This window comes from Zea mays, chromosome 4 (assembly GCF_902167145.1).
Source record: "Zea mays cultivar B73 chromosome 4, Zm-B73-REFERENCE-NAM-5.0, whole genome shotgun sequence".
Lineage (NCBI taxonomy): Eukaryota > Viridiplantae > Streptophyta > Magnoliopsida > Poales > Poaceae > Zea > Zea mays.
Window position 1 is genome coordinate 162,223,579 of NC_050099.1, and position 64,425 is coordinate 162,288,003.

A 64,425-nucleotide genomic window follows, 5' to 3' on the forward strand; every position below is an offset into this window, starting at 1 on the left:
TCCCCAAGTCCCCATTGATAGTTTGATACGGAAAGTTTAAAATGGCTGGCACGGCTCCGAGCTGATCGAGCTCTTCAAGTCTTTCGGCACGGCAAAGAGAATCCGAGACATCATTTTGTATGCGTGCATGGCAAGGCTGCTGTGGACCCACGGGGGCACGATCACATGAGGCGTATGGACCCATTTTATTTCAGCTTTTTTGCTCAAACGGCCAACAGAAGCTGTTATGGACGGTTAAATAACTAGTTTTTTTAGTCAGCTTCTATAAAAATTGTTTTGGTGAAAATCGTTTAAAATCAATATGAACACACAATCGATCGAGTCGTGTGATAATAAAAATCCGTTACTTTTTAGATTCTAAACTCTATGGATACTTTCATCTTCCTCCACACGTAATCCATTCTAGCGGCGGATCCAAGATTAGAGTAAAGGAGGGACTGATTTCATACTAATCATTGGCGGAGGCAACATAAACTAATAGAGAGACTCTTTTTTCTCTCTTCTTCCTCCTCCCCTATTATCCACTTCTTTCTCCAATGGAGTGAGGTATAGGTGTACATTTGTGTTGTCCTAATACTGCCTCTGTTTCGTTTTAGTTGTCGTTGAATAGTGCAAAATTAAATTATCCAGCGATAACTAAAAAGAAACGGAGGGAGTAGGTCGGCCCAAAGCACACAATTCCAGACACGGCCCAGGCTTGGCACAGCCTAACCTAAGTGTGGGCCTAGGCCGTCACGGCCCAATATGTGGCCTATGCCTGGGTCTCAAGTCAATCCCACGGGCCGTCCTGGCATGACCCATTTAACTAAGTCCCATCGAAGTCCACTAAACATATACTCATTATTTAACTAAGGTCCGTCAAAACCCACATGATCAGCACAACTTGGAGAATCTAGAGTTTCAACATGTCTTCGAGAATCAGTACCTAGATGGGGGATAGTGAATAGTGATGATAATCATTGTATATGTATTCTGTATGGCTATATAGTACTCAACTAAACACTGAACAGAGAACTGAATATTATTTCTGAGCTAGTTGTACTCTTTTCATTTCGACCAAAGAATTTTTAACGCTCTTTTCATTTCGACCAAAGAATTTTTAACGTGTTAGCCACAAAACATCTTAGTTTTATTTCGGTTATATATATTCTATACTTTTCTGTTTATGTATTACTGTTGTATATATATATGGGCCGGTCTAGTATTCTAGGCTATTTGGGTGACCTGACACACATAACTAATTGTGGGTTGTGTCGTGGGACGATGACTGGGCCTACGTGCTGGCACGACACAACCATAATTAGGGATGTGTTTTTGCGGGTCGTGCCTTTGTGTGTCTATACCGTGTCGGGCTAGGCTAACCCACATGTACAGGTATAGAGTGAGGGGCTATTTTTTTCTCTCTTCTTGTACTTCTTTCTCTTTCCTCCTCTACCCTTCATCTTTCATAGTTGCGGGGCTAGAGCCTCCAACCCCCTGTTAGGATTTATGGGCTAGGCCCAATTAAGAAATTTAAATAAATCCCAAAAAAATCTCAAAAGCCCATATAAGTGTATGGCTAGGGAATAGGTGGAACCAATAACACCATATTGCTAGTTCTAGTGGAGTAGAGCTAGCTTAAATATGGAACTCACACTCACTCACAAGTCATGGATGAGAGAAGAGGGTGTGGAGAGCCACACGCGCGCGCGCGCTCGCTCACCTGGCCTGGGCGGGGCGGGGCGAAGGGCGCGGGCGCACGACATGCGCGTGAATGGTCCGCCGAAATCTGGCCTCTCGCCTTGCGGGGGCACGACTTCCTTTTTGCCGTTCGAATTTTTAGTTACTTGGCTGTTACGTTTAGAATCCTAACCGATCGCTATAAAATCTAAACTGAACGCGAGATTCTCGTGGGCGGATAAGATCGGAGTTAGCTATCTAGTCGTGGACTCGGCCCTATAAAAGGAGCCCGACAGCCAACATCCAAATCATCCCAGTTTCGCTTTCGCCTCTCTTCACAGTTGAGCCGCCTTCCAGTTCTCTTCATCCCGACCGTAGGCGTGCATCTGCGATCAGGAGAGCAGGTCTCCAGAACCCTTCGCCTTATAGATCCTGCACTAGGAGAGGGTGAATAAGGTTTTTGGGAAGCGTCTTCACGTGACTACTCGTGATCTTCTGACCTCGTCGACCCTGCTGATTTCGCTACTTCGACGTCGTCGACCCTGCTGATTCCGGCGCGTGCCATCTATCAGTATGTCTAATCAGTATGCATCATCTGATTTGACTTTTTACTTCAGTTCTTGTGATTTGGTCATGATTTATATTTGGAATTTAATCTGGAATTTGTCTAATTATTCAACAATCCAAAAACCTTATTGTAGATAATTTCCTAGTTTTTCTATGGCTGCTTTTGCCGACGCGCTGAAGCTAGAAAAGTTCAATGGTATGCACTTTAAGAGATGGCAAGTCAAGGCCACGCTCTGGCTGACTGCTATGAACGTCTTCCATGTTAGTAAAGGCAAACCTGAGGGTCTACTGACTCTTGAACAGGAGAAAGAGTACAACCATGCCAATACTATCTTTACGGGAGCAGTTCTTAGCGCCCTTGTTGACCGTCTGGTTGATGCGAATATTCAACACACAGACGGAAAAGAGTTATGGGATGCACTTACTACCAAGTATGGTGCATCGGATGCTGGTAGTGACCTGTATATCATAGAGAGCTTTCATGATTATAAGATGGTTGATAATCGCTCTATTGTAGAGCAAGCTCATGAAATACAGTGTATAGCCAAGGAGCTCGACCACCTTAAGATAGTCCTTCCTGACCGATTTGTGGTTGGGTGCATTATTGCAAAGTTGCCTTCTACATGGAGGAACTTTGCCACATCTCTGAAACATAAGAGACAGGAGATATCAGTTGAAAATCTGATAGCGTCTCTGGATGTTGAGGAGAAATCTCGGGCTAAGGACATGGGATCTAAAGGAGGCGAGGGCCACTCCAGCGCCAACATGGTTCAGAAGAACCACAACAAGGGCAAAGGAAAGCCAAAATCTAACAAGCCCAACAAAACTACCAACTTCAAGAAGAAGAAGAACAAGGCTGAACTGACATGTTTCGCATGTGGCGAGACGGGTCATTTTGCCAAGGATTGTCCTGATCGAGTGGATCGTCGTGGCAAAAAGGGCAATGTCAACACAGTGATCGCTAGCAATGAGGAAGACAAAGGGTATGGAAAATTACCTTTCATCTTCTTAGTATTTCAACCACCTAGTTGGTGGCTTGATACTGGTGCTAATGTTCATGAGTGTTCTGACATTAACTTGTTCTCTTCTTATCAGGGTGCCCGGGATTCTTCCGTCCTAATGGGGAATGGGTCACATGCTTCTGTTCATGGCACTGGCACGGTGGATCTAAAGTTTACTTCGGGAAAGATCGTGCAGCTGAAGAACGTGCATCATGTCCCTTCTATACACAAGAATCTCGTTAGCGGAACCCTTCTGTGTAGAGATGGGTTCAAGGTAGTTTTGGAGTCCAATAAATTAGTTATGTCTAAGTCTGGATAATTTATTGGTAAAGGCTATGACTGCGGAGGCTTGTTCAGTTTTTCTCTGTTAGATTTCAATAATAAGTCTGTGAACCATATTTGCGCTAATGTTGATGATCTTGCGAGTATTTGGCATTCTCGTTTGTGTCATATTAATTTTGGCTCTATGTCTCGGCTTGCAACCATGAGTTTAATTCCGAATATCACCATAGTCAAAGGTTCTAAGTGCCATAGTTGTGTGCAGTCGAAACAACCTCGAAAGCCTCACAAGGCTGCTGAGGAGAGACACCTGGCACCTTTAGAACTCATACATTCTGATCTTTGTGAGATGAATGGTGTGTTGACAAAGGGTGGTAAGAGATACTTCATGACATTGATTGATGATGCGTCTAGATTTTGCTATGTATACTTGCTAAAAACTAAAGGTGAGTCTTTAGACTACTTTAAAATCTATAAGGCTGAAGTTGAAAACCAACTAGAGAGAAAGATCAAACGTCTTAGATCAGATCGTGGTGGCGAATTCTTTCCCAAAGTCTTTGATGATTTCTGTGCAGAACATGGCATTATTCATGAGAGGACTCCTCTATATTCACCCGAATCGAACGGGATTGCTGAAAGGAAAAACCGTACGTTGACGGACCTGGTGAATGCCATGTTAGACACTTGTGGTTTATCTAAGGCATGGCGGGGGGAGGCAGTCCTGACTTCATTTCATAATTGCGCACTTGGGGGTGCATGGCGAAAGTCAATGTACCAATTAATAAAAAGCGCAAGCTTGGTCCAAGGACAGTGGATTGTGTCTTTCTTGGATATGCTTCGTGTAGCATAGCATATAGATTTTTAGTAGTTAAATCTGAAGTTTCTGATGTGTATGTTGATACTATTATGGAATCACGTGATGCTACTTTCTTTGAACATATATTTCCAATGAAAGACATTCATAACAATTCTAGATACTCTTCTGAGATAACTCCTGAACATAGTACACCTATTGAGAGTTTTGAACAACCACATGAAATTGTCTTAGAGGAGGATGACAATGATGCTCCTAAAAGGAGCAAGAGACAAAGGGTTGAAAAATCCTTTGGTGATGATTTCATTGTGTAGCTTGTGGACGATACTCCTACTACCATTGCAGAAGCATTTGCATCTCCAGATGCAGATGATTGGAAAGAAGCAGTTCATAATGAGATGGACTCCATTCTTTCAAATGGTACGTGGGAAGTCACTGATCGACCCTATGGATGTAAACATGTGGGTTGTAAGTGGGTGTTTAAAAAGAAGCTCAAACCTGATGGTACAATTGAGAAGTACAAGGCTAGACTTGTGGCTAAAGGCTATACTCAGAAAGAAGGAGAAGACTTCTTTGATACTTACTCACATGTTGCTAGAATGACTACTATTTGAGTACTACTTTCCTTGGCTGCCTCGTATGGTCTCCTTGTTCATCAGATGGATGTAAAGACAGCTTTTCTTAATGGAGAGCTGGACGAGGAAATCTATATGGAACAGCCGGATGGATTTGTAGTAAAGGGTCAAGAAAGCAAGGTGTGCAAGTTATTGAAATCTCTGTATGGTCTTAAGCAAGCACCAAAGCAGTGGCATGAGAAGTTTGACACGACTCTAACGTCTGCAGGCTTTGCCATTAATGAGGCAGACAGGTGTGTATATTATCGCTATGGTGGGGGCGAAGGAGTTATATTGTGCTTATATGCCGATGATATATTGATATTTGGCACAAACATTGATGTGATCAATGAAGTCAAGTCTTTTCTATCAAAGAGTTTTGATATGAAAGATCTGGGAGAAGCTGATGTGATTCTAAACATTAAGCTAATTAAGGCAGATGGTGGGATTACTCTCTCGCAATCTCACTATGTTGAAAAGGTTTTGAAGCGATTTGGCTTCTCTGAGTGCAAACCTTCTCCAACACCTTATGATCCCAGTGTGACACTGCGAAAGAACAAGAGAATTGGTTTAGACCAATTGAGATACTCTCAGATCGTCGGTTCACTCATGTATCTTGCTGGTGCAACAAGGCCCGATATTTCTTTTGCTATGAACAAATTAAGTAGGTTCATGTCAAACCTTGGGACTGATCATTGGCATGCACTTGAGCGGGTTATGTGCTACCTGCAAGGTACAATGAGTTATGGAATTCACTACTCTGGTCAGCATGCAGTACTTGAAGGATATAGTGATTCGAACTGGATATCTGATGCAGACGAGCTTTATGCCACCAGTGGTTATGTCTTTACTATTGGTGGAGGTGCGGTATCATGGAGGTCATGCAAGCAGACCATTTTGATGAGGTCAACCATGGAAGCCGAGCTAGCTGCACTTGACACAGCAACCGTTGAGGCAGAATGGTTGCATGAACTCTTGATGGACTTGCCAGTGGTTGAGAAACCAATACCAGCTATCCTTATGAACTGTGACAATCAGATAGTGATTGCTAAAGTGACGAGTTCTAAGGATAATGGAAAGTCATCAAGACATGTCAAAAGATGATTGAAGTCTGTCAGAAAGTTGAGAAACTCCGGAGTTATAAGTGTGACTTTTATTTCAACAGATAAAAATCTGGCAGATTCTTTTACCAAGGGACTACCACGTAATGTGATAGAATTCGCATCAAGAGAGATGGGTATGAGACCCGAATAAAGTTGCCATGGTGGAAACCCAGTCTATGTGATCGGAGATCCCGTGAATTAGGTCCTAGAAAGAACAAGCCATTGGTGAACTGAGGAGAGTAACTTTTGACCCTCTCTAAGTAAAGATGCAATACTCTCAAATGCTGTAAGGCAGGTTGGCTTTGTGCCTTAATGTGTTCTGTTGGCTTGTATTAGTAAAGATGTTGTCCTACAGAACATTCCTGAAAGAACACACCTATATGAGTTAGACTGTCTAACGTCGCAGTCTATGAGATCTGGGTGATCTCTAGTAAACTCATGAAGAGACCTTGGAGTACGACGTATATGCTCAGCCCGAGAAGGGAACTACTGATAGCCAAGTACTGGTCATGACTTCAAGTGAAACCCATTCACGCAAAACTTACAATTCAAGGCATAGTCCATTGTTCAAGTTGTGGGTTAGTGTAGCTTAGAGTTCTAGGCGGAAGTTCAACTTAACAGTCTCTGCTGAAAAACTAGTATATTAAACAGTAGTGAACAGTGGCGAAAACTGCAAATGGGCATTTGAGATCTGGTGGGGGATTGTTAGGATTTATGGGCTAGGCCCAATTGAGAAATTCAAATAAATCCCAGGAAAATCTCAAAAGCCCATATAAGTGTATGACTAGGGAATAGGTGGAACCAATAGCACCATATTGCTAGTTCTAGTAGAGTAGAGCTAGCTTAAATATGGAAGTCACACTCACTCACCAAGTCATGGATGAGAGGAGAGAGTGTGGAGAGCCACACGCGCGCGCTCGCTCGCCTGGCCTGGCCTGGCCGGGGCGAAGGGCGTGGGCGCACGACATGCGCGTGAATGGTCCGCCGAAATCCGGCCCCTCGCCTTGCGGAGGCATGGCCTCCTTTTTGCCGTTTGAATTTTTGGTTACTTGGCTGTTACGTTTAGAATCCTAACTGATCGCTATAAAATCTAAACTGAACGCGAGATTCTCGTGGGCGGATAAGATCGGAGTTAGCTATCTAGTCGCGGACTCGGCCCTATAAAAGGAGCCCGATAGCCAGCATCCAAATCATCCCAGTTTCGCTTTCGCCTCTCTTCACAGCTGAGCCGCCTTCCAATTCTCTTCATCCCGACCGCAGGCGTGCATCTGCGATCAGGAGAGCAGGTCTCTGGGACCCTTCGCCTTCTAGATCCTGCACTCGGAGAGGGCGAATAAGGTTTTTGGGAAGCGTCTTCACGCGACTGCTCGTGGTCTTCTGACCTCGTCGACCCTACTGATTTCGCTACTTCGACGTTGTCGACCCTGCTGATTCCGGCGCGCGCCATCTATCAGTATGTCTAATCAGTACGCATCATCTGATTTGACTTTTTACTTCAGTTTTTGTGATTTGATCATAATTTATATTCGAAATTTAATCTGGAATTTGTCTAATTATTCAACACCTCCTTCAGATATGTTTTTTACTTGAATTCTTTCTAGATTCTCTTTATAGCTAGATTTTTTTCAAAAAAATTATTGAAGAAAAAAAACTAAAACAAACGTGCCCATGATATGGTATGGCTACTTGCCGGGAAATTCGTCGCGAGTCTGCCGAGTCGTAACCTGTTCCCAACAGGATCTCGCTGGCAAGTGGGGCTAACTACTGAAAACGACCCCCGCGACACCGTGACAGTTCTGACGAGAAAGCTGGAGCGCAGCGAGTGGACGAATCGCGAGCGTGGGATCCGCGGATCCGCACCCCGGCCGTGACCAGCGCGCCGGCCTCCACCTCCACACACGCTGACAGGCGGGGCCAGGGCGACATCCACGCGGTTCCTTCGTCCTGGCTTCTGCTGCCTCCGGGGCCGGGCTCCGGCATTATTAAACGGCAGCAGCTCCGCCTTGCCTTGCCTCCCCACCAAGCATCACCACGCATTTGACGCGGACGCGCGAGGAAGCAAGCACCGCCAGAGTCGGAGGGAAAAAGAAAAAAGAGCACGGACGATTCGCAGCTGCAGCCTGCACAGGCGGAGGCGAGGAGGAAGAGAGAGCCCCCCACGATCGGCTCGCCGGGACGGCCGAGGGTGCGGTGGTAGTGCGGGCGCGTGGCCCCGCGCGTGGAGTCGGGATCCGTATTGCTCTCTAGCAGCCGGCCGGTGGCGGCGCTCGGCGTCCGAGGCCAGAGCCCAGAGGGTGACTGACAGAGAGAGAATCGTCCATCCATGGGAGGATCCGGGCGCGGCGCGCATTTCTTGGACGCGTGCTTCCTCTGCCGGAAGCCGCTCGCCGGCAACCGCGACATCTTCATGTACAGGTAAAAAATAACGCGGCACCCGCTGTCTCCCCTGTCCCTCTTCCTTCCCCTGATCGCTGTATTCGAAACGGCGCCCTCACCAGCCGTGAGCCATGATGCATGGGGGCGAACAGGGGCGACACGGCGTTCTGCAGCGACGAGTGCAGGAGCGCGCAGATGGCGGCGGACGAGGCGGCGGCGGCGAAGGCCAAGGCCAAGGCCAAGGCCAGGGCGGTGTCACGTGGGGCCCTGCTGACCGCCAGGGAAGCGGAAGGCCCGCAGAGGCGCGGCAAGGTCCGGGCCGGCTCCGTCCTGGCCCTGTGACCCCGAGGGGGGTCTCTCACTCAGGGACAGCCTGTGTCTGCCGCGCATGGCATTTTTCTTTTTTTCTTTTTTCCTCTGCGTTTACGAGACGCGCCACCGGAGGGCATCAATTTCGTGTACACGGCCGGGTTTGCGTTTTTTTTAAGAGAAAACCTTGGGACCGTCCGGTGGTGCTGCTGGTTGCGTTGATTGCTGGTCCATGTAAACCGCACGTACATGGAACAATAAAAATAATAATAATCAAGATGACTAGTGCAGTATCGTGTGATGTGGAGACGCTGAATGTTGCTTTACGAAATGTTGATCCGTCTGTATGTGTACGTATGGTTATTATATCGCGTGCAAGAAAAGTTCGGAGCTACGTACGTCACCGGCCGCGCCGGCGTCTTTTGGTCATCTGGTGCAACAGGGGGGCGGCGACAGGTGGCTGGCTGGAGGGAGACACAACACCTCACAGTGTGATGCGATAGTGCTTATTTATAGCCCGCTGATTCTTGCATCGCATCGCATCGTAAGCGGACAGTTCATTACCCGGGAGGGACCGCCAAGCCGCCAAACGCATGGCAGCAGGTGCACGACGCCGAGTTGCTGCCGACGTGCTGGCGAGGGTACACCGTACACATGCCCTTGGCGCGGCACGCACGCACACGGATGATGTGTACTGCTTACTGATTGATCACACACACACACACACGACGAGACAGACGGAGGGCCGGTCGGTGCCGGTGCACTGCACTGAACTGGCTCCAGCTGCTCCACTAGAGAAACAGTTGCTAGCAGAGCACGCGGAGTCAGAGTGGCCGGCCGAGCTGGCCTGCGTCACCCACCCGTCACCGTCAATTTCGCTTGGCTTGCATGGGGCGGTGTCCGTGCCATGGGCCGTGACGACCCAACTACGAGCCACAAGGCGTTCGTCCATCGGACATATTCGGCTTGTATCGACTATCTCTACTACCTATTAAATCAGTAAGGATTAGACTGTCATTCCGTGTTCTATCATTCCCATTCTCTCCTCCCCGTCCTCCTTCAAAGCTCATTCTCATTCCCGGCTGTCATTCCTATTCTCTCAAAGCCCACCTGCTACCCTTACACAATGTGTAGTAGTAGATAATTATCAACGAGATTCCCGAATTATATTTTTAGATGGAGAGAGTAGTATTTAAAGAAGAGCCTTGCATGCAATTTCTTTTGTTTGAATACGTTTTCAACTTAAATTCTTTTTTTATATATGTGACATTTATTTTCCGTAATATTTTTTCTATGGATCTGACTTGTGAGTCATTTTTATAAACCAAAGCCAAAGATGAATCCATATTTCTTACTTAGAAACCCCGAACAAACACCACTGGCAGGAGGCGCTCGCGTTGACGTCGCTCATCGACGATGAGAAGAACCTTGACGACTGTCAATTCAACCTCTGGAAGCAGTCCTACTTGGCTGCATGTGTCGCTATGTTCGGCAAACTCCGACGCAGCCGTCGCTTGGACGCGGTCCAGAGCGGCTACACCGCTGTCCATATTCAAACGGGGGACCTCATAGTCGTCGCCAACGCCGGCGACTCTCGGGTTGTTCTGGGCACCGCATCCGACAATGGCGCTGTCACACCATCTAGCTCATCATCCACCTGAAGCTCAACCGGCCACGTAAGTCACTACTGGTCGACCATGAATTCTTGTGCGCTGGGACGACGGCTGTTGTTGACGTTATGTGAGTGTCCTCGAACAATATGTATGTAGAGGAGTAGCATATCCGGAGGTGCAACGGCTAGGTGTACTACCTCGCTGATGAGCCCGGGGTGCACTTCGTTTAGCAGCCCAGCCAAAAGTCATCGGTACTCGCCATGTCGCGCGCGTTCGACGACTACTATATCAAAGACTGTGGCGTCATCTTAGCGACAGAGGTGACGTAGAGGAGGACCGACAACAATGACCACTTGCCATCGTCGAGGTAGCTTTTGTGTTGACCTGCCTTTAATTCTCTTCGCAAACGCACACACTTGCCTTTTTGTTTAAGCAAACATGTATGGTGGTACGTGCCTGATGACTGACGATGTCGAGGGAACTTCTACTGGTAGGTGTGGCACGTGCTCTCCAATGATGAGACCATGCAAATCATGGTATATATCGAAGTCTGTATGATACTGATTGTTGTAATGTAGTAGTGGAACAGTTAAATTAAAATAACAAAATTTATGTATGGCTAAGATCACAAATGAATTATGAAACATTCTCTTATAACAATATAAGACACATTATATATAAGTTATCATAGTATTGTGTGTTTCCGTTGCAATGCACGATATATACTCCTTAACAGAAATCCCTAAGAACAAGTATAATATGATCATGCACCTCCGTGTAAATGGGCTGGGTGGACATCATATATTGAGCGCGTTTGTTTGATGACTGCCAGACAAGAAGCTAGCCACAGCCAGACATCGATCTTGAACCCAGATGTCCAAAATGGGACGGACGCACGGGAGAGCTTGCTGCGCCAGGCAACTTCGCCACGGTAGAAACCAATGCAAGTTAGCCCTAAGCCCGTCCATAAGAAGGCATGAAATTTGCCAAAGATATAGGCCAGGTTTAAATCTGTCTCAAGTTGGGTGATCCTATGGACAACGATATTTGGGTTTGGTAGTGCTGGCTTTCATGATTTTGTTATCATTTTTCGTTCCGGAGGAATTAGAACCTATTTAATGGAACAGCTTTTTGCTTCTAAATTTGATATTTCACAACGTTTCAAAGTTTAAGATATAAGTGTTGACGCCTTTTTTCGGGCACCAAACACTAACAAGAACCGGCGGCGGTGCTCTCTGCACAGGGGCGGACAGTCCGCGGCCAGGGGCCAGACGGTCCATGACATTGCGCAGGGCTTGAGTTCCCTGACTGACGTGCCGAACGGTCCGCGCCCTAGGGCCGGACGGTCCGCGCGTGCGCAGGGGCGGCGAAGGTCGCGCGCAAGGGCGGCGAAGGTCGTCGGCGGCGCCTGGATCTCGCTTCTGGGAGGGACCCCCGTCAGGGAGGAGAGATCCTAGGGGTTGTCTAGGCTCGGCAGGCCGACCTAGACTCCTCTAATCGACGTAGAGTCAAAAAGAAGCGAAGAATTTGGGGATTGGAATACTAAACTAGAGTTACTCCTAATGCATAAGGTAAAAACGAGAAATATACTTGATTTGATTGATTGTTGGGGGCTCAATCGGCCGTAACCCTTCATCTATATAAAGAGGGAGGTCTAGATCCGCTTCAAACTGTTTCTCGAGTTAATCCCGCGACTTTAGTTAACAAATCCCGCGAGAAACTAGGAACCCGAACTGATTCTACGCACGCGCAGACCATCCGCGCCACCAACGCGGACCGTCCGCACGGCTATTTTCCGTGCTCAACATATGCCCCCTGCCTTTTAGTGGAGGTTGACGAACCAAAAACATATGAACTAAGCCTGATGTAAGTCATCGGCTTTTCAGTATGGAGATCATTCAATAAAGCACCAATGTATAAAGGCCGTTTTGGATTGTATCTTTCTCGGCCATGACCATTTGATCAATAGATCAAAATGAATAGAATGGAGGTGCCCCAGCCCAAATAAGCAAACAGATTGGGCCAGTAATACGAATTCATCGCCGTACCACCCCACACATGAGCAGGACAACACATCGGCGATGGATAGAACGGGACGCACCATGTTATCCCCGGAGGAGAATGACAAGGCGATCTTGGTTGTGCTACTTTTTGGGTCCATTTAGTCGGCTTTTGCTTTCGCACATATCGCCCTTTTGACTTCGTTTGTTTTATTGGCCGGTTGTGTGGAACGACCTTCTTCATATATTTGGCAAGCAACTGACCAAAAGTAGGGCCGACTCTACTGAGTCGTCCAGACGTCTTAGTAGTGCTTTGTTTCCTAACACTTGTGTTGGAACGTTGTGGTTCGATGGTCTGAGTTTGCTGCTTCTGACCATCTGCGGACCGTCCGGCCATCATAGCCGGACTGTCCGCGCCTGTCTCGGACTGTCCGACCTTAGTACCCGGACCGTCCGACGTACGCAGGATAGGTGACCGTGATCGGGTGTCCGATCGTGCTTGCCCCCCTGGCGCCTCCGGTCTTTCTTTTGTCCGGAGTCTTTCGAGTAACCACTCTACGTAACATATTTGGTGTGTGGGGCTCACCAATAACGACATTTTTATCTTTACTTTTATCAGCCGCACAAGGCCGAACTATGACTTTTTTGCTTGTCGACTCTAATGTGGTGGCAGGGACATGTGGCCTGTCAATCCTCACCTCCTTTTGAAACCTCATCCGTCCTTCGTTTATAGCCAATTATATTTGCCTATAAAAGACAACACAATCATTGGTGTTATGAAGAAAGGAGCCATGCCATTTACAATATATACGCCCTTTAATTTAATTCTTCAGCCAGAGGTATTATATGTGACAATTTAATATTACCATGTTTAAGTAACTCATCAAATATTTTATCACACTTATCAATATTAAATGTGAACTTAACTTTTTCCTTTTGTGTCGAGTGCGGGTGAGAGCGAACAGAAGGTTTGGCCTTAGTGGGCCAAACACGCTCGAGGACATGTGACTTTTTTTGTTCCTAGGGCTTGGGTGGCCGGTTATATTTATGTCGGCCTTCCACACTAGGCAGATCACAGGTGACTTCTGGTGCTCCGGACGGTCCGACCTGCGTAGTTGGACGGTCTGCGATTGGATCAAACGGTCTGATACTATCCACGGACTGTCCGGTCATGTCAGGCAACACCTATGACCCTTGTGGTGGGCTCTGTGTAACTCCGGACTGTCCGGCGTAGGGTGCCAGACGGTCTGACGGAGGGCCGGACGGTCCGCGATTGTGTGCGGACAGTCCGGCCGTGCTCAGGGTTGACTCACCATTTAGCGAAGATGGTGGTGACGGTCGTCCTGGATATGAGTCCATCGGCATACCAGAATATGGCTGGGGAAACCCATTTGTTGCCGATATGTTTGGCGTAATTATTTTGGCGCCTAATTTATGTGATAAAAAATTAGGCATGTGAGTTTTTTCCTAATGCATGCGCCATCCTTTCTATATCCTCTGTGATACTTTTAATCTGATTATCAAAAGAAATTTTAATAAATGGAATATCATCAGCTGACCTGGCATCACCTATCGTGGGAAGCTGTTGCAGCACGACTGACATGTACTCGACGTTTATCTCCCTCTCTCGGACGGCCTTCTGGTGGCAATCTACCCTAAAGTGCGAGAGGAACCACTTATCCGCCACCTTAAGCACCTGATCTGTTTGTCGCTGGACCTCCTCGTCTATTTTCTTCATGTCATCTTTTAATCTTTCATGCTCATCGGTCGATAAATTAGTCAGCCTTGTGTTGCTGTTTGGAGGAGCACCGTTGAGATTTTTAGAATCGGCCATGTAAGCCTGATTTTGTAGATGTGCAACCTCGTTCCCCAGCGGAGTCGCCAAAAGTATGTTGACGCCTTTTTCGGGCACCAAACACTAACAAGAACCTGTGGCGGCGCTCTCTGCACAGGGGCGGACGGTCCGCGACCAGGGGCCGGACGGTCCGCGACCTGGCGCAGGGCTTGAGTTTCCTGCCTGACGTGCTGGACGGTCCGCGCCCTAGGGCCGGACGGTCCACGCGTGCGCAGGGGCGGCGAAGGTCGTCGGCGGCGCCTGGATCTCGCTCCCGGGAGGGACCCCGTCGGGGAGGAGAGATCCTAGGGGTTGTCTAGGCTCGGCAGGCCGACCTAGACTCCTCTAATCGACGTAGAGTCGAAGAGAAGCGGAGAATTTGGGGATTGAAATACTAAACTAGAACTAAACTTGTCGGGGACCATAATTAGGGGTACCCTCAAGACGCCTAATTCTCAGCTGGTAACCCCCATCAGCATAAAGCTGCAAAGGCGTGATGGGTACGATTAAGTCAGGGATCAGTCCACACGAGTGACTCGATCACGCTTCACCCGAGCCTAGCCTTGGCCAAGGGCAGCCGACCTCGAGAGACTTCCGTCTCGCCCGAGGCCCCCCTTTTTACGGCGGACACATCACCGGCTCGCCCGAGGCCTTGGCTTCGCTCAGAAGCAACCCTGACTAAATCGCCACACCGACTGACCGAGTTGCAGGAGCATTTAACGCAAAGGTGGCCTGACACCTTTATCCTGACACGCGCCCCCCGGCAGAGCCGACGTGACCGTCGTCACTCCACCGCTCCACTGACCAGTCTGACAGAAGGACAGCGCCGCCTGCGCCACTCCGACTGCGGTGCCACTCGACAGAGTGAGTCTGACAGACAGTCAGGCCTTGCCAAAGGCGCCACGGCGAACTCCGCTCCGCCCGACCCCAGGGCTCGGACTCGGGCTAAGACCCGGAAGACGGCGAACTCCGCTCCGCCCGACCCCAGGGCTCGGACTCGGGCTAAGACCCGGAAGACGGCGAACTCCGCTCCGCCCGACCCCAGGGCTCGGACTCGGGCTAAGACCCGGAAGACGGCGAACTCCGCTCCGCCCGACCCCAGGGCTCGGACTCGGGCTAAGACCCGGAAGACGGCGAACTCCACTCCGCCCGACCCCAGGGCTCGGACTCGGGCTAAGACCCGGAAGACGACGAAACTCCGCCTCGCCCGACCCCAGGGCTCGGACTCCGCCCTGGCCTCGGCCGAACGACCTCCGCCTCGCCCGACCCCATGGCTCGGACTCGGCCTCGGCAACAGAAGACAGACTCAACCTCGGCTTCGGAGGAGCCCCCACGTCACCCTGCCTAGGGCACAGACCCGCCACGTCAACAGGAAGCGCCATCATCGTCCTACCCCGAATCGACTCGGGTCACGAAGAACAAGACCGGCGTCCCATCCGGCCAGCTCCGCCGGATGGGCAATGATGGCGCTCCACAAGCTCTGTGACGACGGCGGCCCCCAGCTCTCTTACGGAAGCAGGGCGACGTCAGCAAGGACTCGACCGCTCCAACAGCTGTCCCTCCGCCAGGCTCCGTCGCACCTCCGACAGCCACGACATCACGCCAGCAAGGTGCCAAGACCTCTCTGGCTGCCACATTGGCATGTACCTAGGGCGCTAGCTCTCTCTCCGCTAGACACGTAGCACTCTGCTACACCCCCCATTGTACACCTGGATCCTCTCCTTACGACTATAAAAGGGAGGACCAGGGCCTTCTTAGAGGGGGTTGGCCGCGCGGGACCGAGGACGGGACAGGCGCTCTCTTGGGGCCGCTCGCTTCCCTCACCTGCGTGGACGCTTGTAACCCCCCTACTACAAGCGCACCCGACCTGGGCGCGGGACGAACACGAAGGCCGCGGGACTTCCACCTCTCTCACGCTCGACTCCGGCCACCTCGCCTCTCCCCCCTTCGCGCTCGCCCACGCGCTCGACCCATCTGGGCTGGGGCACGCAGCACACTCACTCGTCGGCTTTGGGACCCCCCTGTCTCGAAACGCCGACAGTTGGCGCGCCAGGTAGGGGCCTGCTGCGTGCTGACGAACAGCTCCCCGTCAAGCTCCAAATGGGCAGTCTCCAACAACCTCTCCGGCCCGGGGCGGTGCTTCGTTTCGGGACTCTTGAGTTCATGTCCTTCGACGGCAGCTACGACATGATACTTCTTCCACCGCCGCGCGACAACGACAATGGCGGCCGACAACCCGCCCGCCGGCGGCGGAATCGACGACATCTTCCCCGCGTGCTGGAAGAGCAACATTCGAGCTCGCTCCGTTCTCTCCCCCGCCAACGGAGGAGGAGGCGGGGCCATCAAGGCCAAGCGGGAGGCCGCGCTTCGTTGGCCGTCGAGCGAATCGACGCCCCCGACGCCCCGACGGAAGGCACGCCGGACGTCGACCTCGCGTTCAAGACGAAGGCAAGCGTCGTCCCCCCGCGACACGCTGACCCCGAGCAAGAAGACGACGCCGGCGCGCTCGCGGAAAGCCTGCAGGACGTCGCCCTCGTACCTGAGATGACGGTGCAACCAGTTCCCGATGTGACTACGTCGCTCCTCGTCGACCAAAAGGTACCGACTAACTCCCATCTTACGTCATTTCGACTCGGCCTCAACCCGCCAAACGACCTCGCTTTGGCGGGCGCTCTCATTGAGGCGAGTGCAACCCCACTGGGGTTTTGTATACGGTCGCCTTGGGGCCGGCTGACGGACGTCTCGACCTACGGGCCCTCTGGGTCCGAGGAAGATGACGACCCCAGCGTCTGTTGGGATTTCTCCGGACTTGGCAACCCCAGTGCCATGCGGGACTTCATGACCGCATGTGACTACTGCCTATCCGACTGTTCCGACGGAAGCCGCAGCCTTGGCGACGAGAGCTGCGGCCCAAGCCGCGAATGTTTCCACATCGAGCTAGGGGATCCCTCCGAAGGCAACCATCTCGGCATGCCGGAGGACGGTGATCTTCCTAGGCCGGTGCCTCGCGCCGACATCCCACGGGAGCTAGCTGTGGTCCCCGCTCCGGCGGGGGGTTACGACCCACAACTCGAGCAAGTCCGCGAGGCGCAGGCCAGGCTCAACGAGGGAACAGGAGCGCTTGAGCCGATCCGTCGGGACATCGGGCAGGCATGGGCGGGCCAACCCCTGGCCGGAGAAATACGTCACCTGCCCCAAGGTCTCCAGCACCGTGTCGCCAACGATGTCAGGGTCAGGCCGCCGCCCGCATCCAGCGGGGTTGGTCAGAACCTGGCAGCCGCAGCGATGCTCCTCCGCGCGATGCCGGAGCCATCAACCACCGAGGGTCGGCGAATCCAGGGAGAGCTCAAGAATCTCCTGGAAGGCGCTGCGGCCCGACGGGCCGAGAGCACTGCCTCCCGAAGGCAAGGATATCCCTCGGAACCTCATGTCGCGGCTTCCCGATTCATGCGGGAAGCCTCGGTCTACACCGGGCGCACGCGCAACACCGCGCCTGCGGCCCCGGGCCACCTTGGCAACGAGCACCATCGACGCGACCGTCGGGCCCACCTCGACGAAAGGGTGCGCCGAGGCTACCACCCCAGGCGTGGGGGGCGCTACGACAGCGGGGAGGATCGGAGTCCCTCGCCCGAACCACCCGGTCCGCAGGCCTTCAGTCGGGCCATCCGACGGGCGCCATTCCCGACCCGGTTCCGACCCCCGACTACTATCACGAAGTACTCGGGGGAAACGAGACCGGAACTGTGGCTCGCGGACTACCGCCTTGCCTGCCAACTGGGTGGGACGGACGACGACAACCTCATCATCCGTAACCTCCCCCTGTTCCTCTCCAACACTGCTCGCGCCTGGTTGGAGCACCTGCCTCCGGGGCAGATCTCCAACTGGGACGACTTGGTCCAAGCCTTCGCTGGCAATTTCCAGGGCACATACGTGCGCCCCGGGAATTCCTGGGACCTTCGAAGCTGCCGGCAACAGCCGGGGGAGTCGCTCCGGGACTACATCCGGCGATTCTCGAAGCAGCGCACTGAGCTGCCCAACATCACCGACTCGGATGTCATTGGCGCGTTCCTCGCCGGCACCACTTGCCGCGACCTGGTGAGCAAGCTGGGTCGCAAGACCCCCACCAGGGCGAGCGAGCTGATGGACATCGCCACCAAGTTCGCCTCTGGCCAGGAGGCGGTCGAGGCTATCTTCCGAAAGGACAAGCAGCCCCAGGGCCGCCCATCGGAAGAGGCTCCTGAGGTGTCTGCTCCGCGCGGCGCCAAGAAGAAAGGCAAGAAGAAGTCGCAATCGAAACGCGACGCCGCTGACGCGGACCTTGTCGCCGCCGCCGAGTACAAGAACCCTCGGAAGCCCCCCGGAGGTGCAAACCTCTTCGACAAGATGCTCAAGGAGCCGTGCCCCTACCATCAGGGGCCCGTCAAGCACACCCTCGAGGAGTGCGTTATGCTTCGGCGTCACTTCCACAGGGCCGGGCCACCCGCCGAGGGTGGCAGGGCCCGCGACGACGACAAGAACGAAGATCACCAAGCAGGAGAGTTCCCCGAGGTCTGCGACTGCTTCATGATCTATGGAGGGCATGCGGCGAATGCCTCGGCTCGGCATCGCAAGCAAGAGCGCTGGGAGGTCTGCTCGGTGAAGGTGGCGGCGCCAGTCTACCTAGACTGGTCCGACAAGCCCATCACCTTCGACCAGGCCGACCACCCCGACCATGTGCCGAGCCCGGGGAAATACCCGCTCGTCGTCGACCCCGTTGTCGGCAATGTCAGGCTCACCAAGGTCCTGATGGATGGGGGCAGCTGCCTCAACATCATCTACGCCGAGACCCTCAAGCTCCTGCGCGTCGATCTGTCCTCCGTCCGAGCAGGCGCTGCGCCCTTCCACGGGATCATCCCTGGGAAGCGCGTCCAGCCCCTCGGGCGACTCGACCTCCCCGTCTGCTTCGGGACGCCCTCCAACTTCCGAAGGGAGACCCTGACGTTCGAGGTGGTCGGGTTCCGAGGAACCTACCACGCCGTACTAGGGAGGCCATGCTACGCGAAGTTCATGGCCGTCCCCAACTACACCTACCTGAAGCTCAAGATGTCGGGCCCCAACGGGGTCATCACCATCGGCCCCACGTACAAACACGCGTTCGAATGCGACGTGGAGTGCGTGGAGTACGCCGAGGCCCTCGCCGAGTCCGAGGCCTTCATCGCCGACCCGGAGAACCTCTCCAAGGAGGTGCCAGACGTGAAGCGCCATGCCGGCAACTTCGAGCCAGCAGAGACGGTTAAGGCCATCCCTCTTGACCCCAGTGGCGACACCACCAAGCAGGTCCGGATCGGTTCCGGGCTCGACCCCAAATAGGAAGCAGTGCTCGTCGACTTTCTCCGCGCAAACGCCGACGTCTTTGCGTGGAGTCCCTCGGACATGCCCGGCATACCGAGGGATGTCGCCGAGCACTCGCTGGATATTCGGGCCGAAGCCCGACCCGTCAGGCAGTCTCTGCGCCGATTCGACGAGGAGAAGCGCAGAGTGATTGGCGAAGAGATCCACAAGCTAATGGCAGCAGGGTTCATCAAAGAGGTATTCCATCCCGAATGGCTTGCCAACCCTGTGCTTGTGAGGAAGAAAGGGGGGAAATGGCGGATGTGTGTAGACTACACTGGTCTCAACAAAGCATGTCCGAAGGTTCCCTACCCTCTGCCTCGCATCGATCAAATCGTGGATTCCACCGCTGGGTGCGAAACCCTGTCCTTCCTCGATGCCTACTCAGGGTATCACCAGATCCGGATGAAAGAGTCCGACCAGCTCGCGACTTCTTTCATCACGCCGTTCGGCATGTACTGCTATGTCACCATGCCGTTCGGTTTGAGGAATGCGGGCGCGACGTACCAGCGGTGCATGAACCATGTGTTCGACGAACACATCGGTCGCACAGTCGAGGCCTACGTCGATGACATCGTAGTCAAGACAAGGAAGGCTTCCGACCTCCTCTCCGACCTTGAAGTGACATTCCGATGTCTCAAGGCGAGAGGAGTCAAGCTCAATCCTGAGAAGTGTGTCTTCGGGGTGCCCCGAGGCATGCTCCTAGGGTTCATCGTCTCCGAGCGAGGCATTGAAGCCAACCCGGAGAAGATCGCGGCCATCACCAGCATGGGGCCCATCAAGGACTTAAAAGGTGTACAGAGGGTCATGGGATGCCTCGCGGCCCTGAGCCGCTTCATCTCACGCCTCGGCAAAAGAGGTCTGCCTCTGTACCGCCTCTTACGGAAGGCCGAGTGTTTCGCTTGGACCCCTGAGGCCGGAGAAGCCCTCGGCAACCTGAAGGCGCTCCTTACGAAGGCGCCTGTCTTGGTGCCCCCGGCGGATGGAGAAGCCCTCTTGGTCTACGTCGCCGCGACCACTCAGGTGGTTAGCGCCGCGATTGTGGTCGAGAGGCAAGAGGAAGGGCATGCATTGCCTGTTCAAAGGCCGGTCTACTTCGTCAGCGAAGTGCTGTCCGAGACCAAGATCCGCTACCCACAAGTTCAAAAGCTGCTATATGCTGTGATCCTAACAAGGCGGAAGCTGCGACACTACTTCGAGTCTCATCCGGTAACTGTGGTGTCATCCTTCCCCCTGGGGGAGATCATCCAGTGCCGAGAGGCCTCGAGCAGGATCGCAAAGTGGGCGGTGGAAATCATGGGCGAAACGATCTCGTTCGCCCCTCGGAAGGCCATCAAGTCCCAGGTGTTGGCGGACTTCGTGGCCGAATGGGTTGACACCCAGTTGCCGACGGCTCCGATCCAACCGGAGCTCTGGACCATGTTTTTTGACGGGTCGCTGATGAAGACAGGAGCCGGCGCGGGCCTGCTCTTTATCTCGCCCCTTGGAAAGCACCTGCGCTACGTGCTGCGCCTCCATTTCCGGGCGTCCAACAATGTGGCCGAGTACGAAGCTCTGGTCAACGGGTTGCGGATCGCCATCGAGCTAGGGGTCAGACGCCTCGACGCCCGTGGCGATTCGCAGCTCGTCATCGACCAAGTCATGAAGAACTCCCACTGCCGCGACCCGAAGATGGAGGCCTACTGCGACGAGGTTCAGCGCCTGGAAGACAAGTTCTTCGGGCTCGAGCTCAACCACATCGCTCGGCGCTACAACGAAACCGCAGACGAGCTGGCTAAAATAGCCTCGGGGCGAACGACGGTCCCCCCGGACGTCTTCTCCCGGGATCTGCATCGACCCTCTGTCAAGATCGACGACGCGCCCGAGCCCGAGGCACCCTCGGCTCAAGCCGAGGCGCCCTCAGCTCGGCCCGAGGCACCCTCGGCTCAGCCCGAGGTACCCTCGGCTCAGCCCGAGGTACCCTCGGCCCCCGAGGGCGAGGCACTGGACGTCGAGGAAGAGCAGAGCGGGGCCACGCCTGATCGAGATTGGCAGGCCCCGTACCTGCAATATCTCCGTCGAGGAGAGCTACCCCCCGACCAAGTCGAGGCTCGGCGGGTAGCGCGACGCGCCAAGTCGTTCGTCTTGCTGGGCTGTGAAGAGGAGCTCTACCATCGCAGCCCCTCGGGCATCCTCCAGCGATGCATCTCCATCGCCGAAGGCCGGGAACTGCTGCAAGAAATACACTCGGGGGCTTGCGGCCACCACGCGGCGCCCCGAGCCCTTGTCGGGAATGCTTTCCGGCAAGGCTTCTACTGGCCAACGGCGGTGGCTGACGCCACTAGAATTGTCCGCACCTGCGAAGGGTGCCAATTCTATGCGAAGCAGACCCACCTGCCCGCTCAGGCTCTGCAGACGATACCCATCACCTGGCCCTTCGCCGTATGGGGTCTGGACCTCGTCGGTCCCTTGCAGAAGGCGCCCGGGGGCTACACGCACCTGCTGGTCGCCATCGACAAATTCTCCAAGTGGATCGAGGTCCGACCTCTGAACAGCATCAGGTCCGAGCAGGCGGTGGCGTTCTTCACCAACATCATCCATCGCTTCGGGGTCCCGAACTCCATCATCACCGACAACGGCACCCAGTTCACCGGCAAAAAATTCTTGGATTTTTGCGAGGATCACCATATCCGGGTGGACTGGGCCGCCGTGGCTCATCCCATGTCGAATGGGCAAGTAGAGCGTGCCAACGACACGATTCTACAAGGGCTCAAGCCTCGGATCTACAACGACCTCAACAAGTTCGGCAAGCGGTGGATGAAGGAACTCCCCTCGGTGGTCTGGAGCCTAAGGACGACGCCGAGTCGTGCCACGGGTTTCACGCCGTTTTTCTTGGTCTACGGGGCTGAAGCTATCTTGCCCACTGACCTGGAATACGGCTCCCCGAGGACGAGGGCCTACACCGATCAAAGCAACCAAGCTAGCCGAGAAGAATCGCTGGACCAGCTGGAGGAGGCTCGGGACAGGGCCTTACTACACTCGGCGCGGTACCAGCAGTCCCTGCGACGCTACCACGCCCGAGGGGTCCGGTCCCGAGACCTCCAGGTGGGCGATCTGGTGCTTCGGCTGCGGCAAGACGCCCGAGGGAGGCACAAGCTCACGCCCCCCTGGGAAGGGCCATTCGTCATCGCCAAAGTTCTGAAGCCCGGAACATACAAGCTGGCCAACAATCAAGGCGAGATCTACGGCAACGCCTGGAACATCAAACAGCTACGTCGCTTCTACCCTTAAGATGTTTCCAAGTTGTTCATATACCTCGCACCTACGCAAAGTTTAGTCGTCAAGGAAGGGTCGGCCTAGCCCCGGCAAAGCCCGACCCTCCCTCGGGGGCTAAAAGGGGAGAGACCCCCTCTGCGTCGAATTTTTCCTCGAAAAAGGGTCTCTTTTTAGCATGATTACTTTCGTGCTTCTTGACTACTTCGGAAAGCGGATCCTGGAAACGACGGAGTACACGTAAGCAGCCAAGGCTGACCGAGCCGAGGGACTCCTACGCCTCCGGGATACGGATACCTCACTCATCACCTTCTGCGATAAGTAACTCGCGCTCGGATAAAGCGACTCCGTGGACCGAACAAGTCTTCACGTTCGGAAGCTCTCCTGCCGAAGCAGTCCTTCAAGCTTTCTCGACTAAGTCGGGGACAGGGCCTCATGAACGGGTGAAAGTACGCGTAAGCGGCAAGGCCGACCGAGCCGAGGGATTCCCACGCCTCTGGGATACGGATACCTCACTCGTCCCTTCCGCGAGAAGCAACTCTCGCTCACACAAACATCCCTGTTACCGACAGAGTCCAGATGCTCGAAACAAGAGGAAAAAAGACGCAGCTTCGCAAGCACGACGAGGGTGTGTTTTCTGGCCTCGGCGGCCGCAGAAGGCACACGCTACAAGACGATCTGATCCTGCAGGCTCGGGTCTTCACGCTGAAGGGAGCCGTAGCACCCTCGGCATCGACGACGTCTTCAGCAAAGTCCGACCCAGCCTCGGACGGCGACGCGGTCCAGGGACTCCTCCGGGAATCCGGCCCGAGCAGGCGGCTCGGCCGGTTACCCCTGGGGCCTCGGCCAACCGGCTTCCAAGGGCGCCAGCCCGACCCGAGGCCTCGGCTGATCGACTTTGGCGTCGGCTCCGCTGACGGACAACATGGCTAGGCTCCGGCCAACCAGGTTCCCATTCTCGAGCCAACTCCGCCTCTGTTCATACTGATATCGCTACCCCTGGCCTCGGCTCATCGAAGGGAGGCCGAGGGGTCTCTTTAACTAAGCTAGAGGAGCCCCAGACAACAAGGCCGATCGGGCCGAGGGATTCCTACGCCTCCGGGATACGGATACCTCACTCGTCACCTTGACACGGGGCGACTCATGCTTGGTAAAGCGGTTCAGATAATCAACAGGCGAGACTTAGTGCTCGAAAATGAAGAAAAAACACGGCTCCGTACCGAAATTACATATATGTTCAGGCCTCGACAGCCACAATGAACAAACCCACCGACATTCGAGATGCCATTACAAACGGAACTCCGGTTCCCCCTCCGCAGGTACGAACAACCCCACTCCGAGGGGGAAGGCCTGCGGAGCAACGGAAGGCCGACGAACGGCGCGCCGTCACCTGCTCCAGCAGCGGCGACGACGACGACTTCTGCTCCGGGGGGTCGAACAACGGCAGCACTGACCCTAGGGCGGATGCTGCTGCTGGGAGGCCCCCGCCCACGACAAAACTCGTGAGGCAAGGACGGACAGAAGGCCGTAGAGTTGGAGGTCAGTCCGTGGCCGGCCCCGGCTATCGCACCGACGGAAGAACCTCTTCCAGCTGCCGTGGCGGACGCCGGCGCCGCGAGCGGCTCCGAAGCCACTCGCGTCTGAAGACCGGGCACGCTGCAGCTGCCAGTGCCACGGACAACAACCGCTCCTCCCCCCCCATCACTGAGTGAAGGAGCGGGCCGCCGCCCACGCGGGGGCCGACCTCAACTCGGCGCACTCCCCTCCCCAGCCCTGGTGATGAAAATCCTTGAGGCTGAGGGAGGGGCAGAGGCCGCAGCCCGGCTCGCTTTCCCCCACCATCAAGCCGGAGGTCACCATCTCGGGTGACCGCCGGTGGAGGGGAGCAGCCGGGCTGCATGATGAAAATCCTTGAAGCCGAACGATGGCTGAGAGGTACCAACTCCCATGGAGTTGCGTTCCTCCAACGAGGAGGCAGAAAGGCGGCGGATACCCCCCATCCGGGGGCTTGGAAGATGGAAAGACACGACGCATAAGGGAGGAAGAAGACATGGTTGCCTTCTGAAAGGAGTCTCCCTCCTTTTAAAGGCAACTCTCCCTACGTGCGCCCCCAGACGCCACGGGCTGAGTCTTCTCCAACGCGCTCCAAGGCCCTCCCCTGCGACTCGGGGGCTGGGTCCCGCATGTCATGCAAACCGGCTCAGGGCAGAAGAAGCCAAACCGCCGCGCGTGGTGCGCACGACCGCCCAGCGGTTACGAGTGACCCCCCACTTTTGCCCAGACCAACGGGCGGAAGGGGCGGGCAGCCATGCAGGCGGCATGCAACCGCGCCAGGTGGACGCGCTTCTCCGACTTCTGACACGCCAGCTTGGAAGCCCAGGCCCACGCGTCAAGCAACCGGCGCGCCAGTTGCTGCATGCAAGCGACCGCACCGCCACTTGTGCCACCGTCGCGCCTCTTCGGTTGCGGAGCCTATGCCGCGACTCGAGGCGACCCGGCGCGCGACCCAGCAACGCCAGCCTGGCGCGTTGGTCAAAGCGACCGAAAGTGGGCCGGCAATAATGGCGGTGGCAGGCGGGCGGGCGCAGCAGACACGTCGTCAGCCAGGCTCACGTCTCATCCTGGGACAGCAAGAGAGCCTCCTCCCACGGCGTGAAGACGGTGCACCCGTGACCCGTTCCTCGAACGGATCGCGCACGCGCAACGACCTCCTCGCCAACCACTCGCCCCGTCGCATTAACTCCGCGGCGGGACACGCGGCGCCTCTGGCGGGAGAAGCGCGCGACGCTTCGCCTTCGCCGTAATAACCGCGTCAAAAAGAGGTACACCACGTCGTTCGATTTCGTATCCTTTTCCTTTTTCCTCTTTCTCTATCTCTTGCAACAGGGACCGGGAAAGGGGGATACCCCGAAAAGGATCCTTTTCCGCGAAGGAACCGGGCTCCGAGCCCCCCCTACTGATCAGGGGTTCGAAGACTGGCCCTCCGAAGGGTTCAACAGTCGCCTCAGATCGCGTGGGCCCGACACCCACTACTGGTCAGGGGTTCGAAGGCCAGCCCCCCGAAGGGTTCCATGGCCGCCTCAGGCTACTCGGGCTCCGCCCCCATTACTGATCAGGGGTTCGAAGGCTGGCCCCCGAAGGGTTCACAGTCGCCTCAGACACCGAGCGAGGGATGACCAGGGGTACGTTCGATACATAACCGAGGCTCGGGCTGCGCTCCCGAGGTACCCTAGGACATTTCCGAGACCAGCGGGAACGATCTTGTAACGGAATCCCATCGGAGGGAGGCATCGAGCCCTCGGACCCTGTCGCCAGGGGACCGGGTCCGGCAAATCACCCGCAGGTACTTTTGGGCGTGCCTCTGGGCCCCTAGCCGACCCCCAACGAACGGGGCACGGACGCCCACTCGGATTACCCGCTTGCAGCTCACCGGAGACACCATGTTCGGTGCCCATCGAGGGTAACATGGCGCACTCCCCCCTCCTCCTTGCGGAAAGGCGACGTAGGGGCGTATGTAAAAAGTCGAGTCTGTCCCTGATCGTCCTCTCGCCCTGTGCAGAGGCTCGGGGGCTGCTCTCGCAAAAACCGGCTCCGGCCAAACCGTTGACAGCGTCAACATACCAGCCCGAGAGCTTGGGCCCCGACCGTGCACCCGGGCTACGGCCAGTTCGCATGAGGGAACGACCAGACCAGCCGAAGCATTACGCAAGGTATTAAGACCTCGAAGGAGTGTAACCACTCCTCCGAGGCCTCGGGGGCTACACCCGGCGGGTGCGCTCGCGCGCACCCACCGGAACAAAATGCAACCGAGAAAGGCTGGTCCCCTTGCAAAAAAGTGCGACGAAAGCTCCAAGCGAGTGCTAACACTCCCTTTGAGGCTCGGGGGCTACTGTCGGGGACCATAATTAGGGGTACCCTCAAGACGCCTAATTCTCAACTGGTAACCCCCATCAGCATAAAGCTGCAAAGGCCTGATGGGTACGATTAAGTCAGGGATCAGTCCACACGAGTGACTCGATCACGCTTCACTCGAGCCTAGCCTTGGCCAAGGGCAGCCGACCTTGAGAGACTTCCGTCTCGCCCGAGGCCCCCCTTTTTACGGCGGACACATCACCGGCTCGCCCGAGGCCTTGGCTTCGCTCAGAAGCAACCCTGACTAAATCGCCACACCGACTGACCGAGTTGCAGGAGCATTTAACGCAAAGGTGGCCTGACACCTTTATCCTGACACGAATATAAACTATAATATTAAATATAAACTATAATATTAAGTAGTTAAGTAGTCAACTAGACTGAATTTTTTATCATAGCACCTTACTAAATTAAGCTGGCGAGCGACGGGAATCGAACCCGTATCTTCTCCTTGGCAAGGAGATGTTTTACCACTGAACTACGCTCGCTACATTGAACTACGCTTGCTACGTCCTATATTTTATAGGGTATATCCACCTGGGTCGACCGTCTATGTCTGGGTCGACCGTCTATGTCTGGGTCGACCGTTTCATTTTCTATTAGAGTTTTCTTTTTATTAACTGTCTATCAATCAATATTCTAATGGCAATAGAATTTCATAATAATGAAAGAGAAGAGGTAATAATTCGGAACGAAAATAGCATTTTAATGTGTATAAGAGCCGACGTGACCGCCGTCACTCCACCGCTCCACTGACCAGTCTGACAGAAGGACAGCGCCGCCTGCGCCACTCCGACTGCGGTGCCACTCGACAGAGTGAGTCTGACAGACAGTCAGGCCTTGCCAAAGGCGCCACGGCGAACTCCGCTCCGCCCGACCCCAGGGCTCGGACTCGGGCTAAGACCCGGAAGACGGCGAACTCCGCTCCGCCCGACCCCAGGGCTCGGACTCGGGCTAAGACCCGGAAGACGGCGAACTCCGCTCCGCCCGACCCCAGGGCTCGGACTCGGGCTAAGACCCGGAAGACGGCGAACTCCGCTCCGCCCGACCCCAGGGCTCGGACTCGGGCTAAGACCCGGAAGACGGCGAACTCCGCTCCGCCCGACCCCAGGGCTCGGACTCGGGCTAAGACCCGGAAGACGACGAAACTCCGCCTCGCCCGACCCCAGGGCTCGGACTCCGCCCTGGCCTCGGCCGAACGACCTCCGCCTCGCCCGACCCCATGGCTCGGACTCGGCCTCGGCAACAGAAGACAGACTCAACCTCGGCTTCAGAGGAGCCCCCACGTCACCCTGCCTAGGGCACAGACCCGCCACGTCAACAGGAAGCGCCATCATCGTCCTACCCCGAATCGACTCGGGTCACAGAGAACAAGACCGGCGTCCCATCCGGCCAGCTCCGCCGGATGGGCAATGATGGCGCTCCACAAGCTCTGTGACGACGGCGGCCCCCAGCTCTCTTACGGAAGCAGGGCGACGTCAGCAAGGACTCGACCGCTCCAACAGCTGTCCCTCCGCCAGGCTCCGTCGCACCTCCGACAGCCACGACATCACGCCAGCAAGGTGCCAAGACCTCTCCGGCTGCCACATTGGCATGTACCTAGGGCGCTAGCTCTCTCTCTGCTAGACACGTAGCACTCTGCTACACCCCCCATTGTACACATGGATCCTCTCCTTACGACTATAAAAGGGAGGACCAGAGCCTTCTTAGAGGGGGTTGGTCGCGCGGGACCGAGGACGGGACAGGCGCTCTCTTGGGGCCGCTCGCTTCCCTCACCTGCATGGACGCTTGTAACCCCCCTACTACAAGCGCACCCGACCTGGGCGCGGGACGAACACGAAGGCCGCGGGACTTCCACCTCTCTCACGCTCGACTCCGGCCACCTCGCCTCTCCCCCCTTCGCGCTCGCCCACGCGCTCGACCCATCTGGGCTGGGGCACGCAGCACACTCACTCGTCGGCTTTGGGACCCCCCTGTCTCGAAACGCCGACAAAACTAGAGCTACTCTTAATGCATAAGGTAAAAACGAGAAATAGACTTGATTTGATCGATTGTTGGGGGTTTAATCGGCCGTAGCCCTTCATCTATATAAAGGGGAGGTCTGGATTCGCTTCAAACTGTTTCCCGAGTTAATCCTGCGATTTTAACTAACAAATCCCGCGAGAAACTAGAAACCCTAACTGACTCTGCGCACGCGCGGACCGTCCGCGCCACCAACGCGGACCATCCGCACGGCTCTTTTCCGTGCTCAACAATAAGATAGTCTTAAATTTATAGGTGAGAGATGAAATTTATTTAATTCTATAAATTGCTATGTTATATTTTTATTCTCTCACTCTCCTATAGCAATAGCAAAAATACAACAAATAATTATATCTTTTTATTTTTATACGACCAATAGTAGTACTATAGATATAATTATATTAGCTTAATTAATGTACATCTAAATGTCCTGTTTGTTTCAGCTTTTTTCAGCTTCTAGTCATTAGAAACTGCTGTAGATTGTCAAACGTCTAACTTTTCAACCCGCTTCTATGAAAATCATCTTAGTCAAAACCGTCTAAAATCAACATGAACACATAATTGGTCAAGTCGATACGATAGTAGGAAACCGTCACTCTCTACATCCTAAACCCTGTGAACTCTTTTATTTTACTATGCATGTAATCTTCACGAAAAAATCCTAAAAAATAAGCTAATAAGCTGAACCAACACATGCAGCTCTAGAGATGGGTTTAATCTTTAGTATGAACTTCATAGGAACACATCAGCATCACAGAAATGCGCGACACGACAAATCAGCTGAACACTTTCTTATATAGTAAGATAAGAATTAAACGTAGACCTCTGTTTTCAGCTATTTTCTAGCGAGGAGAAGAAATACCTTTCGGTGATGAAATATCATATTTCTTTATTTGTTTTTGAAATATATAAAATTTCCATGCGCTCAACTACATACAGAGTAGTTTGCAATTTGCAAACAGTGACGCACTTAGTAATAATAATAATACAAAAATAAACACATACACGAACGGGTGCACAGCAGAATAACACGGACAGTAGCAAAAGCCCCCCACAAAACCCTACCACATCCCAGCGCTGGCATCTCACGGGGAGGACTAGTAGTATGCTCGCCGCCGCCTGGAGGCTGTCGCAGCGAGCCGTCACGTCTCCTCTCCTAGGCATCGGGCGATCCCAAATCCGAAACCCTTTCTCCACCATGGCGTCTCTCTCGCCGGCAGCCGCCTCGCCGAAGAGGCTGAGGGTCTACTCGTCTGCCGCGGCCGACGGTGACGGCGCGGGGAGCGGCAAGCGCGTGGGGACCCACAACGGAAGCTTCCACTGCGATGAGGCGCTCGGCTGCTTCCTCATCCGCCTCACCTCCCAGTTCGCCGGCGCCGACGTCGTCCGCACCCGCGATTCCCAGGTCGCTTTCTCGTGGTTACTGTGATGCCGTCTCGAGTATCGCGGCTACCAGCTCGATTTAGCATTCTTGCATGCTCCCCCAGTTTCTATTTTTTTAACTTCTCCAATGACTTCGAGGCGGTGAGGATTAACTGGTTCTGGGGTCTGTATGCTAGCATTCACTTTACAGGTTGAGTGGACTGTCCACACGCCCCTAAGCGAATTTATGTTGCTGAATCGTGTTGATATCTCCAAATTTTATAGGCTCATGTGCAAAAATACCGTCATAATAATCAATGAGGATGCTTTTCACCTCTTCCTAACACATCAGCTGTACCCATGCAGTTGCGTAGGTGTTGTTTGGTCTGAGAAATGGGGATCCTCTCACTCGTCATTTTTTTTGTGCGTTCTGAGGAATGGATGGGTTGATCTATCACCACTTCATCATCACAAGCTAATAATTTGTCTTCACAAGCTAATAGTTAGTCTAGGCATGAGTTATATATTGATTCCACCAAAATTCATTCCCTGAACCAGACACCCCCTTTTCAAGGTCTGAATTGAAATTTTAGAAATTTAGTGAATGTGTTTACTTCATCCTGTCACCTGGGGATTGGGGACATAAATTCAACCTGTCTATATATGCTAAATGGGTCGATTGGTTTAATACACTGTTGAATTGCCTTCACACACATGGTAAATAATTCATTTGTTCATTACCTAAAGTCTGTTGTTGGTGTATAAGTGCAATAATAGGGCTGCATACTGCAACTGCACTCATGTGATTGCCTCCATTCCTGAACTTCGCTATAGATCCTTGATACATTGGATGCTGTTCTTGATGTTGGGGGTGTCTATGATCCCAGTCGGCATCGCTATGATCATCACCAGAAGGGCTTCAGTGAGGTTTTTGGACATGGATTCAACACAAAACTTAGCAGTGCTGGACTTGTGTACAAGGTATTACCCATGTACAATGCTAATATTGAATTTCTTTCTACAATGTTCCATTTCCCTCAGCAATAACACTTGCATAGTTGTATATAACCCCCCGAGAAGTAAGATTTTGTTTTCAAGTTTGGTGACAATTTGCTGTTGGTGTTGGGTTTTCAACTGCACCACTCCACCTGGTGGATCCTTGATGGGAGGCACAGTTTTTATTTTGTATCCACAGCATTGCCTTGATGTGCTAAGTTACTGAGGCTTACAAGTTGCACACTGAAGACTGTTATTAGTATTCTTGTAGTTGTTTTATCTTCATTTTTGACAGAAATAGAATGCATATAGTTTAAACTTGCCCTAATTTTGCAGCACTTCGGCAAGGAGATAATTGCTAAGGAGCTTGGGGTTAATGAGGATCATGAAGATGTTCACTGTTTGTATCTCGCGATATATAAAAGCTTTGTTGAGGTGTGAATCTGATTATATGACAGTGTAGTTTATTTTGGTTGTATCATGAGTAAACTTCTAAATTAATCATTATTCCGTCTTTTAAATTTGTTTAATAAAAAATGGTGAATGTCATCATCTCCAAGCTTTTGTCTTACAATTCTAGAACTGTTTATGTATCTAACATTGGCTAGTGAAAGGGCTTCTAGCCGAGTTGGTTGTTGGTTTGAGTAGCACTCCCCCCGGTCCTGAGTTTGACTCCCCGTGGGAGCAAATTTTAGGTTGTGGTTAAAAACCCCTTAGTCTATACCACACGGCCACGCCAAAACACAGGTAGAAGGCCCGTACCCGGTTGCGGTCGTTCCTCACATGGGCTACGATGCCGCTATGTATGGGTGGGATAGGGGTTCGGGGATTTTCTTGACCTGTGTGAGAAGTTCATATTAATATAATGCTCGGGGGCTGTCTTACCCCCCGCAGGTCGAGTTTTTGTATCTAACATTGGGTACTGGGAAATTTTATCGTAACCAACAATTGCTTATTGAGGCTTTAGGTTATGTTTTTACCCACCTGCATTGATTCTTTTGATTGGATATCACGAATGGAGGAAATACCAGCAGCTAATATATGCTTTCTCATGGTTGGGAAATTATGCATTAGTAATTAAGTTTTGATGGATTATGTAAAACATGTGTCATCTGTTTATGCACATATGGCTATAGAAGTCCCACTTAGATTAAACTTTTTTAGCTTATTCACTTGACGAGATTTATCGACTTCTTTAGTCCAAAGGAAACTGTTAATGTACCAATTATACAATACATTAGTTTCCTTCTTTGATTACCATTTTAATGAGCTTCAATCCCTCAACCATCTTTTGGCATCAAGCTTGTTTGAGACACATCTAGTTGTTTTTCCTCCTCCATGTTTATGAGTTTTTACAATTTCTGTTCGATGTGCTAAAAGTACCCAATACCTTGGTCATGTTGCAGGCACTTGATGCGATTGACAATGGAATCAATCAATATGACACAGATCAACCGCCAAAGTATGTGAACAATACACACTTGTCTTCACGCGTTGGACGCTTTAATCTGGACTGGACTGATCCAGACCAGTCACTTGAGAAGGAGAATGCGGCATTTGAACAGGCAATGGTACTAGCTGGAAGTGAATTTATGGAGGTATTTGACATTTTTTACTCATGCCTTAGTACTATATTGTGTAAGTTCATTCACTGCTAGCAATTAGTAGATTATGTGTTTTCTGTCACTCCTCTTTTTATGTTACAATATTATCTGTCTGATTATGTCCATATTAGTGGCTTAGTAGATTATGTGGTATGTTTGCTATCCTTTTTTTATAATACTATCTGTCCGATTGTGTGTTTGCTATCACACCTCTTTTGTTATGACAATATTGTCCATCTTCATTGCCAGAGCGTTCGCTTCCATGTTAAATCATGGTTACCGGCAAGGTCTATTGTCCTGGAGTGTTTGTTATCAAAAGGAAACATTGATCCAAGTGGAGAAATCATGGTTTTGGATAGATTCTGCCCGGTAAAGTCTTGACCTTTTTTGTGTTATATCAAACTGAAACTCACCAATATGCACAACTGAATTTTTCGGCTCGGTTTCTAAATTTAAAGGAAGCCATAAATGTTATGCTTGTCTGGTTTTTTTACCATCTTTCAATGGCGTAATATTTTGTGATATCTACCTGAGATCATGTGGTCCTGCTCTTGTTGTAAATTTGAACTTGCTTATCAAAGTGCTTTGATCGACTGCCATACTGAACATGTAAATTGACCATTTATCGTACAACAACAGTGGAAACTTCATTTATTTGAGCTTGAAGAGGAGCTGAAGACTGATCCTCTGACCAAGTATGTGCTGTATCAGGTAAGTGCCTTCCCTTCTCAGACTACAGTTCAGCATGAATTTCATGACGCTTCTTAGTTCACTTGCTGTTGAAAGACAAACATGATGCAATTTGTAGCAGTCTACACTGTAACCCTGAAATGATTGTTTCTCGGCCACTAAAGGAAAGAAGAATTTTGTGTATTTTTTTCTGGTTGCTGACCGTTCATGTACACTCTTTTTAAGTGCACACTTTTTTTACTTGTTACTGAGTTCCCCAGCATTTTGTATTTTCTGATCTCGTAAGCTTCATATTCAAGCAAGGTAACACCTCCTTTGTTATTTCAGAACCGATAGAATTTTAAATTGCTTCCGTAGCCTTATTTACTTTTGCTTCTCAAAACCCAATATCATTGCTACATGCATTTGATTTTCAGTGCTTAATTGCAGGATGAGAGGAGCAAGAGTTGGCGAGTCCAAGCAGTCGCAGTTGCTCCTGACAGGTTCGAGAGCCGAAAGGCTCTGCCAGAGAAGTGGAGGGGCATGAGAGACGACGAACTTTCAGCAGAAACCGGCATCCCTGGCTGTGTGTTTGTCCACATGAGTGGCTTCATTGGGGGCAACAAGACCTACGAGGGAGCATTGGAAATGGCGAGAGCTGCTCTGAAATTCTGATTCAACCAAAGCATATTACCCGTGTTACCATTATATCAGTAAACACATCAGTAACACATGATGCAGTTGCGCTTTCTCCAATGTTATCGTTGACTCGAGCCGTGGTTAACTGCGACTGATTCTTGCACTGATCTTCTGTTATCCTCGTCTTACAGAAGAGGTCGATTGACCCTTTTCATTCTTTCGTGGGATCTGGTATTGTTTAGAATGTGACGGTTTATCTGAAAAAAAATGATGGAACTTTTTGTCCTCAAGCATGTTCTCCGTTTTGGAGTATTCATCTGTGGCCCGGCACAGCCACGGTGGTTTTGTGTGTGCATGGAGAGACAGGCAGACGAAAACGAATGCAAAGAAAGCTTGTGGGGATCAGGTAGTTTTACCCTCTAAACGACTGTACTTGAATTATAATTTCAGTGTCGATGTGAGCATGATTTCCAACTACATGAATTGATGGTGAGAAACTATGCACGAGACATGCACAAATTAACAAGACTCAGCGTGGAATATTGTGCTGATGATGATCAGGGGCACAAGGGTAGCGCGTGTTCAGGCCTTAACACGTTTGGCGTCGGCGCAGGCTTTCTCCAGATCCCCGAGGAAGAACAGGATCCGGTCGGATATCTGCCGATGCTCGTCTCCAGCGTCCCGCCGTGGCGCGTCCTCGCCGCAGTCGCCATCCGTGTCCTGGCGGGAGCCCAAGTACCTCTGGATCTCGCCCTGGTAGATCAGGTAGTAGTCCTTCCCTTCCCTGATGATCCTGACACCCCTGGAAAGGACGCGGCGCGGTCACACACACACACTCACAGGCCAAACAAAAACAAAGGGAAAGGAGGTCACACACACACACTCACAGGCCAAACAAAAACAAAGGGAAAGGAGGCGGCTGAACTGTTGGTCGACAGCAGTAACACCAGCTGCTGATGGCAATCGGAAGCAGTGGAGCTGGAGCAGATGGGCGAGTGGCGGCTTACAGTCCGTATCGGTCGCACCGGTCCTGCACGGCGAAGACGTCCTTCCAAGACTTGGAGCCCTCCGGCGCGTAGAACGCTGCAGCGTCCGCTCCCCACCTGTCGTTGAACAGCTTGCGCCACAGTTCATCATCCGAGGTCAACGCCCTCCATTTCCTGCAAACTGAAAAGCCAGGACCAGCACCGTCGCAGTTAATTGGTATGCGTAACTGCCCAAAACGAGAGATCGCTACGCACGCTATCTGCGTGTCGTACCAACTACTCCTATGTATCAAGCTCTCTGGTCTGGAACGTTTTCAGGCTCCAGCATGTACACAGACTACAGAAACACAGGGTATACAGCCGATCCGATTTGGCAATCTGGGACTTGGAAGAAGTCTACAGTGATACACAACCAAAACCTGAACTGCCAACGGAAACCAAACCCTAGGATCTGTTTTCGGGGTCGCTTTAAATTGGACAGTAAGGATTCTGACCACAGGAAATTCATAATTTTAGAGGAAACTGAAATTCCGTTCTTGAAAAGGGAAAAAAAGGCAGAGCGACTGCAATCACCGGCGCTTTCAATTCCGTATTGGGATGCCACAATTTTAGGGAGGCGTCAGACCTTGGGGAGAAGAGGCGAGGGACTGGTGATCCAGGAGGTGGAAGATCTTGAGGCACAGCTCTCTGGGCAACCCATCCATGTCTCCTCGAGGCTTTCCCAGTTCTCCGGCCCAATTGTCGCACTCACCGAGAAGCTCTGGATGAGACTCGAAACGACGAAAGATTGCTCGGCGTTTCAGATCCGGAGCTGGAGGTGAAGAGTGAGACGAGCACGAGGGGTGGGTGGACGACGAGCGGAGAGGAGAGGAGAGGACGAGAACATGCGGGAAGGAGAAGCTAAGGTCGTTGGCCCCGCCGGTAGTTAGATGCAGCCAACGGCTCGCCGCTTGCGGTCCCCTTTGGCTTTTGCGGCTTTGTCTCTGACTCTTTGTACACCGGCGTGGCGTGGCGTGCCGTGCCGTGCCTGAGAGTGACGTGGAGAACGTTCGCTGCTGACACGTCGGTCCCGAAGGCAGTCAAGCGGTGCATGGCCCGGACGGTCAGAGATGGGGTTGCGTCGCGGCGTTGGATTGACCTGGCACCTCGCACGCGGCGGCACGCGGCACGCCGCTCACCTGGCAGTGCCCCGTCTCACGTGCGTCTCGGGCATTATCCATGGCTCCAAAGCCCGAAGGAGGAAGGAGGCTGGGCTTCCGCCTTCTAGTTGTAGTCTACGCCTTCCTGCTTCCTGGTTAGCTTAGCCATCGTTCCCGCTGTTGTAAAGAAACATCTTGAGTGCATGTTTGTTTTAATCTAAATCTACGTGGATTGGACACGATTGAGTGAATTTAAATCTATAATGAGTTAAAGTTTCTCCTAATCACTTCTAATCTTATTTAATTCACATGGAAAGGAAATAACCCAACAATACCTTATAGATTAATATGTAAGGCTACTCTACTAGTATAAATAGAAAAAATAGAGATAAATCTGGTATAATAATTATGATATAGATTTGTATTACGATCCTCTAATATAAATATAAGCCATAATCTTATGATAGAGGCAACATGTTAACATATTCTTATATGGCAATAAGGGTCACATCTTCCAAGCACATCTATCTCTTAAAAACTCGTCGATATATCAGTAAGTTCTTTTATCTTCATTGACAACCATGCTAGTACTTAGTGTGGCAATAACAGAGAAGCCCACAAGGGGCAACATATTATTATGGAAGCCTAATTCCTTCTCGTGCAGCGAGATGCATAACTATAAGATCAAACACTTCTCGTGTACTTATACTTGGGGTACTCTAAGATAGCATAAAATCCACTTTGAAATACAAAATCTTAGCATAGCCTAGGATGGTCCTCGAACAAGTAGCTTTGACCTAGCAACTCTGACCATGACTTGGAATACACCCGTAATAAGACCCCATGACTCGGAGATAGCACAAATCTCTGGGAAAGAACAACCCATTTATGATCCTGTAACCATTCGGTGCATGCTCTTGACTAAGGCATGGAATAGGAGAAGACAGGTACGAGACTTCTGGAAGCGTACTTAATGGCAAGGCTTTGAACACCTGCAGGACTCAACCACCCCATGGCCTAGTCAGCTAAACGATAACAAGGCAAAAGCATTTGCCATGAAGTACGTGAGGGATTTGAAAGCACCCAAAGGGGGTGAATAGATGATCCAGCAAAACTTGTTCAAAACAACACAAACTTGGTCTATAATATGAGTTAGAGTAGATAAAACCAAGTTTGAGAGTAGAGAGAAAGGTAGAAGTTCCTTTCACTTGATTGCTCTATCAAGATATAATTTAGACTTAGAGCAGTATCACAAGTGAGAATTTAAATTTTTAAGAGATAAAAATTGCAAGAAAGTAAATGACACAAGAGACACAAAAAAAATTTATCCCGCGGTTCGAATAAGCGTAATATGTTTGCCTACTCCACATTGTGGCGTCCCAATGGACGAGGCTTGCACTCAATCACTCTCAAGTGATCCAAAGATCAAAATTGAGCACCATGGTTCTTCCTTATATTACAATATCCCGTTTGTGAGGAATATCCACAAGTTGGAGTCTCTCACGCCTTACACAAGATGATCACAATCAAAACAATATAGAGTCTCTCACGCCATATTGTGAAAGTTGTTAATTCGACTTGTGCTAGCAGTTGTTGTCTCAAAAGGCTGGCACTTGAGATAACTAGATGTGTAGAATGTGTTTCTTCACGGTGTTCTGAAAGAGAAAGTTTATATAAGACAACCACCTATGAAGACAAAGAACTACTTAATTACGTGTGCAAATTAGATAAAGCCATCTATAATTTGAAATAGGTGCAATATTGCAACGGTTAGGGTTTACTCCACGAAAGGAAAATACATCATTGTTTATTTATCAGAAGTCTTATATCATAATTTATATGTTAATATATGTTGATGACATCATAGTTGCAAGCTCAACTAGTGAAATAGTTTTTGCATTGCTTAAAGATCTAAGAGACAATTTTGCATTGAAATATATTGGAGGTCTGCATTATTTTCTTGGAATTAAAGTTAAAGAGGTTCATGATGATTTAGTTTTGTCATAAGAGAAGTATGACCATGATATCCTAAAATGTGTCAACATGAGCAACTATAAGCTAGCTTCTCCTTCTCTCACTGTGTCCGATAAATTATCTACATATAGTGACGATCCTCTCGGTCCTGAAGACAATACAAATCATGCATGTATTGTTGATGTTTTGCAATACTTGACAATCATCAGGCCTAGTATAACTTACACAGTTAATAAAGCTTATTAATATCTTCACGTGCCAACTATAATGTATGACGGTTGTTAAGAGAATTCACATATTTATTTAAAACAATTGGTCTTGGGTTGTTGTTTAAGAAGTCAATCTCGACCATTTTAAGTGTCTTCTCAGCTACAAATTGGGTAGGTTGTGTGGATGATCGGAAATCAAGGGAAGGTTTTGCAATTATCTTCAAATCATATATGATTTCATGAGTGCTACAAAAGCAACCAATATTGGCAAGATCCTCGATAGAAGTCAAATATAAATCAAGGGCTAATGCAACTGCTGAAGTAATAGGGATGCAATAGATTCTTAGTGAACTTAGAGTAAAAAAAAGTTGATGCCCCATGTTTATAGTGTGATAATTTAGGTGCAACATACCTCTTAGTAAACCAAGACTTCTATGCAGAGAGTAGCACAAAAGATGTTTGAAGTTTGATCGATATCATCTAAAGATTAGATAGCTGAAGGCGGATTCACAAAATGTATTTCGACACAATTGTAGAAAAAAATGTTCAAAACAGTTTTAACTTAGTTAAGTTTAATTGAGGGGGCTGACCCATCCATAGACCATAGTACATAGTATTCTAGTCAAATTTCTCTATTTATATAGATGGAACATGTTATGATGCTTATAATCGATATTATTTGTATTGTGGCCTCTGATATAAATAGAACGACATATCATACTCAATCAGATGTATTAGTGTAAATTTGTAATTAACTAATTAATCGGTTTTGACCTTTAAATAATGTAAACAGATTTATTTGCATTGAGACACAAAATAAGAAGGTATTCGTAATATACTGTTATTGCATGATTTTTACTTAATAATATAGTTTGCTTGATTACATGCTACACGTATGATTTCAGAAGTAGACTCAGGTTTAATTAGAGTATGATTTATTTTTTTAGAACAAGAGACGTTAAACGGTGGTCGTACTCCAATCGTATGAGTGGGTTATGTGAATCATTTCTGATTTTATAACTGCGGTGGTTACACTGAACTCGCTTGGACACAGCGTAATGGTCCTATATGGCAAGAGCATACGGAGGTACTAGTAACATATTTTCATAACTGCGACGGTTGCACTGAAGAACTCGCTCGGTGACAGCGTCTCGTCTTTAAGCCATCGCCTCTGCGTCAGGCCGTCGCTGACCGCCCCCGCCCGCGACCGCTGAGGCGCTGACGCCTACCTGCAATGGCGAAGCCCTCGCGCCAGAACCTGACCCATGCCTCCGTCACATCCCTGCGCCGCTTCGGCGGACAGTCGTCGCTGCCGCCTTCGGGCGCGTCGCCGGCGTTACGGCTCGCGGCGGCGGCGCTCCTCCTCGCGGCCGCAGTGGCGCTGCCCTGCGCCGTGCTATACCGCGCCACCGTGGAGACTATGGAGCCCATCCACGTCCCGCGTGTGCACAGGCCCTTATTGCCTGCGCCGCCGCTTCCTCCGGTTCAGGTCCCCGAGGATGACAGCGACTTCGATCCCTTCCCCACAGGCGATCTGGTGGGGTTTGCCTTCTCTTTGTACCTTTGTTAAAAAAAATTCTATGTTTGATAGTGTTCCGGTGATCCGAGTTACCCCTTGTTTGCTGCTGCTTATGCCCGAAATGCGATCTCAATATTCATAATCCTGCTAGTTTCGTTCCTAAGAGGCTGAGGCCTAGCAATTCCTGCATCCCTGAACCTGATATAGTGGTGTTTTAGTGGGTTCCCTTTAAGATCATGCAGCGATTGCTGATATGTTAATATATTTGAGATTTGTTGCCTTGTTGGACAAACTGGTCGTTTTTTTATGATACGTGATTTTCTAAGCCTACTTCTAAGCTGTAGACCCTGTACTCCGAGTGGAATAAACAAGTACCAATGGCTTGTCTTGTGCCATGTTGTCGAATAAAATACATGAGTGCATTTCTGGTGCACACTTGTGCATGATCTCTTACGCTCTGGCCTAAATAAGATCCTTTTGTTATGTGAGAAATAAACCTGATGTGGTTGATGCTCTTATATTCCAGTCGGGCAGTTACTCCCAAATTCCGCCTCCTGATTGATATGATATCAACTTCAGTCATGAGGCAGAGCTTGTAACTTGGCATCTCAATCACTATAATTGTTGTTGTAGGACAGCGAAGATCTCAAACTAGAACTGGTTCTGCAGGAGGCTTCCATGGACAATAAGACCATAATATTGACGACCCTCAACGCTGCATGGGCTTCACCGGGCTCAGTTATAGATCTTTTCATTGATAGTTTTCGGCGTGGTGTTGGTACTAGTTCACTCTTGAGGCATCTTGTGATAGTAGCATTTGATTTTAAGGCATATGAACACTGTGTCAAGATCCATCCCTACTGTTATGCTCTTCCAACCAAGGATGTTGATTTTTCTGAAGAGAAGAGGTTTCAGACAACTGGGTATCTGGAAATGATGTGGAAAAGGCTTGATTTCTTGCGGCTAGTGCTTGAAAAAGGTTACAGCTTTGTTTTCTCGGTAAATTTATACCTTGATGTCCCTCCTGTTCGAATGCATTAAAATACAGCTTATGAACTATTCAGTATGAGTTTCTTATTTGTAGTTTTATCTGATATAAACTACTGCTTCCCCTCTGTATTTCAGGATGCTGATATCGTGTGGTTCCGCAATCCATTTCCCCACTTCTATACTGATGGAGACTTTCAGATTGCATGTGATCACTACGTAGGGAATGCAACTGACTTGAGGAACATAGCCAATGGAGGGTTCAACTATGTGAAGTCAAACGACCAAAGCATAGAGTTCTACAAGTTTTGGTATTCTTCCCGATTTAGATATCCTGGGTACCATGATCAGGATGTATTTAATTTTATAAAGCATGATCGTTACACTACGGACATTGGTCTGACAATTAAGTTCTTAAGTACTACCTACTTCGGCGGCATATGTGAGCCAAGCAGAGATTTAAACAAAGTTTGCACCATGCATGCAAACTGTTGTATTGGACTGCAGAGCAAAATTCATGACCTAAGAATCATGATGGAAGACTGGAGTAACTATATGTCGATGCCACCGAGCTTAAAACAATTCAGGGCACTGTCGTGGAGAGTACCACAAAATTGCAGGTGTGATGCCTCCATGGTTTTGGGTGTGAATACTTTTTTTTTGAAGATCCAGTGAACCCCGTCTTATTAGTAGAAAATTACAAAGATATGCTTGACTCTGAAAATTCCTTCAACCAAAATCATTGTGATTCAACGAAGTACAGCTTCTCTTAGGTCGATTTTCTTTCTGCTGATGGCGCTCTGATCTTACTTGTTTTTTTTTCTTTCTTTTGCAGTCTTTCGTTACTAAGCCTGTGAGGATTGTGAAGTGGCTCATCAGGACAAGCAATTCAATACTGTAAAACATGTAAACTTTCGAACATATGCTTTTGGAAGAAACATTTCAAAGGTTTGTTTTCTTGCTTAGTAAGTAAGTCATTCCTTCTGTTTCGTCTATAGTACGATGATGTAGCTCGCAATCAACATTTCAGTGTAGGTATGGGTTAAACTTTGGAGCTTGTAGAAGCTGAAAGAGAATAAAAATCTAAGCCGCATACTAGTTTAACTGCTTGAAACAACTGGAGAGAGCGTGATTATAAGATTGTTTGCGTGGGTTTATTTGAGCACGCTTTAAGTGGTGCACATAATTTAAGGATTGTTTTCAAAACAATGTGGTGATGGAGAAAGGTAAACCTGATGTGTCTTTGGTTGATACTGCAGCAGTGTAATAGGATGCAAAAAAAAAATTGTGTCTTACCCCACCTTAATGGGAATATTCTATAAATATTTGACTTATGTAATCTAAAGCAGAGGCCTAACCCTTGCCGTTTTTTTTTCGGTTGTACAAAGACCTTAGGATCTTCAATTCTACAAAATAAGTAGTTGGTTTAAATTGCACGATACTCTGTTAATCGGTTCTTAGCTTACATACAAATATTTGTCTTTCAGGAACAGACATCAAGTATTAACTCTGCCAATTCGATGGCATTAGCTAATGGTGCCAATTACGTGCCATTACCTACCTGGATCAGCAGGGGCCACTCACGCATTGTTGAGAAGGATTTCAAGGTTTCAGACTGGAGGGGATCAAGGGTGTTAGGGAGGAACCATCTCTGAGGATTTTGTCTGCACAGCTAGGAAGGATGAACTGCAGTGACGAGGATGAGAATAGGTGTGTCACAAGAGGCAAGAATCAGACCACCAGGAGTGGATGCACAGTGAAGTCATCCCAGGCAAAAAGGCCCACCCGGAACTTCAATATCAAAGTTGACCACACAATCGGTTGGTTCGGTAAATCTGTAGAACACACTTGATAGAAAATTCGTTTGGGTCCACATCACCTAAGCGCACACTTTAAACACACAGCAAAGGACCAACCACTCCTAGCTAGTAATGTCATCGGCACCCAGTGTGTGCTAGTTTTACATAGTGTGAATAACTGAATGTTTCCAGGCATGATGAGGAAGACCCACCTCAGGAATCTTGCAGTAGTCCCGTGCACTGAGCTGTAGCGACATGACGTTGTCACGCAGAATGGAGCAAGCGAGTGCAGAGTGGCCACTTGACGTCGTCACGCAGAAGACTGTTGCAGTCCTCTGGAGCCATTTTCCAGGCGAGCAGAGCAGTGGTTTTCTCGTACTGATTGTCTGAGAAAGAAGTGGATACGCCAAAAGCGCAGTTGCTCAACTTACTCGAATTACTGAAGTGGGCTAACTAATCGACGTCGGCTATAGAAAGAGAGGGGAGGGGGGGAGGGGAAAGAAAGGCTAATCGACTTCCCCAGTCAGGCTTTGTTTAGCGGATCCTGTGGGTTGGAGCCTGAATTGCTATCACCTTTGTTTTCAGCGCAGGCTGCCCTGCCCCGCCCGTCCCATCGCGGAGATCTCTGTGGATATATACGATACGATGATGTCGTCCGTGCCATGATTCACCTTGGCAATCGCACGGTGCGGCGGTCGTGATCCAGGAGAAAAAAGGCAAAGGCGTTGTTTTAAAGACAAGAGACACGAGGCACTGGTACTAACGATAGGGTTCCGATTGGATTTCCGGAGGTAATGGAATGGCTGTGCCGCTTGTGCGCCTCACACTCGCCCCACCTTTGTTAAAGACAGAAGAAGACGGTTGGGCGCTCACCTCTCTCTCTCTCTCTCTCTCTCTCTCTCTCTCTCTTAAAGATCGAAGAGCCTGAAGTGAGCGTCCTGGCTGGTCCTTGCGGTCTTGGCTTGCCACTCCTTTTCATTATTATTATCGTTACGTCGAAATGGATCCTCCATTTCTTTATCTCCGTTCCAAGTTCCAGGGAAACGAGAGTGGAGAGAGGTGGCCATGCATTGGTGTAGCGGCAGCGCCAACCCGTCTGTGCGTGTGCATCGCAGAGGGACGGGGTGGCTGAGACGTCCGTAGCCCTCGCGCTTGTACTGGGCCACGCCACGACGACCGACGAGCGTTCCGGCCAGCGATCGAAAGCTCGCCGCGGCTCTGACTGCTTTGGGCAAAAAGCCGGCAAGCAAAAAAGTGGGGAGGCCTTGGAACGTGCGGTTTCAGGCTGAAAAGCGACGTGCCCAAACCACCCAACCCCAACCGCCTCCTCGGCTCGACAGTGCGCTTGCCGCCGCGGTCGTACGCACCCGCCGCGGCCTGCCCCTGCCGTGCCGTGCTGTGCCGGGCGTCCGTCAGTTGCATCGCGGCCTGCCCTGCAAGTGATCCGCATGTGCCCGCGCGAAAAAGGCTCCGGCTACATCTACATCCGCGCGTAGTGGAGGCCGCTTTGCCTCACCACCACCACCACTAACACCCAACAGGCAGGCAGGCAGGGCCGCGGCGTCGTTCCCACCCCTGGCCGTCGGCACGCTAGTCCGATGCTCGGGGAGTCGGAGAGCAGGTCCGTCCGTCCGTCCGTCGCGCATGTCACCGCGCACTACTACGTTCACCTGCGCCTGCTGCTGACCTGACCCATCCTCACCGGTTTCGGCAGCTACCGGCGTTCCTGGAAACGGCAAAAAAAAAAACCCAGCGGCGCGTGCCGGGCCGCCGCTTTCGGAGCGCAACATTGGAGCGCGCGGCGACGTGCGTGTTGCGCGAATCTAAAGAACGGCCGCGAGGAGGTCTCGCTCTCGCCGCCGGTAAGGGCGGCGCTAGGTCAGTGGAGCAGCACATGCGGGCTATGGCCGGCTGACAGGTGGCCGGAGGGGGAAACCGAAAGTGTCTGTACCGGTGTACCCGCGCCCCAAGTGCGCGGCCCGCGGAACGCCACCTGTCCCTCTCCTATCCCTTTCCCTTGCTGGGCGCCGCGACGCTTTTGCTGCATGCCGGATCTGTTTCGTGGTGGCTGGTGGGTTCTGACGGCTGAGGTATACACGTTACCACGTAGTACTAGTACGTACGTGCCATCATTTGTTAGATCTTGCTCGCGGGCACGTACGGCGGGCATGCTGCCATTATGTTTCCTTTTTTTCCTCCGTAAAAAAAAAGGTTCCGGTAACCTATACGTATACACATGCTAAGTAAGTAAGAATCGATTCCATTTCGTTTAGGTTTTATAGAGAGACCAGTCGGCGACGAAGGCAACGACACACCGTGCCAGGAAAGAGAGGTGGTAACGATCAGATGATGGAGAACTGGGTAGCAGTGAAAATTGGCGGCGGCGACGGCACACTAGAGAGGATGAGGAAAGGTAAACTATATTACAAGCTACGAAAGTTACGTAACTTATATTCCCAATCTTATTACAAGCTAAGAAAGGTAAAACTAGAAAAGTAAGCCTACAACCATCTTCATAACAAAAACTAAAGTGTGAAAACTTGATTAAGAAAAAAAGAAAAGATGTAAACTCCCATCAACGGTTTTGGCATTTTTACGGAGCTATCAAGTAACTTTGAGAAGATCCAAAATCAAGAGAAGGTTCTAACCTGTCAACTAACCTCTTTATCCCTACTTTGGCGGCTTTGATTTTGTCTGTGTCTTTTACGCGCGGGCTTCTATTTCTCGATGTTTTAGCATTATACCATGTCTTGCAGGTCTTTAACACGGTTTTCTAATGTTTTGTTTGAGGTGTCGATGATTCGGATGATTTATGTTGCCTAAGTATAAGTCAACTTCACGTCGATTTAAATTATACCTTGTATATGGTAGCAAAACAATATTAGTCTAAATGGTCCTGTGTTCATCAAACACCAAAAAAATAAAATACAAACTTAATGACCCATAGCATCATTTTCCTTCTAGCTACTCATATATATTATTATTAAATAAAACATGCTTGTGATTTTTTTAAAAAGAATTTTTAAAGGATTATATAATTTATAACTCGCTTCATCCGAAAGTGCTCCACGGTTATAGATGGTTAGCTACAAGAAGGGCTGAAAGAGAGCACTGCGAGTGCCAGATTAAGCCCTGAAACGGTGAACGGCTATTGAAACCAAAATGGATTCTCAGCTTTTTTAGCTTCGAACACTACACATTCGATCCACTGACCTGTTTGTGTGAGCCCTGTTTCTTTTTCCCTTGTTATTACAAAGACCACAAAAGTCACCAATAAACTACACCCAGGCACTCGGCGGCTCGGCGCTCGCGCTCTATAAAACGGCAACGAAACCAACACCTTGAGCACACTTCTCACGCCGCCTGCCCAGAGCCTCTGCACTGCACTGCATCGGCCAACAACAGCGGCACGCACCCCACAGCACTCGCTCGCGCCATCTCAGCCAGCGTGCAAACCATGGCGCGGATACTCCTCGAAGCGGCGGCCGGCTCGGGCCCGCCGACGGACTCCATCAACTCGGACATGATCCTGATCCTCGCCGGCCTGCTCTGCGCGCTCGTCTGCGTCCTCGGGCTGGGTCTCGTGGCCCGGTGCGCGTGCTCGTGGCGCTGGGCCGCCGCGTCCCGGTCGCAGCCGGCGGCGGACGCCACCAAGGCCGCCAACAGGGGCGTGAAGAAGGAGGTGCTGCGCTCGCTCCCGACGGTCACGTACGTCCCCGACAGCGGCAAGGCCAAGGCGGCGGCGGGGGCCGACGAGTGCGCCATCTGCCTCGCCGAGTTCGAGGAGGGGCAGGCCATGCGCGTGCTGCCGCAGTGCGGCCACGCGTTCCACGCCGCCTGCGTCGACACGTGGCTGCGCGCGCACTCCTCCTGCCCGTCCTGCCGCCGGGTGCTGGCCGCGCCCGCCGACCTGCCGCCCGGCGAGCCGTGCCGCCGCTGCGGCGCGCGCCCCGGCTTCCGCGCGCTCTGGAAGGCGCCCGCGCCCTGCAGCGCCGAGGGGCCGACGTTCTTGGCGTAGTAGTTAGTTAGTGCCTTGCGCACCCGGCACACAGGAACTGAACCAATGCCCGAGCTCCGAGCTCAGTGGTGAACTTGTTTTTTTCTTCTTCTTCTTAGCCTTATTAGGTCTCATTCTGGACAGAAATTGTCCCTGTAATTTATCTGTACATATCTGCAAGTGCAATGATAAAAAAAAAGCTTGAAGTTAGTTGCACTCGGGAGAGCCTGCAATCAAGTCTACGTTCGTGTCATGAAATCAACCGTACGTTAGCCAGATGCTGACAGGAGTGTTCGTTTCAATTCCAGTTATTTTGGCCAACGTTGAAGACAGACACGACAATATAGGGTGTGCAGATGTTTGAACAATCTTGTCCTTGCGGGGCTTTTTCTGTGGAAAAATTGGACATGTTTGTTTGGGATTATAGTTCAAAATAATTTAAATTATATAATATAGACAATTTATAATCCTAGATAAAAAATCCGTTTGACCATTTTTTCCCATTTATTCCATCCAAAAGTTATACCAGCTTTTCTGCGTCGTGCGGTATTTGTTGTTTGAGATAAGCCGGGGCCGAGCCGTGCGGAGTCTTTTTAGGATTACTACAGCCCTAAAAAATTTAGTGAAGTTAATTGAGCATATTATTAGATGCTTAAGAAAATTGTAAAGTTAAAGTCATAAAAAACATTTAAGTAAGTCAATTTGTTTATTATTTAGATAAAAATATCTTAAAACTATTTAAATTTATATATAAACTACGGTTATACGGTGGACGGGTGGAGTTGTACGTTTGGTTACGGAACAACCGAGACAGTCACGTCCCTAATGTCTTATTTTGTTCCCTACAAATTTAAGAAACAACTAGGAACGGCACTGAAATAGTCATGTTATAATCTCGATCTTGAACTAAATAATCTTATTTAGGGATTATTTTATCGTACTCTATTCCGTCATTGCAACCAAACCCACACGACATCGTGGCCAAGTTCTAGTTGGCAGGACCTCTGGCGGCTCTGATGCGTTGGTTCAGCCACCTAACTACCTAAAAGCTAATGCACCATGCGCACAACAGACCTAATGCAGGCATGTGATGTGAGCGCATGCCACGGGTTAAACCATGTGCAAGCAGCAAGGAGGCAAACAAGAAAGGACATGACAAAACACCGAAGACTCTCCATCCTCACCTCCTCATAGCTTCCACTTGCCAGTGGTAGTGGAGTACTTGGGTGTTGGGTCAACCAATCCTCAGCACCTGGGTACCCTTTCAAGTCAAATCAGTGAGCTAGTTTAGTCGAAAAGATAAGAGTAAAGTACAGTAGCGGTTTATAAATTTGACACGTTGTGTCACCTAACCCTCCAACTTAAAAAATCAGAAAAACTGGTCCTCGAACTTTATTGGTCCATGCAAAACCATCCAAATCCGTATTTGCAGTTTCTAGATGTTCGTGGACCGCTAATGCACTTTAAAGATAACATATTTCGTATGACACTACATAGTGGGGATTTGGGTTCGGCAGGCTGCTGTTGTGGCGGCTGGCTGGAGCAGCTTTGCACACTGATAGCTTTTGCAACAAAAAACCACGGATCATATATTATTCATCGACGCGTCTCAGAGAATTCCATAGCCTATCTGGCGGCATTTGAAAACGAGATCTTCTAGAGCGTTTGTTGCGCGCTCCAACATCGTCGGACGATCGGATCGGATGCTTCCTCGCGAGCGGGGTGAAAGGCGCGCGTGTCCTGATAGCGAAACGAGGTCGGCTGTGGAACTAAAATTAAAGGCGCCACGCATGAATCGGGGCGGAAGCTTCACCGCTGGGGCCGAGAGAGGAGCGACATGATCACACGAGTCGCGTGCTTGGAAGTTCTTGCCGCGCGGTCAATCCTCAGCCACTCGGCTCAACTGAGGCGAGGCGAGCGGCGAGGATTTTTTTTTTGACCCGCGCACTGAGGTCGTGTCTCGAACCACATCTCCCTCGCTCCCTGCACTACGAATGTAGATGGACGGGCCTGTGGGCAAGTTGCCGGGAGTCAACGGCCTGTTACGTTTGCTGGCCCGCGGTTAATGGTGTAGTGGTTATTGTATACTCTTTTCAAATTTAAGAGGTTGCCAATTCTCAAACCCTGCGCGTGTAGTACTTTCTCTCGGGAGCGAATCTAGACAAAAACAACCATCGATGACATCTCTATTAAATTATAAAATCATTAACTTATTTAAGTGCTAAAAAACATATATTCTAACGAAGATTACTAAAATTCATTGGTATCACATGACACCAAAAAAAGGGCCTAGATCCACCCTGTTTTCTCTCGGCCATACCTCTTAAATTCCGTCAATGAGTTAGATTTATAGTTTAATCTATGTCAAATGAAGAAATAGTTTTCCATTATTTCTCGTTCCGTTATTCTCTTCCATGACTACTCGGCCCTCACATTAGCCCATTTTACTAGGAGCAGTACTAGTATGTGATGAATTAGAAATTAGAGTTCGGTTTACTCTCCCATCCATGATCCGAAGTAGGGCTAGAAATAAGACTTGTTAAGTTAACGAGCTAGCTCGTCTCGTTTATAAGCTCTAGCCATCAATCAGGCTCGTTTAGCTCACGAGCTACAACAATAAAAATTATACATATATACAATAATATAATCAATTACTAGTTACTTCTAGACCAATTTAACACTGGAAAAGAATAGTAATACTCACAATTTCACATACTATGTCAATCCAACACCAAATTAACACAATTCATCAATTATTAGTTCATCCAACGTAAATGTAGGCTTTGTTTTACTAATAAATCTATCGAGCTGGCTCATTAACAAACTGAGCTAAGATATTAGCTCAGCTCATGACAAAACTGAAATGAACCGACCTATGCTGACCACAAGCCAAGCGAGCTCATGAGATATTTTATTCAGTCCTAGCTGGAAATGAGCATGCCTCGGCTCAATTCGATGAACTAGTGAGTCAACCTCGGCTCGATCATTTCACAAGCTACAAAATGAGGTTTGGTTTGGCTCGCTAGTGGTTCACGAGTACGCTCAAGAGCCTCCGCACTAAATCACATTTAAAGCATAAATGGTATATTTTATAATATATAAAATAAAAACATTACAAACACATTTATCAACGTATCTTAGACTACATCTAGCATGGAGTCTATAAAAATAAGGAAATAAACTAATAACACAATAATATAATAATATAATGGTATAATACCTCAGGCCACCTCGCGAGTCTAACCGAGCTAGCTCAGCTCAATGTTCCAACGAGCCAGCAGAGTAGGCTCATGAGCCGAGCCGAGCTGATTCCCACCAAACCCGAGGTCGTCTACAAGTTAAGGGCATCTACCATACATATGTTAACGATGCAAATAATATATCATCATGATTTCCATAAAACATATATCAATTGAAACCGAACAATTTTGCATTATCTTTATATTACACATCTTGCCAACTAAGGCCAAGTTTCAAAGCTCTAAAACTAATTGTTAACAACTAAAATTAGGTGAGAGGTTTAAACAAGCCAGCTAATAGACCAACCAATTATTAGTTATATCTCTCAAATAGCTATTAGTTGTTATCTATTCCAATCCAGCTAAAAACCAGCTAACAACTTATTAGTTGACTAACATAATCCTCTCGTAACTAAATGAACTATATTTCCTCTCAATTCCCTTCAATGCTAGAGGGGTTTGAGTTTTCAAACTAGTCCTTAGTCGCCTTCAATTCAATAGAATTTGTTGACACCTTTTTGGAGGCGACAATCACTTCAAAAGAACAAGCGGCGGTGCTCTCTGGTCAGGCGCGGACGGTCCGCGGCACAGGGCCGGACGGTCCGCGACCTGGCGCGAGGCAGCGGTGCTCTTTGGTCAAGCGCGGACGGTCCGCGGCACAGGGCCGGACGGTCCGTGACCTGGTACAGGAGCTCGGGTTCCCTGCCTGACGGCCGGACGGTCCGCGCGTACGCAGGGGCGGTGGAAGATCGCCGGCGGCGCCTGGATCTCGCTCTCGGGAGGGACCCCGTCGGGGAGGAGAGATCCTAGGAGTTGTCTAGGCTCGGGCAGGCCGACCTAGACTCCTCTAATCGACGTAGAGTCGAGGAGAGGCGGAGAATTTGGGGATCGAGAGGCTAAACTAGAACTAGACTAGAACTACTCCTAATTGTACAGGAAATAAATGCGAAATAGAAGTTGTATTGATTCGATTGATGATCACAAATCGGCCGTATACCTCTCTATTTATAGAGGAGGGGGGCTGGACCCTTTACACAACTGAATTTCGAGCTAATTCCGCGGATCAAGCTAATAAACATAGCACAAAACTCGGAACCCTAATCTACTCTGCGCACGCGCGGACCGTCCGGCCCACAGGCGTGGACTGTCCGAACCGGACTGTCCGAACCGCGGACCGTCCGGCCCACAGGCGTGGACTGTCCGAACCGCGGACTGTCCGGCCTCAGGGCCGGACCGTCCGCGTGCTCCTTTTGGTGCCAAACATATGCCCCCTGCCTTTTGGTGGAGCTAGGCAAACCAAAAACACCTTAATCCGATGTGATCACATCGGCTTTCTTAAGCATCTTGACACATACTAGGATGGTACTGCTTGAGGAAACGCCCATTCAAAGCTTTAGGCAAATCCTTGCCTTGTAATGTTTGTAGCAAATAGGCGTTACCAGACATTACCTGTTTTACTTTATAAGGACCCTCCTAGCTTGGCGACCATTTTCCAAACTTCCGGTCTTTATTCCTTAGAGGCAAGATGGTCTTCCACACCAGATCCCCTACTTGAAATGACTTTGCTTTGACCTTCTTGTTGTAGGCCTTAGCTAACATGATCTTGTCCTTCTCTATTGCTCCCAAAGCTATCACCCTCTTGTCGGTTACCTCATCAATATTATCCATCATTGAATCATAATAATCAGTGACGGTTAGATCATTTTGTCTGGCAAACCTGGCAGCATTCAAACTTATTTTCACAGCCAACACTGCTTCCTGCTCATAGACAAGCTCAAAAGGAGATACTTTAGTAGCACTATGTTTAGATATTCTATGAGCCCATAAGGCTTCGGACAAAATCTTATGCCAATGCTTAGAATTATCAGATATCTTCTTTTTTATCAAATTAATCAACGTCCTATTACTAGACTCGGCCTGTCCATTGGCCTTAGCATAATATGGAGATGAATTAAGCAACTTGATCCTATATAATTAAGCAAATTCACGTACCTCCTTTGACATAAAAGAAGTTCCTTAATCTGTAGTCAAGGTCTGGGGAATGCCGAATCTATGAATGATATGCTCAGTTATGAACTCAATTACCTCCTTGTGTGTCATGTTCTTCAGAGCAACGGCTTCAATCCATTTGGTAAAGTAGTCAGTGGCAACTAACACGAACCGATGCCCTTTTGATGATGAAAGATGGATTTCTCCAATAAAGTCTAATCCCCATCCTCTGAAAGGCCAAGGCTTGATGATAGGATGTAATTCGGCTGCAGGGACCAACTGCAGGTCGCCGAATTTTTGACACACTTGGCAACCCTTGTAGTACTTGAAACAATTAGCTATCATGTTAGGCCAATAAAAACCAGACCTTCGCAAGAGCCATTTCATCTTTGGAGCCGATTGGTGGGTACCACAAATTCCTTCATGTACTTCGGCCATGGCCAATATAGCATCATCTGGGCCCAAGCACTTAAGCAAGACGTCGTTGACTGTTCGGCGGTAGAGTTCATCACTCATCAAGACATACTTGAAAGATGTACGCCGAATGTTCTTATCTGTCTTGATATTGGGATTTCGTAAATAATTAAGTATAGGCGTCCTCCAATCACTTGCATCGGCTTTATTATCAGCCGATTCAATTAAGAGAACATTTCTGGTAACCCCGGACGGTCCGGCGTCTCGACGCGGACGGTCCGCAACCTGGGGAATTGGCCCTACACCGGTTATCAGATTTTCAGTGTCGTGGAATCTCCCTCGCTTTATCCGATAACCTGATGCATCTTGTGCCAGATTATTAGCTCTATGATTCTCAACTTTCAAAATATGCCGAATACTGAATTCGTCAAAAGAATGGATTATGCTCTAACATTTTTCAAGGTAACTATTCAGAGTACCATCAAAGCATTGATATTCTTCTAACACTTGTTGGACGACCAGCTGAGAATCACCAAATGCCTTCACATGTTTTACTCCCATACAATTTAAAAGTTCCAAGCCGAATAAGAGGGCCTCATATTCGGCTTGATTATTAGTGTAATAAGTTTTCAATCGGCTAGAGAAGTCGAAGGAGACATTACTTGGTGAAACAAGTACGATGCCAATTTCTTGCCCTTCATTGCAAACCGATCCATCAAAATATAAAGTCCAAGGAGTAATAGTAAGGTATGACATGTCTAGTTTATGAATATCATTAATCTGATGTTCTACAATAAAATCCGCTATGACTTGGCCTTTCATAGATTTCAATGGTTCATAGGCCAAGTCATATTCTATGAGTGCATAAGCTCACTTACCAATTCTACCACTCATAATTGGGTTATGCAACATGTATTTGATCACATCGGCTTGACTAGAAACAGTGCAATGACTAGACAGTAAATAACATCTACATTTGGTGCATGCATAAAACAAGCATAAGCATAATTTCTCAATAAAAGTGTACCTTGTTTCAGCATCCACCAACCTTCGGCTTAGATATGTCACCACATGCTCCTTCCCCTCAGTTTCTTGTGTCAGAACAGCCCCAATGACCTTATCTTCAGCTGCAATGTATAATCGGAGTGGTACTCCTACTCGTGGCGCTTTTAATACGGGAGCCGAAGATAAGTATTTTTTGATGAGATCAAATGCTTCTTATTGTTCTGCCCCCCAAGCGAATTCGGCATCATTCTAAAGCCGAAGGATAGGGGTGAAGGCATCAACCTTCCCGGCTAGGTTAGAAATAAACCTTCGTAAATAATTCACCTTGCCGAGAAACTTCTGCACTTCGACCTTACAAGTCGGAGGTCCCACATTCCGAATAGACTTGATTCGGTCAAGGTCTATTTCTATACCATGTTCATGGATGACAAATCCTAAAAACTTACCAGCCGACACTCCAAAAGCACATTTACGTGGGTTCATTTTCAAACCATACCGACGCATTTTTGAGAGCACCTAGAGAGGGGGTGGGGTGAATAGGTGATCCTGTAAAACTTGAAACTTAAGCCACAAAAACTTGGCTAAGTGTTAGCACAATAATTGCCAAGTGGCTAGAGAGGAGTCTCAACAAAACACAATAACCACAAGAGATCAATCACAGAGATGGCACGGTGGTTATCCCGTGGTTCGGCCAAGACCAACGCTTGCCTACTCCACATTGTGGTGTCCCAACGGACGAGGGTTGCAATCAACCCCTCTCAAGCGGTCCAAAGACCCACTTGAATACCACGGTGTTTTGCTTGCTTTTCTTAATCCCGTTCACGAGGAATCTCCACAACTTGGAGCCTCTCGCCCTTACACTTGAAGTTCACAAAGAAGCACGAAGCAAGGGAGGGATTAGCAACTCACACAAAGATCACAGCAAATACGCACACACAAGACCCAGACTTAAGCTCAAGAGACTAGCACACTAGAACGGAGCTCAAATCACTAGAATGTCGAACAAGTGCGCAAGAATGAAGTGTGAGTGATCAAGAGTGCTCAAGGAATGCTTGGTGTTCTCCTCCATGCGCCTAGGGGTCCCTTTTATAGCCCCAAGGCAGCTAGGAGCCGTTGAGAGCAACCTTGGAAGGCAGATCTTGCCTTCTGTCGACTGGCGCACCGGACAGTCCGGTGCACCACCGGACACTGTCCGGTGCAGATATCCTTCCTTATTTGGCGAAGCCGACCGTTGGAGTCTGAGAGCCGTTGGCGCACCGGACACTGTCCGGTGCACACCGGACAGTCCGGTGCACCAATGTGACCGTTGGCTCGGCCACGCGTCACGCGCGGAATCCTCGGCCGACCGTTGCCCCGGTTGACTGTTGACTCACCGGACAGTCCGGTGCACCACCGGACAGACCGGTGAATTTTAGCCGTACGCCGTTAATCATCTCCCGAGAGCGACGAGTTCGCCTGTGAACGGCTCACCGGACAGTCTGGTGAACCACCGGACAGTCCGGTGAATTATAGTCGTACACCGTCGTCGAAGTCCCGAGAGCAGCCTGTTCGCCAGAGCCAGCCTGGCGCACCGGACACTGTCCGGTGCACCACCGGACACTGTCCGGTGCACCACCGGACAGTCCGGTGCACCCAGACCGAGCTGACTTTGGCTGAACATCGCCATCTCATTTCCAATTCAATTTTTCCTGTTTCCAGCACTTAGACACAATACATTAGTCCATAAAACAATGTACTAAGTCTAGAAACATAGCTTTTGACATGATTTGTACTTTGTCCACCATTTTGCATAGATTAGCACAAAAGCACTTGTGTTGGCACTCAATCAGCAAAATACTTAGAAATGGCCTAAGGGCACATTTCCCTTTCAATCTCCCCCTTTTTGGTGATTTATGCCAACACAACATAAAGTGACTAGATCAAGTGCAATATCAATGCAAAAGAAAACTCAAAGTTGTTTTGAATCAAATTTGACATATATGGATCACTCTTTGCCACCACTTGTTTTGTTTTTGCAAATCAAACTCAAATTCCTATCTCTAAGTCAGATTCACTTGTAGAGACATAAAGAGAGATATTCCAAATGAAATTGATCAAGGATTTCAAAAAAAAAACTCCCCTTTTTTCCCATAATCAACACTTTTCCCCACAAGAGGCCAACTTTTGACACAAGAGACAATAAAAGAGTTTTGACAAACCAAAAGCTCTATTCTACTATTTTCAAAATTTCTCAAGTGGTAGCTGATCCATCTATTGCTTTGGCCTTTATTTTCTCCCCCTTTGGCATCAAGCACCAAAACGGGATCAATCTTGGCCCTTAAATCCCATTGCCGCACCAAAATCTTCAAATAAGAACACAAGGGCAATAAGAGTACGTGAGATGAACTTGGAACAAGTTACCCTCTCATCGGAGTGCAGTGAAAGTCTTTCATGGTCCAAGTCCACCTTTTCCCTTTCAAACCTCCTTTGAGACTAAATCAAGCAAACTCAAGCAAACGGTTAGTCTCAAAGGGTCAAGTTGTAACACAACTCCCCCTAAATATGTGCATCATTTGCAAAAGGACTTGTGAGGTCCGGGGAGTGATTGGACAACTTGAGCACCACAGTAAGCAACAAAATGCATAAGGAACATGATCAAAGGCATAAACACATGTATGCTATAAATCAATCCAAGTTCCGCGAATCTAGGACATTTAGCTCACTACGCAGCCTGCAAAAGGTCTTTTCATCTAAAGGCTTAGTGAAGATATCGGCTAGCTGGTTCTCGGTGCTAACATAAAACACTTCGATATCTCCCTTTTGTTGGTGGTCTCTCAAAAAGTGATGCCAGATGTCAATGTGCTTTGTGCGGCTGTGCTCAACAGGATTTTCCGCTATTCGGATAGCACTCTCATTGTCACATAGGAGTGGGACTTTGCTCAGATTATAGCCAAAGTCCCGGAGGGTTTGCCTCATCCAAAGTAGTTGCGCGCAACACTGTCCTGCGGCAACGTACTCAGCCTCAGCGGTGGATAGGGCAACGGAAGTTTGTTTCTTAGAATTCCATGACACCAGGGACCTTCCTAAGAATTGGCACGTCCCCGATGTACTCTTCCTATCGACCTTACATCCAGCATAGTCGGAATCTGAATATCCAATCAAGTCAAAGTTAGACCCCTTTGGATACCAGATCCCGAAGCAAGGCGTAGCGACTAAATATCGAAGAATTCGCTTCACAGCCACTAAGTGACACTCCTTAGAATCGGATTGAAATCTAGCACACATGCATACGCTAAGCATAATATCCGGTCTACTAGCACACAAATAAAGTAAAGACCCTATCATAGACCGGTATGCCTTTTGATCAACGGACTTACCTCCTTTGTCGAGGTCGGTGTGTCCGTCGGTTCCCATCGACGTCTTTGCGGGCTTGGCGTCCTTCATCCCAAACCGCTTTAGCAAGTCTTGCGTGTACTTCGTTTGGGAGATGAAGGTGCCATCCTTGAGTTGCTTCACTTGGAACCCAAGGAAGTAGTTCAACTCGCCCATCATCGACATCTCGAATTTCTGCGTCATCACCCTGCTAAACTCTTCACAAGACTTTTGGTTAGTAGAACCAAATATTATGTCATCGACATAAATTTGGCACACAAAAAGATCACCATCGCAAGTCTTAGTGAAGAGAGTTGGATCGGCTTTCCCAACCTTGAAAGCATTAGCAATTAAAAAGTCTCTAAGGCATTCATACCATGCTCTTGGGGCTTGCTTAAGTCCATAGAGAGCCTTAGAGAGCTTACACACGTGGTCGGGGAACCGTTCATCCTCGAAGCCAGGGGGTTGCTCCACGTACACCTCCTCCTTGATCGGCTCGTTGAGGAAAGCGCTCTTCACATCCATTTGGTACAACCTGAAAGAATGGTGAGCGGCATATGCTAGCAAAATACGAATTGATTCTAGCCTAGCCACAGGAGCAAAAGTCTCCTCAAAGTCCAAACCTGCGACTTGGGCATAACCTTTTGCCACAAGTCGAGCCTTGTTCCTCGTCACCACCCCGTGCTCGTCCTGTTTGTTGCGGAACACCCACTTGGTTCCCACAACGTTTTGCTTGGGACGAGGCACCAGTGTCCAAACTTCATTACGCTTGAAGTTGTTTAGCTCCTCCTGCATGGCCAATACCCAGTCCGGATCTAGCAAGGCCTCTTCTACCCTGAAAGGCTCAATAGAAGAGACAAAAGAGTAATGCTCACAAAAATTTACTAATCTAGAACAAGTAGTTACTCCCTTGCTAATATCACCCAATATTTGGTCGACGGGATGATCCCATTGAATCGTCGCTCGAACTTGGGTTGGAGGTGCCTGAGGTGCTTCTTCCTCTTCAACTTGAACATCTTGTGCTCCCCCTTGATCATGCGCCTCCACTTGAGGTACCTGTTCGTCATCTTGGGTTGGGGGATGCACCATAGTTGAGGAAGAAGGTTGATCTTGCTCCTTTTGTTCTAGTGGCCTCACATCTCCAATCGCCATGGTGCGCATTGCGGCCATTGGAATGTCTTCTTCATCTACATCATCAAGATCAACAACTTGCTCTCTTGGAGAGCCATTAGTCTCATCAAATACAACGTCGCTAGAGACTTCAACCAAACCCGATGATTTGTTGAAGACCCTATACGCCTTTGTATTTGAATCATAACCTAATAAAAACCCTTCTACAGCTTTGGGAGCAAATTTAGAGGTTCTACCTTTCTTCACAAGAATATAACACTTACTCCCAAATACACGAAAATAAGACACATTGGGTTTGTTACCAGTTAGCAGCTCATATGAAGTCTTCTTGAGGAGGCGTGAAGATAGACCCTGTTGATGGCGTGGCAAGCCGTGTTCACGGCTTCCGACCAAAAACGCTCGGGGGTCTTGAACTCTCCAAGCATAGTCCTCGCCATATCGATGAGTGTCCTGTTCTTCCTCTCTACCACACCATTTTGCTGAGGTGTGTAGGGAGCGGAGAACTCGTGCTTGATCCCCTCCTCCTCAAGGAACTCCTCCACTTGAAGATTCTTGAATTCGGACACGTTGTCGCTCCTTATCTTCTTCACCTTGAGCTCAAACTCATTTTGAGCTCTCCTGAGGAAGCGCTTGAGGGTCCCTTGGGTTTCAGATTTATCCTGCAAAAAGAATACCCAAGTGAAGCAGGAAAAATCATCAACTATAACAAGACCATACTTACTTCCTCCTATACTCAGATAGGCGACGGGTCCGAAGAGGTCCATATGAAGCATCTCCAAGGGTCTTGATGTGGTCATCACATTTTTGGTGTGATGAGAGCCTCCCACCTATTTCCCTGCTTGACAAGCTGCACAAGGTCTATCTTTTTTGAAATGTACATTTGTTAGACCTATCACGTGTTCTCCCTTTAGAAGCTTGTGGAGGTTCTTCATCCCCACATGTGCTAAGCGACGATGCCACAGCCAGCCCATGCAAGTCTTAGCAATTAAGCATGCATCTAGACCGGCTTCTTCTTTTGCAAAATCAACCAAATAAAGTTTGTCGTCTAGTACACCCTTAAAAGCTAGTGAACCATCACATCTTCTAAAGACAGACACATCTACATTTGTGAAAAGACAATTATATCCCATTTTGCATAATTGACTAACAGATAACAATTTATATCCAAGCGGCTCAACTAAAAACACATTAGAAATAGAGTGCTCAGATGAAATAGCAATTTTACCTAACCCTTTTACCTTGCCTTGGTTCCCATCACCGAATATTATTGAATCTTGGGGATCCTTGTTCTTGACGTAGGAAGAGAACATCCTCTTTTCCCCCGTCATGTGGTTTGTGCATCCGCTGTCGATAATCCAGCTTGAACCCCCGGATGCATAAACCTGCAAGGCAAATTTAGGCTTGGGTCTTAGGTACCCAACTCTTGTTGGGTCCTACAAGGTTAGTCACAATTACCTTAGGGACCCAAATGCAAGTTTTATCTCCCTTGCATCTTGCCCCTAACTTTCTAGCAATCACCTTCTTATTCTTTCTATAAATGGCAAAAGAAGCATTGCAAGCATGATATATTGTGGAAGGTTCATTAACTTTCCTAGGATTATTAGCAACATTTCTCCTAGGCATATTATGATCAACATTTTTCTTACCAACATTTCTATTATGCACATAGGAAGAACTAGAAGCAAACATGGCATGAGCATCATATGCATTACAACTCCTATATGTATTTCTAGATTGTCTCCTATCATGGTACATAAAAGCATGGTTCTTTTGCACACTACTAGCCATAGGGGCCTTCCCTTTCTCCTTGGCGGAGATGGGAGCCTTATGGCTTGTCAAGTTCTTGGCTTCTCTCTTGAAGCCAAGACCATCCTTAATTGAGGGGTGTCTACCAATCGTGTAGGCATCCCTTGCAAATTTTAATTTGTCAAGTTCACTCTTGCTAGTCTTAAGTTGAGCATTAAGATTAGCTACTTCATCATTTAGTTTGGAAATGCACTCTAGGTGTTTACTACAAGTATCAACATTAAGATCTTTACACCTAGTGCAAACATGTTCTACACAAGAGTTAGATTTGCTAGCGACTTCTAGTTTAGCATTCAAATCATCATTAACACCTTTTAAAGTAGCAATGGTTTCATGACAAGTAGATAGTTCATAAGAAAGCATTTCATTTCTTTTAACTTCTAAAGCATGAGCTTTTTGTGCCTCTGCAAATTTGTCATGTTCTTCATACAACAAATCTTCTTGCTTTTCTAAAAGTCTATCCTTTTCATTCAAGGCATCAATTAACTCATTAATTTTGCCAATTTTAATTCTATCCAAACCTTTAAATAAACTAGAATAGTCTATCTCATCGTCATCACTAAAATCATCACTTGAAGAAGCATAAGTGGTATCCCGAGTACATACCTTCTTCTCCTTCGCCATGAGGCATGTGTGATGTTCGTTGGGGAAGAGGGATGACTTGTTGAAGGCAGTGGCGGCGAGTCCTTCATTGTCGGAGTCGGAGGAGGAGCAATCTGAATCCCACTCCTTTCCGATATGTGCCTCGCCCTTGGCCTTCTTGTAATTCTTCTTCTTTTCCCTCTTGTTTCCTTTTTCCTGGTCACTATCATTATCGGGACAGTTAGCAATAAAATGACCAAGCTTACCACATTTGAAGCATGAGCGCTTCCCCTTTGACTTGGTCTTGCTTGGCTGTCCCTTGCGACCTTTAAGCGCCGTCTTGAAGCGCTTGATGATGAGGGTCATCTCTTCATCATTGAGCCCTGCCGCCTCAACTTGCGCCACCTTGCTAGGTAACGCCTCCTTGCTTCTCGTTGCCTTGAGAGCAACGGGTTGAGGCTCATTGATTGGACCATTCAGTGCGTCGTCCACGTACCTTGCCTCCTTGATCATCATTCGCCCGCTTACGGATTTTCCAAGGACTTCTTCGGGCGACATTTTGGTGTACCTGGGATTCTCACGAATATTATTCACCAAATGTGGATCAAGAACGGTAAAGGACCTTAGCATTAGTCGGACGACGTCGTGGTCCGTCCATCGCGTGCTTCCGTAGCTCCTTATTTTGTTGATAAGGGTCTTGAGCCGGTTGTATGTTTGGGTTGGCTCCTCGCCCCTTATCATCGCGAATCGTCCAAGCTCGCCCTCTACCAACTCCATCTTGGTGAGCAAGGTGACGTCGTTCCCCTCATGAGAAATCTTGAGGGTGTCCCAGATCTGCTTGGCATTGTCCAAGCCACTCACTTTATGGTACTCGTCCCTGCACAAGAAGGCTAACAACACAGTAGTAGCTTGTGCATTTCTATGAATCTGTTCATTAATAAAAATAGGACTATCCGAGCTATCAAACTTCATTCCATTCTCAACAATCTCCCATATGCTTGGATGGAGAGAGAACAGGTGACTACGCATTTTGTGGCTCCAAAATCCGTAGTCCTCCCCATCAAAGTGTGGAGGCTTGCCGAGAGGAATGGAGAGCAAATGTGAATTTGAACTTTGAGGAATACGCGAATAATCGAAAGAAAAGTTTGAGTTAACCGTCTTTCATTTGTCGTAGTCGTTGTCGTCGTTTTCCTTATGGGAAGAAGTGGACTCATCACTGTCGTCGTAGTAGACGATCTCCTTTGATGCGTCTCGTCTTCTTCTTCTTCTTTCCATCTTTGCGTCTGTGACCCGAGCCCGAGTCGATAGGCTTGTCATCCTTAGGCTCGTTGATGAAGGACTCCTCTTTATCGTTGATCACGATTCCCTTCCCCTTAGGATCCATCTCTTCGGGCGATTAGTCCCTTTGTGAAGAGAACGGCTCTGATACCAATTGAGAGCACCTAGAGGGGGGGTGAATAGGTGATCCTGTAAAACTTGAAACTTAAGCCACAAAAACTTGGTTAAGTGTTAGCACAATAATTGCCAAGTGGCTAGAGAGGAGTCTCAACAAAACACAATAACCACAAGAGATCAATCACAGAGATGGCACGGTGGTTATCCCGTGGTTCGGCCAAGACCAACGCTTGCCTACTCCACGTTGTGGCGTCCCAACGGACGAGGGTTGCAATCAACCCCTCTCAAGCGGTCCAAAGACCCACTTGAATACCACGGTGTTTTGCTTGCTTTTCTTAATCCCGTTCGCGAGGAATCTCCACAACTTGGAGCCTCTTGCCCTTACACTTGAAGTTCACAAAGAAGCACAGAGCAAGGGAGGGATTAGCAACTCACACAAAGATCACAGCAAATACGCACACACAATACCCAGACTTAAGCTCAAGAGACTAGCACAATAGAACGGAGCTCAAATCACTAGAATGTCGAACAAGTGCGCAAGAATGAAGTGTGAGTGATCAAGAGTGCTCAAGGAATGCTTAGTGTTCTCCTCCATGCGCCTAGGGGTCCCTTTTATAGCCCCAAGGCAGCTAGGAGCCGTTGAGAGCAATCTTGGAAGGTAGATCTTGCCTTCTGTCGACTGGCGCACCGGACAGTCCGGTGCACCACCGGACACTGTCCGGTGCAGATATCCTTCCTTATTTGGCGAAGCCGACCGTTGGAGTCTGAGAGCCGTTGGCGCACCGGACACTGTCCGGTGCACACCGGACAGTCCGGTGCACCAATGTGACCGTTGGCTCGGCCACGCGTCACGCGCGGAATCCTCGGCCGACCGTTGCCCCGGTTGATTGTTGACTCACCGGACAGTCCGGTGCACCACCGGACAGACCGGTGAATTTTAGCCGTACGCCGTTAATCATCTCCCGAGAGCGACGAGTTCGCCTGTGAACGGCTCACCGGACAGTCTGGTGAACCACCGGACAATCCGGTGAATTATAGCCGTACACCGCCGTCGAAGTCCCGAGAGCAGCCTGTTCGCCAGAGCCAGCCTGGCGCACCGGACACTGTTCGGTGCACCACCGGACAGTCCGGTGCACCCAGACCGAGCTGACTTTGGCTGAACATCGCCATCACATTTCCAATTCAATTTTTCCTGTTTCCAGCACTTAGACACAATACATTAGTCCATAAAACAATGTACTAAGTCTAGAAACATACCTTTTGACATGATTTGTACTTTGTCCACCATTTTGCATAGATTAGCACAAAAGCACTTGTGTTGGCACTCAATCACCAAAATACTTAGAAATGGCCCAAGGGCACATTTCCCTTTCAATTTTATCAAAGGCTTTGTGCAAATCAGCTATATGAGGACCAAACTCAGCCGATTTGACTACAATATCATCAATGTAGACTTCCACAGTGTTTCCTAACAACTCATGGAAGATCAGATTCATAGCCCTCTGATAAGTAGCACTAGCATTTTTAAGACCGAATGTCATGACAACCCATTCAAATAAACCAATGAAGCCTGGACATATAAAGGCCGTTTTAGACGCATCCTCTTCGGCCATGAAAATCTGGTTATATCCGGCATTACCATCAAGAAAGCTAATAATTTTATTTCCTGATGCATTATTGATTAATGTGTCGGCTATGGGCATAGGATATTCATCTTTAAGAGTTGCTCTATTTAAATTGCGAAAATTAATGCATACCCTAAGCTTACCTGACTCCTTCTCTATCGGCACAATATTGGAGACTCACTCTGCGTATCTGCAAGGTCTAATAAAATTAGCTTCTAGCAGCCGGTGGATTTCGTCCTTGATTCGTGGGAGAAGATCTGAATGAAAGGTTCTAGCTTTCTGCTTGAAAGGTCTGAAACCAGACTTAATAGGCAGCCGATGTTCGATGATCTCTCAGCTTAGTCCAAGCATTTCAGTGTAATTCCAAGCAAAACAATCTGAATATTCCTTCAATAGACCGATCATCTCATTTCTAGGATCGATCTCCAGGGTCTTGTCTACAAAAGTCGGCCTTGGAGTGTTACCATCTCCTATGTCAATCTCCTCCAAAGGATCGGCCGATGTAAATCCCTGTCCTAGTTTATCAAGATCTCTGAATTCCTCTATCATGTCCCCTACAGAGGAATCAGATGGTCTTTGTGTGATGGCGGACTTTCCGGTCTCGGGGACCGGATCATCCGTAATACTATCTTTTCGCTGCGGTAGATGTTCGATCTTAAAGTCCGAACTGTTTTGGGAAAGACCAGACCATCCGGCTTTGGGAGCCGAACTGTCCGTGACCAAAGACTCATAAACTTTGTGTGTATTCATCATTTAAACTCTATTTAGGATTTAGCCGATTTTCCATCGGCTCTAGCATTACAGGAATGAAACCTTTCTTATCTATACTTATGAACTAATAATCAGAAAAATCTACTCCTGTGAGACATGTAGCAGACTCATAAGTCCAGAGTACAGGGGCATCGGCCACAGCGATACAGGCCGATACATCAGCATGTACTTGTTCTACCTCATCGCCTACCCATTGTATTAGCATTTGATGTAATGTAGAAGGTATACATTGATTGGCATGAATCCAATCTCTGCCCAAAATTAAACTGTAATTTCCTTCTACATCAGCGACGAAGAATGCAGCAGCAAGGGTCTTAGTCCCGATGGTTAATTCAACGGACGTGACTCCCCTGGCTTTAATCGAACTATCCCCAACACCGCTGAGGGTCATGTTGGTCTTGACAAGTTCGTCATCTTGTTTACCTAATTTTCTGTATAATGAATAAGGCATTAGATTTACAGCCGCCCCTCCATCTACCAACATCTTAGCAATCGGTATTCCATCAATGTGA

At 49.3% G+C, this 64,425-nt stretch overlaps 5 protein-coding genes and 1 non-coding gene across 9 annotated transcripts; 4 read left to right on the top strand and 2 right to left on the bottom strand.

Annotated features, from left to right (window-relative positions):
- The first annotated feature begins 8,051 nt into the window (after positions 1-8,051).
- Positions 8,052-9,015, top strand: LOC100278490 (uncharacterized). The gene is given in 2 exon segments (NM_001151752.2): positions 8,052-8,452; positions 8,566-9,015. Coding segments are annotated over 2 exon segments (282 nt in total). The 5' UTR covers positions 8,052-8,360; the 3' UTR covers positions 8,756-9,015.
- Positions 9,016-27,120: 18,105 nt separating this feature from the next.
- Positions 27,121-27,191, bottom strand: TRNAG-GCC (transfer RNA glycine (anticodon GCC)). The gene has a single exon. It is a non-coding gene; the product is annotated as a tRNA-Gly (tRNA).
- A 2,586-nt stretch (positions 27,192-29,777) lies between these two features.
- On the top strand, positions 29,778-34,280 carry LOC100273215 (Metal-dependent protein hydrolase). The gene is made up of 7 exons (NM_001147657.1): positions 29,778-30,130; positions 30,922-31,068; positions 31,420-31,518; positions 32,490-32,681; positions 32,937-33,056; positions 33,327-33,398; positions 33,807-34,280. The coding sequence occupies exons 1-7, from the start codon at positions 29,831-29,833 to the stop codon at positions 34,029-34,031; spliced, it is 1,155 nt and encodes a 384-aa protein (NP_001141129.1). The 5' UTR covers positions 29,778-29,830; the 3' UTR covers positions 34,032-34,280.
- Positions 34,281-34,376: 96 nt separating this feature from the next.
- Positions 34,377-35,941, bottom strand: LOC103653930 (uncharacterized). 3 transcript variants are annotated; one of them, XM_035967366.1, is made up of 3 exons: positions 35,607-35,939; positions 34,921-35,162; positions 34,377-34,797 (listed from the first exon to the last, which is right to left on the bottom strand). In XM_035967366.1, exons 2-3 carry the CDS (start codon positions 35,130-35,132, stop codon positions 34,578-34,580), a joined length of 432 nt encoding a protein of 143 aa, XP_035823259.1. In that variant the 5' UTR covers positions 35,133-35,162; positions 35,607-35,939; the 3' UTR covers positions 34,377-34,577. The 3 variants fall into 3 exon arrangements, 2 of the variants coding, with proteins under 2 accessions (XP_035823259.1, XP_020408245.1); XR_004857857.1 differs by having other exon boundaries at positions 34,389-34,797; positions 34,883-35,162; positions 35,607-35,941; XM_020552656.3 differs by having other exon boundaries at positions 34,389-34,797; positions 35,003-35,162; positions 35,607-35,940.
- Positions 35,942-39,377: 3,436 nt separating this feature from the next.
- LOC103653931 (Nucleotide-diphospho-sugar transferase family protein) lies at positions 39,378-43,591 on the top strand. 2 transcript variants are annotated; one of them, XM_008680730.4, is made up of 5 exons: positions 39,387-39,840; positions 40,456-40,821; positions 40,948-41,429; positions 41,645-41,757; positions 42,297-43,591. In XM_008680730.4, the coding sequence occupies exons 1-4, from the start codon at positions 39,538-39,540 to the stop codon at positions 41,664-41,666; spliced, it is 1,173 nt and encodes a 390-aa protein (XP_008678952.1). In that variant the 5' UTR covers positions 39,387-39,537; the 3' UTR covers positions 41,667-41,757; positions 42,297-43,591. The 2 variants fall into 2 exon arrangements, with proteins under 2 accessions (XP_023158127.1, XP_008678952.1); XM_023302359.2 differs by lacking the exons at positions 41,645-41,757; positions 42,297-43,591 and having other exon boundaries at positions 39,378-39,840; positions 40,456-40,801; positions 40,948-41,055.
- Positions 43,592-45,957: 2,366 nt separating this feature from the next.
- Positions 45,958-46,821, top strand: LOC100280990 (RING-H2 finger protein ATL1R). The gene has a single exon (NM_001153910.1). The coding sequence runs from the start codon at positions 46,066-46,068 to the stop codon at positions 46,624-46,626; it is 561 nt and encodes a 186-aa protein (NP_001147382.1). The 5' UTR covers positions 45,958-46,065; the 3' UTR covers positions 46,627-46,821.
- The last annotated feature ends 17,604 nt before the right edge of the window (positions 46,822-64,425 follow it).

Coding starts and splice junctions, on each gene's coding strand:
- LOC100273215 (NM_001147657.1), top strand. CDS start 29,831: ATGCTCGCCGCCGCCTGGAGGCTGTCGCAGCGAGCCGTCACGTCTCCT. Junction 31,519..32,489: donor TATATAAAAGCTTTGTTGAG/GTGTGAATCTGA, acceptor GTCATGTTGCAG/GCACTTGATGCGATTGACAA. Junction 33,399..33,806: donor CCAAGTATGTGCTGTATCAG/GTAAGTGCCTTC, acceptor GCTTAATTGCAG/GATGAGAGGAGCAAGAGTTG.
- LOC103653930 (XM_020552656.3), bottom strand. CDS start 35,685: ATGGATGGGTTGCCCAGAGAGCTGTGCCTCAAGATCTTCCACCTCCTG. Junction 35,163..35,606: donor CCTCGCCTCTTCTCCCCAAG/GTCTGACGCCTC, acceptor CTGGCTTTTCAG/TTTGCAGGAAATGGAGGGCG. Junction 34,798..35,002: donor CGGTGCGACCGATACGGACT/GTAAGCCGCCAC, acceptor CGTCCTTTCCAG/GGGTGTCAGGATCATCAGGG.
- LOC103653931 (XM_008680730.4), top strand. CDS start 39,538: ATGGCGAAGCCCTCGCGCCAGAACCTGACCCATGCCTCCGTCACATCC. Junction 39,841..40,455: donor CCTTCCCCACAGGCGATCTG/GTGGGGTTTGCC, acceptor TTGTTGTTGTAG/GACAGCGAAGATCTCAAACT. Junction 41,430..41,644: donor AGAGTACCACAAAATTGCAG/GTGTGATGCCTC, acceptor TTTCTTTTGCAG/TCTTTCGTTACTAAGCCTGT.
- LOC100280990 (NM_001153910.1), top strand. CDS start 46,066: ATGGCGCGGATACTCCTCGAAGCGGCGGCCGGCTCGGGCCCGCCGACG.